A 72,089-nucleotide genomic window follows, 5' to 3' on the forward strand; every position below is an offset into this window, starting at 1 on the left:
AAACTGATATTCGGCAACCTTGGCAATTGGTTTATGCAATCATACAATTATAGAATAATTTTTCTCAAATTACATTTAGTTGGTTTATAATTGAAACAATTTTGCCAGGTATTCGTGGTACGTCAGCTAACCAGCGTCCATCTTACGTGAACGTGAAACTGAACACACCAAGGAGTAATGGAGCTGTATGTGCTGACTTTGCTGTCTAATTGCCATCACAAACAATTTCTCGTACTTAGTTTCAATGTTTTGCCTATATGATGTATCATATTGTCTGCATGTTTCAGATGAAAGATTTTGCGCTTTTTTTATGAGCAGCTCACATGTTACACTGATGTTTCGTTTCAAGTAGTTCAACATTTACAGTATTGCTATAATTTGTATTGTATTGGCTTTTGTTGTCATACTTGAGAAAAAAGTTCACACAGTAAATTTTATGCAAAGAGTTTGAGATAATTTTTGAAGAAGTAAATATATCGCTTTTACACGCATTGATCACTTACCGTAGAAGAAGAAAGTGCGTTTACTCAGATGACTGGACATGTACATGCAGTCTTGACAAATATTTACTACAGATCACTGGCGATTACGTAAGTGCGACCTACGTGTTTCAGCAAGAGCTCACAAGATGACTTAAAACTGCGTCATAAACAAAATTAACTACTGAATGTTCCACTTTGGTTGTGTTGTGCTGGGATTTGTTTTCATCAGTGTTCCGTTTGTGCATTTAGTCTGTTATTATTTCATGGAGAAACCCCATTTTAAGCATTAAAGTGATTTTTTTGCAAAACATTGCGATGGACCATACATAAAACACTGCATCAAATGTGTTGAAATCTTTTGCAAACATTTACGAGTTATCTACAGTGAAAAACATTACGTGTTATCTTCAGTAGGCGAGGATTCCACCTACATGACAAGACGCAAGGCATAGGGATTGTGACGTTCTGTGCTACACGACTGCGACAGCTTAAATATTTACGAGAGTGAAATGTGAAAACAATCGCCTTAAGGGGATCAGATGATATAATTGACCTTTGCATAAGCTCGCTTGTGCCCTTTGCACTATGCAAATCAACCCCCTTGATAACGATTATCACAAATAAAAAGATGTTTTGTTGTTGCAGTTAGTAGACGTTACCGCGAAGAAAACGTAAGTGAAGCACAGATACTAATTCGTATTTCTTTGTTCTAAATGGAACTGAACGATATTGTGTTAAAAAACTTCATTTAAAAAAACAAAGTTATGATTTTCCACACCAATTTTTGTCCTGGACATAAAATCTTTGCGCCCGACTTCAGTCAAACCCTAAATTGTGATGGCATTGACAATTTTTAAAAACTTTTGATTAGCAAGTTTTACAACATAAAGAATCCTACATTTCTGCTATTTTGAAAATGTTCTGACGTCACCACAAAAGTTTGCAGTTTGTAAAATCTTTACTTGCCATGGTTTGAGCACCAGTTTTTTCCTGTGTACATGTAACGTCATGATATCCGAGTGCAGGTTAATTTCTTTTTCCTAGGTGAATTAAAAGTAAATGCATGTAAACAGAGAAGTGGTTTCTCGCATTCTGTTGGACACACTATGTGGGTTGAAGCCTACGTTTACTTGACGAAACGTTGTTGTGGATTGTGACAAATCTTTGTATCGTGCACTGTTTTCTTGATCAATATATCGATGGAGAGGTTTATTCATATAGGCTTGATCGCAGGTTTAGCATTGCTCGGTAAAGCCCAAACCTGGCACCAGTTTGAAGGTTACGAGTATTACATCGAAAACAGTGCAGTCCGTTCTTATGCTCAAGCTCAAAGTGGATGTGCTGCAAGAAATGCTAATGTGGCAAATGTTAAAACAACTCAAGTGTTCAATTTTCTTGTCGGAAAGATAAACGCAACAGAAGAAAGATGGTCAACAATTGGTAAAACTTTTTAAATGTTAAAACTCAATTCGGTTTCGTGAACAAGAAAATTTGTTTCGGTTTTTCGAATTAGAAAGTGCTTAGGGATGTTTTAGTTGTACGCCGGTAACAATCCTTTCGCTTTTGAAATTGTTTGTTGACAGGCATGTTCCTAATGTTTCAGACCAATATGTACACTCATTTTACATCGGTGCTGCGAGAGTCACAGGCGCCTAAAGGTTTCAGTGGACAGATGGAACAAGTGTTGATGTTGCACAGTGGAATAATAGGGAACCAAACAACCAAGGAGGAAATGAGGATTGTGTGATAATGGGTTGGGTTTATGAACTTGATTCAACATTCGGATGGAGAGATGTTTCCTGTTCAAAAATATTTGTCAAAAAATCATTGAATGTAAATATTCTTCAGTCGTATCTAGTGGTACTGAACCGAAAATTTTCTGCACTGTATTTAATGTGATTATACACACAACATGTTGGACTAAAACCTTGCACATATATCATACATTAATTTCAAGTGTTTTATCGCAGCGCAACTGTTAACAAATAAAATTAGTTCTATGGTAACCACACAAAAATTAATAACTGTAGTACAATTGCCTGTAACAACACAAAAAAATAACAACTACATCAAGTTTACCTCCCACAATATATATAATGGAAACGACAATGAACGACCATTTTTCGTATGGTATGTATCGTGGTGTCACACAAACGATACCTAAAAAACTAGTTACATATCATTTTCTGTGTAGAATCGACAATCGAAGAATGTGTTGCAATGATAATTTCAGAACCATCCAGTTGCAGTTTTTTTCGGGGTAAGATATGTACGCCCAAAGTAACGATATAATGTTCGTTGCAAACTTATTAAACGCTTTGCATTCATACGATGGGAAAGGAAATGTGTAGTAAGTTTGCAGCAAATTAATTTTTATTGAAAGTAGGAAATATTAAACAAGGCATAAAAAGTTGTGACGATAACTAGTAAAATACACAAATTTCTGCCATTTGTTTCTTCAGGCGATCACATTATCTTAATACTTGCTGTTGTGTTCTTGTTCATAACAAACATCGTGTGCTGTGTTGTGATCTGGAAACAGAGAAACGCTAAACGGTAACCTCAAATCTACACTTCAAATCGTAATTTGAATAAAACTGCTATTTAATCAGGAGTGAACCGAAACAAAACGTTACAATTCTGCCGAAAGCATCTGCCGCTAACTATGAAAACGTTAATTCGTCACAACTACAAAATGAACATGCATACAAGAAAATAGCAGGTACTATTTATGACTTGTTGAAATTATGACACTCTCTTTAGGTTTGAGTGGAACAATGCAATTCGTGTAAATTAATTATTTGCGGATTTCCTCTGCAAACCGTGATTGGTACATAAAATATCCCATATTTAGGTGATACTTGTGCCTCTGTGTCGAAGAATCCATTTTACGTGAACATAAAAGGCACCGATTCCATAGAAATTGATGCTTTCGCAGAGCTTTCGGTTTAAATCTCACAACAACTCTTATGGAAAAACTGGATTCAGCTTTTTATATCCTAATATTGATGATTTCTGTATCAAAGCTGTTGTGATAATAATTGTTTTTCTGACTGTTCAAAACACATGACATTGAAGAACTTTTGCGAATGCCCTTTTTGGAGGATAACAGTGTGCATTGGATGTTGATTCGAACAGTGCATTGTATGGACGTTTATGTCTTCGATGATGCCGATACTATCGCTCGGTAGTTATTTTTTTTCTTCGCATTTATTGTTTTGTTAATGTTTAATTGCTAACAATAGTTCTTCGTATGGGAGCGTTAACGGTGTATGTCAACGCGCAATATAGTCGTACGCTCTGTTAAGCCTTCATGCAGTTTTCCTGTGAGCGTATATTTGCCTCGCTTGATCGCTTTTGTACTGTTTCGATTTACCAGCTGAATGGATTTACAGCCAATGTCAACCTTTGTGAAGTTCAGAGAGTAGCCTATTCGTTGAAACTGCCTTAGTACCACTAGATATTGATACTGCAGAAGTTTTTGCGATGAAGCTTGCGTTTTGGTACTTGATTGTTGTTTCTATAACAAGTGCTTTTGGAAAAGATTTCAGCATTTCGTATACCTAATTGTTTGCAAGCAAGTCAATTCGTTTAAGGAAGCTGTTACTGCATGTGAAATCGGCAACGCCAACGTTGTTAATGTTAAGACGGATTCTATACAAAGGTAAAGTTTATTTGTGAACTACAATTGTATTGGATATTTGTGAAATTTGGTGTTATGTTGACAATATCTTTAAAATATGTTTTGCTGATTTTGTTGACAGAGTATCCTTATTCCTTCTACATTGGCGCGACAGAAATCGGTAACACTAAGATATTTCGCTGGATGGACGGAACTATTGTTGACGTCACCCAGTGGAATGTTGAATCACGGGAACCGAATGGGACCAACGAACATTGTGTGATCACGGGTAATTACGGCAATGACTTTGATGAAATGTACAGATGGGAAGACATTTCTTGTGATCACACTTCAAGATATATTTGCCAAAGGATGGTCGCATGTAACTTAAGTAATACACCATATACTGTTTTTGCGTGCAAATGTAAACTGAAAAATTCAATCTAGTGCACATGCTTATACGGTAATCGATCGACAGCCTGCCAGGGTACACTGTTAAAAATTTTGGGTACAAATTTTTAAAGTTTTGGGTGGTGTGTTTGTTTACCCAAAAAAATGGAGAAATATTTTGGGTATCCTTAAAATCTACCCAAGTGAAATTGGGTAGCATGTCTACCCAAAATAATTTCAATCAATGATTGGGTAGAAAAACATTCTACCCAATTCCATGAAAACTTTTTTTTGGGTAGTCGGCTTTTATACCCAAATATGCAACTGAGTTTTGTACCCAAAATAAACGAATTGGGTATGATCAACAAGTACCTAAATTAAAATCTGTACTTTGTTGGGTAATGACTGTTGTTCAGACAGACTTGGGTATTTCAACCCCAAAATAACATTGCATGTTCAAACAAAAAATTGCACAAAAAACAACCACTGTGCCACTTTATAACATAACTATGATCCCAAAACATTTGTTTATTTTCACACAATCCGATTAGCTTAAATACACACATGCAGAATATTTCAAAGACTCCATCCTAAATTTTGGACAAACAAATTTCTCAAACAAGCCAAACGGGGAAACTACACACAAAGGATGGGGATAACATAATTTTTTTTGGAGAACATATGCTTTCACTGATGTGTGTTCTACGGACCATGCATGATAATGTTCATTGTAATAATTAACACAAAGCATGTGTCCAACAAGTATTACACCACATGATTGACTCAAATAAACAGCATCTACCGACAATAAATCTGGCACCCCATCTTCACAAACATGTGCACACACAACACACTGTGCCGAGTACATTAAACCATCATAACTTAGATTATCAGTTTTTTTAATGTAAGTTTCATCAGTGGGGCTGCTACTTGATCCAAACACATCATATGAATTTACAGTTGTAAACTTTTTAATTGTGAAAGGGCATGAAAATAAGTCATTTTCTATAATATTTGATGCTAATTTTATTTGATGCTGGACAGCAATTGTATGTGGAACATTAATGTAATTGTTGCTCCTAGTGATTATTTGCTTCAAACTTTTATGCTTGGCCTCAAATCTCATGCACGAAAATTGCATTAGCGGACCAATTTCTTTAATTAACCTTGGATAATGTAATAAAAAATGCAGTTTAGGTGTAATTGCTGCCTCTGGATAACTGCCATGAAACATGCTAAAAAAGCTTCGCAATTCCATTTCCAGTTCAGTTATTGTTGTGCATGAAATAAATGGTGCACAGCAAATATCAACAATTCCACAAAATGTTATATATAACTCCCATGCATCATCTTCATCAGGAATGTAGCTTCCAATTAACATTGGCAAACATCGAAGTAGACACCAATATTGTGAAGCTAATAACAAACGAAATATAGCCAAAAATAAATTTGCTTGAACAAATGTACACACAATACCATACCAGTTTGGCGCAAATTTTTGCTTTTATCATCAACCAATTTGCCATAAGAAATATGAGATGGTTTGTTTTTATGGTCCATGCCATACTTAAAGCAATCAATTTTGTTATTCAGACAATCAAGACTAAATAGCTTTTTTTTGATTATCAGATTCTGTTTAAAGAGAAAAAAACTGATAATTTGGAGGTCAAAATGTATTTATGATTACTAACAATCAAAATACCTGTAAAGTCAGTTTTAATATGTATGGGATTGCTCCCTCAAATATATCATGATGAACATCAGCAGCAAAATTTTCTGCTGGGTGAAAATACTGAGACAACAGTGGACATCGAAATTTTATTCCCTGATGGGGTTTTCCTGTTGTCTGGGCTACTTCTACTGAGTTGTTGTACATTTCCCGGGTACGTATTTGACATTGCTTGTAAGAATTCTGTTTTAAACAAGTTGAAAGTGTCTTAAAATACTACCAAATATGACCGCTTTAGAAGTGAAAGGCATTATTTTAATAAACAACACAGAAAAGGTTTTTACCTTTGTCTGAATGTCATTTCCAGTACATGTACAGTATCTTGATACAAATGTATTAAACCCTGAAAATCGCTCAGTAAAGCCTAAAATGGAGTGAGCAGCTAAATTATCTAAAGCAATTTGTGCAACTGTCCCTCGAACAGTTACCTCTGAACCATTGTAACTGAAATGAACACCCTCCTGGGAAATAAATACATAAATTCAGTTAAAGTTGCAATTACGCTATAACTAATGAAATTTTACTTACTGTTTCAAGTTGCTGTATGTCCCGATTAAGTGGCTGCAAAATTTTGACCCAACCAATTCGAGGGTCCTTTAAATCTTTACTGTAAAAAAGTGTGCTGAGAAAAATTCTATTTACAGCTGATGCAAGTTTGGGGTGAGTGTTGAGTATCAAAAAATAGATTGCACCTTGGAAAAAGGAGTGCAGGGTTGATTGCACAATACAACAAACAAAAATGGCTATGTACCCATATTATGTGTGCCTGTTTTGGATCCAAGTGGATTGACAACCTCAAACCCATCGTAGTAAAATAGAAGTTGTAAATTTGGTACTGCTTCAGTAAAAAGAGAATGTGATTTTGCATATTCCCCATGCGAAAAGCTTTTGTAGACATCTTCATCATCCAAGTCCTCTTCTGATTTAGTGATCTTAAATTATTCAGGAAGGATGATGTTTGTCATTGAACTAATTATACATAATCACATATTGCAGATGTACTTACCCAATCATAAAGACTGGAATTTTCCAGCAAGGTTTTTAAAAGTGCAGTTAGTGAAATATACTCAAGTGAATGGTACTCCATGCCTTGTTTTGAACCATCTTTTGGACATTCAAATAATATATGTCGTGTAGGAGTCTGAACAAGCACTTTGCTTAAAGAAATACAATGTTTGCAAAACAAACTTACAACCAACGAGGGAAGAAGTTTTCTTCTTTGATATTCAGTTACAATATCATGAAAGGGGTTGGCTAATCCCATTGCCAGTTGAAATACTTCCTCTTGACTGGAAGACAATGATGCCGTAGCCTTGATTCCTCCTATCAAAGTTTGAATACTTTCTTCTAATAGGCCTTCTGTCCAAGTTTGTACTAAATGCAGAGCCGACTCAGTCAAATTACAATCAACCTTCAGTTTGGTCAGTGAGAGAGCCATTAATTGCTTTCTGTTGTGTAAGTTTTGCCTTGTGTTTCTGTATACATCAATGTCCTTATCAATACAAGAATCTTCGCTAGTTGCAACACTGCAAGTAGTGTTACAATCACTACCTGAATCCATTTCTTCTTCCTTCGGTGTGTCATTTGGCAAGGACAATTCTTCTAAATCACAGGAACTGTTTCTGGACGAGTATCTGTACCAACAAGTCGGCATATGCCAAGACTTCCCGCAGTGCCACCTTTTTATGTGATGTCGCAATGAAACTTTGTCATTTAGCTGTATAGAGCAACCGTCTATGTTGCAAATTAGCTTGAAAGACTTGTCGTAGCAATGGTGAGAAAACACATGTCTTTTCAAAGCCATTTTACTTTTAAAATAGTTTGCACAAAACGTGCACTTGAACAAAATACTGTTCACACAACTCATGTTATTTAACTTGTCACTGCCTTACCATGACTCCTGCATCCAACAGAACAGTTTGTCTAAAAAAAATTCCTTCTTACAAATTCGGATGAGCGTAACGCAAGCGTAAAATTATTGTTTATTTCAATGATTTATACTCAAAAATAGTGAACCTTTTTATTTATTACCCCATAAAGCCACTGAGCTCCTGTAGCGCAGTTGGTAGAGCGTTGGGCCTGGTTAGCCCAGGGTCGTTAGCTAAAACCTCACCGGGAGCTTGATTTTTCAAATCTCGCTCCGACTTGTCGGGAAAGTGGCTGATCCAGCTTGGCTGCGAAGCCTGTGAACCTTATGATCAGAATATTAGAGCTGTGATCGCCAAATATAACGGGCCTGCGCAGTGGGGCGATCCTGCTTTGCTATGCGAAAGCATAGTATCACTTCTGCGTTGTTTTATTTATTATTTATAGCTTTTCAACTGCATAAAAAGTCGCCGCGAAGAGTTTCAAAAATCAAATTTTGAAATTGGCGCGAAACGTTACGTCACACCCAGTGCGGCGCGGCAAAAATCGTCTAGAGGATGCGTTTGTTTTGCTCACGGTGCGGCGTGGTTTGAAAGTTAAATGATATTTTGTGTTTGTTTGCGAAGGAAATAGTGCGCGTTTTCACGTTTTTTAACGTCAGGAAGTCATAATGAACCGTAGTGTTGACGATGTTGTAGCTATTGTGTCCTTGGCGTTAAAAGATGAGGATGATAAAGAAAGGGAAAGTGTCTGTCAACAATTTTATGGTGAGACAACATGTGTAAATAAGCCAAAACAAATTTGCTAGTTAATTTTATAATTAATGTGTAAGTTAAAACCTATGCTGTTAAATGTTGATCAGAAAGAAAAAAATATATCCTAATGATAAATTGTACTATTTCGCACATTTTTAGACAACAAAATTGATGGTAAGGCCTTTGGAGCAGTTGACCAGCTGGACATGCTGTTCAAAATATTTCCAGACATTCCCAAAGGAAGTTTATTAAAAATTTACCAAGAACTTAAAACTTCTGAGAGGTCGAATAGCTTTGACATGGACCACATGTCAAATTCAAATTCAAGCAGCAGTTTGGACAGTTCAATATGTGAAACAGTCACCAGTGAAGAGAGTTCAACCTCAAACCATGATTTGGAAGTTCTTCCAAATCTAACTAAGACTGTTCCAAAAGTATTTCCCATTGAACTTTGCGATTTTGGTTTTTATGCCAAAGAACTGATCCGAACTGGCATACTGACTGAAAAAGGAAAGCGAGAGGTCACATCAGAATTAATATGAGTTATGAAAAAATATGAAAGGTAGAAGATATTTTTCAAACATGACAATGTTAATAACAGTATGAGTCAGTCATTTTATTCTCAGAATTGTGAGTAAATCCGTGATTTGTGTTCCTAAGTTTGTGGGCAACCATTATGGCAAACTAGAAGATATTTGATTTACAATACATTTGTAGTCCTGTTGTAATTATCGTGAGCCTTGTTTTCAGGTACCCTACCAGACCAACAAAGAGATCAGCAATAACTTCCTTTGTACAACTTGGAAAGGCAACCCTTGGACTTAGCGAAGAAGATGCCAAGGTAGCACTTGACTTTATATATACTATACATAAATATATAAAAAAAATTTGCTTCAGAAATTTTGGTTGCGAAAAATAACCCAAAAGATAAACACACAACTTAAACAACAAAGGCGTCTGCAGCATTACACTACCCCTTCTAAACGAACTAAAAACAACACAACCGGGACAGCTTCAACATCTATTATAAAACGTCGAAAAATTATGCATGTGGAGGAACTGGATGTGGATCTGATGAATCAAAATAAACAAGCAAGTTTGCTACGTTTTGATTTTACGAAATTAAACTTTTGAGTTATTGTGTGACAGCTTTACATAGATCACTCTTTACAGCAGGGCGCACGCTCGGTTAAAAAATGGTTGCTTCAAAGGTTTTATGTGACTATAATGATTTTTGTTCTAGTTGTTGAAAGAAGAGTTTCAAAAGCAATGTGACATAAGGAATCAACGCAAAATTTCGGATATGATGGATCAGACATTTGCAATGAGAAGAAACTTTTTCTATTCAAATCCAAATCCAAAAAGTGTGTTTCAAGAATGGCCGGCTTTGTCTATGTATACTGAGGTAATTATCTCTCCCAAATACATATTTTGTTTATTTAAATTTTTGTGACAGTTATCAGTATTGTGCACTTTTTATGTATAAATATATATATATATACATATATATATATGTGATCATATTTGTAAAAGTATATACATTATTTTTTGTATGGACTACAGCAGTGCTTCCCAACCTTTTTCAGTTCGCGACCAACTTTTAATGCAAATTTTATTGTGCGACCCACAATGAGATATGACCGAACGAATAAAAAACATTGTTGCATAAATGTTACATAATGATAATGCAATAATTTTGTGATCTGATAGAAAACTGTATCATTCAGAAATGCTATGCGACCCACTGGTTCGGAAGCACTGGACTACAGCACTATAATTGCTTTTGTTTATTCGCTTTCAGTTGGTTAAAGAATTTAAAAGGGTACAGCGCTTTGAAAAGGAGAATTATTTGCAGTCAAGGATCTTTATGAACATTATTAATTACGCCAAACAACGGACCAAATCTATGCAGGTGAAGCGGATATTACAGAAACTACCATTAAACAATGAAGAACAAATGCCATTTGGTGAGGAAGTTCAAAAATACTGTTATTATTATATTTGACATCATAGTACCAACACAGACATTAATCTAAAAATTTCTTTTCAGATCAACAGATTATTTTTGGTTCATGGGTTTTGTGTAACATCCTTAGATCTAACACTAAAAAGGAGCATTGTACTGAGCGCTACCTGCTTGATCTATGTCCGGTAAGTTGGCAGCAAATTAGTTGTGACAATAAAAAAGTTACTTTTCATTGTATTCAATTTTGTTTTGTAGGAAAATACAACTACAGATGACTTCATTAAGGCAGTTTCAGATCGCCACCAGCCATTCATTGCAGTGTTGGGCACCACAGATGATATCAAAAAAATCCGACTGTTTTGTGAGAAACAACCCTTAATGCAAGTTAAAACTGTATCGGAGGCATTTACTGCTCTTTTTGCGTATTATTACGTGTTTAATTATGAGTACTGCCCACATGTACATTTGGCACTACAGTTTCTGCAAACTTACTGGTTAGGTATCCCAACAAATGTCAATGATTCTGTAAAAGAGTTGGCAATGAAATTAAAGCTAGTTTGAAGTTTTGCAGTGAATTTTATTTCCACTTTTGATGTAATTTCTTTCCTTTGAATACACTTTTGTGTATATTTATTGTGTGGTTCAAAACCAGTGGAGAACCCTATTTTATTTGGGTAAAGTATGTTTCTACGCAACAATGTTGGGGATCCCCACGAATGTACCCAGGATATTAAATGAGGTACAAATCAGAATTACCCAATATAACATGTGGGAGAAAAACCATGATACCCAAAAATGGAAAATGGGTAAGCAATAACATTACCCAAGTTGGGTTGGGTATCAATTACCTAAAAATTTATATTGGGAATCCCCACGAATGTACCCTGTCAGACATAAAAGTACCCAATAATTTTGGGTAGTAGTTACCCAGTTTTGCTAACAGTGTAGCTTGGTTCACTGATCCAGTAAAGTTCAAACTACTGATTTTTCATCATATACTGTTTTTAATGTTATGATCAGCTATCCGGGATATAACATTTATCTTTATTATGCCCCGCTCTAAACCTACATTGCATGTATATGTCTTTAAAAAAACCCAAAGTATTAAAAAGCAAACTTTCCACGCAACACGTCCTTCGCGGTACTGCCACGGAAATATACTTTCATTCAACCAAACCAAAAAGTCTTACGGTCATACAGTATTTGTTTCTTGTGCAGAAGAAATACGGCCATCAAGCTTGGTGCCAACTCCTTCGTCTGACCCAATAGCGGTCCCTATCATCTTAATATGTGCTGTTGTGCTCGCGTTAATGACAATCATCACGGCTTGTGTTAGTAAGGAAGAATAACACCAATCTTTCTGTTTTAAGAGCAAGTATTTAGTTTTGGGTACAAATGCAGTTTGAGTTCGAACTTTGTTTCGTGTATCCTGTCTGCAACTTTTGCTTTTTTGCTACTAACACTTTCATTTATTAATCCAACGTATATCGTTTCCATGTTAGTATACTAGTTAACTTTGTGCTACCGCGCACGAGTTCAGTTCTAATGTATAAGGGTAGTTTCTTTTTCTTATTCAAACGTCATGTACTGTTTTCTTTTGTCGTTTTTGTTTTAGAGTTGTCTCTACGTTATATAGTGTCATAAAGCCGCCAAATAAGCTATTAATGTCAATACAGAATACAAATAAGTTACCTGTATAATGTGTATTCAATAACTGTTTTTTATACAAAACACAATCGCAAATATGTTTAGGTACCGAATAAAACTGCTGTAACGTATGTTTTGTGTCAGCTTTATGCTTGATAATTACACTGAATTGGGTTTATCAAAGAAGATGCTAGCTTTGCGCAAACTAAAAAAAATTAGTGATGGAAATTTGCGTAGGAACTCATTTAGCTCGGTACTGCTGGGTTATGATGGATATTTGCAGGAAAGAAAAACTAGCAAAATCTATCTGAGTATTTTCTGGACAAGTGATGAGATCATTCGTATCTCTAGATTCAGAATGCGTTTCATAATACATGACGTAATTCACAGGTGTGTTTTATTCACTTATGACGATACCATGGTGTCGTATCTGGAAATAAGACCTAAAGCTATCCAGAAAGTATAAAATGCAGATACCAAATATTAACGACACTGAAATGCTCAATATATTTTGCATACCTCCTTATGTTGTAACATTAGACTAAATTAACATACGTAGTGTGGGTCGTGGTGCAACAATGCTAAATGCTTTTACAGAGGGCCACTATTCCCAACTAAGCCCGAACAGCTTTAAAACTGAGAATACAATTTGCATCTTATTCATGGCACTTTCATTTCAAGAAATAATTCCTCGTTATCACGTCATGGTAACATCAGACGCCTAAAATGCAGTTGTTATGAAATGAATGTTGTCATGTACTTTACATTCGTCAATAAACTTTCAAAGGTGGCGTTAGAGACGTCGACAGAATGTTTTGCTGTCGTTGGCCTTCATGCGTCAGCAGTTTTCCTGTGTGAGAATTTTTGCATCGCTTGATCGCCTTTATACTGTGTTAACTTTCCGGCTGGATGGATTTACAGCCAACGTCGGCCTTTGTGAAGCTCAGTGTTTTTTTGGAGAAACTGCCTTAGTGCCACTGGTTCTTAATACTGCGACAGGAAAAGCAGAATTGTTTGCGATGCAGCTTGCGTTTTGGTACTTGGTGATTGTTTCTTCAACAAGTGCTTTAGCTAGCGACTGGAAAAGGTTTCTGCATTTCGAATACCTTATGGTTTACAAGCAAGTCAGTTCGTTTAAAGAAGCTTTTACTGAATGTAAAAATTTGAACGCTAGTATTGTTGATGTTAAGACGGATGCAGTACACAATTTTCTGGTGAACAATACACGCAAACTGACCGGTAATTTTTTTTGTTATTTTTACTTAATTGTTACCGTTTATGTTACCATTATATATGTTTGCTTTGCCTTATAGATGATTTTCTGACTTTGTTGACAGAGTATCCATATTCCTTCTATATTGGCGCTATAGAAATCGGTAACACTAAGATATTTCGTTGGATGGACGGAAGTATTGTTGACGTCACGCAGTGGAATGTGGACACAGGGGAACCAAATGGGGCCAATGAACATTGTGTGATCATGGGTAATTACGGCAATCACTTTGATAAAAAATACAGATGGCAAGATATTTCCTGTGATCACACTTCAAGATACATTTGCCAGAGGAAGGTCGCAGGTATAGCTTAGTAGGGTGTATTTATTTTTGTGAAAACAGTAAAATCAATAAGCCTTAGAAGTTATGGCGATCAATAAGCTACACATTCTTAGCGTTACTTCCAGTATTTATGCCGTTTACGTCATTTTGTTCAAACCAGTGGGTCGAAAGATGAAACATTATATCCCAAGTTTGGGCTAAAATTACTTCTACATGCACATTTTTTTGAAAGTTCTTGTATTTATTCATACCTGTTTAATAGGTGAAAAGTGACGCGCGAGCTCTGTTAATGAATTATATATAGATTATAGCACAAACGAATGCTACAATAGCATAAATGACAGTAGGCCGACGATTCAAGTAAATACACCTTTCGTACAATAGAAATATCAACAACAGCGCAAACAGTTCCTGCAACTACGACGCAGGAACAGGCGACAACATTCCAGTCTGGATCAACTAAAGGTGGGTGGTGCTGAGTACTTTATCACGGAAATCACAGGCAACCACTATAGGGTCGTATGAAATATGACGATAAAACATGTAACATTATGAGGTAAAGATCTTGGGGAAACACAGGTTGCGGTTACAGTTGTGATGTTTTCCTACAAGTGGGTTGCAAATCGCTAAAGCGCAAAGTTGGCATTGAATTACTTACTGTAAAAGCCATTACTCAAAAAAAGGCATACATTGCAAAGTTGTTAGCCAAACTTGTTCTTAACTGTCTGTATCTATGTTTCAAGACTCCATTAGATTTAAGCTTTGTTCTTTGTGCAGCAGAAGAGCAGTCATCGATGGTGTCGTCTGACTGCAACTCAACGGTCTCCATAATCTTAACGTGTGTTGTTGTGATCTTGTTAATCTCAAACATCACAACTTGTGTTTTGATAAGGAAACAAAAACATCTTTATAACACTAAAACAATAGATAACACTAATCGTTTGTGTTTTAAGAATAAGTATTTGGTTTTAGGTTCAAATGCAGTTTGAGTTTCATCCATGTTTCGTGTATTGTGTGTGCAATCTTGCATTTTGCAACTAAAACTTTCATTTGTTAATCCAACTTATATAGTCTGTATGAAGTATACTATTCATATTTGAAAGCCGCAATTAAATTTCGCTGTCGTGTGACTTTTGTTTCATGCTTTCATGCGTCTGGCTTTATTAAACTGTGTCATTTGCAACGGACGTAACAAAGTGGGAGTGATTGTGTTTTGTAGAAAATGGTGGTTAAATACACTTTATACACGTTTCATGTTTATATTCTTTACAACAAGCAAGTGGAAAATTGACATAAATGATTTGGTGTCTCAGGCATTAGGAAGATTGCCAAATATACTTGTCAGTCGAGAGGCTCACCTACGCGTACATACAACAGTGCACAGGAAAACAAGCGGTATTGTTTATACGTTACCTAACAGTGGCAGCATTACGATCGCAAGGCTTTTTTATCATACACCTTTCTTATATTTTTGCCCTTGACGTAAGTTTGCGTGGCGTAATTTCTGTTGTTGTCAATGTACTCAAAAAATATTATGTACATGATCAGGAATAATGTGGGTTGTAAACCTGCGTATGCTTGTAAAGTGAAGCGTCAAAAGTTGGATCATTTGATGAAGATTATCACAAAGGTAAAAATGTTTAGGATATGGAGTTTAATTATTTGATTGGTTCAAGGTTAAGAGTATTACATTGAATACAATGAAGTCATGTTAAAGCTCAAAGAGGAGCAAGAAATGCTTGTGTGGAAATTAGGTGAATGCTCAATAACATACAATTCCTCAACTAAAAACACAGGATTGGCGTACTTTCGTAAAATAATAACGTTGTAAAATTAGTGAGAAATATTTTTGGGTTTTCCCGTCTTTCTCGAGAGACCAACAATTGCTGAAGGAGTTCCAACGCATCGACTCCAACATTAACGTGCGATGCCAGGGTACACAAAGCAAATGTTTTGATTTGTTGCAAAGCAAATATGTGGGATCAACCTAATCCTCAATATCTTGTACTGTTGGTGTGGTTGCACCTGTGAAGGATTTAAAAATGAGGCAGTTATTTGCGACTGGTCAGTCCGTTGGTGTGACTGTGTTCCTTTCGTTTCTCAGAAATTGTGTAGAGGCGTTTCATTTTGGTTCTAAATTGAGTAAATAGCACCCATTCGTTCATCAAAAAGGTTTTTACTTTAACAGAAAATTTTTAAGTCCTGCTCAAATCGTCGCATAAATCATCTTTTATATTAAATAACTTTGTCGCTCGTGTTTCACGAATTTCGAAGTAAAATATTACTTACGTAAATTGAAAAGTGTCTGTTCCCGCGCTACACAATGTTGCATATCCACCGAATCGCTACCACAACATTGTGGTGTTTATTTTCACACCATGTGGGTTGAAAAGCTACATGTGTTGTACAGAGATGAAAGGTTGTGTTGGAAATCGAAACACATTGTTAAAGCATTACCGCACGGCTGTGACCAATCTCATGTTGCAAGACATACAGGTCACCATACTCTGTGATGTCGCTAAAACGTTCCACGGCAGCGAAAAATTTTCGACATTGTGCATGGCTTGTCACACCCATCCATTCGAGCCACCCGCCAGCTAGTTCCTTGCAAATTCGTGTGGCATGGGATGAAACAACAGGTTGGATTATGGGCACGCAACTACATGCAATGTTAAAAATATAAAATCCAACAACATGTACGTTCGCCGCTCGAAAACTACCCGCCCCCACGGGCTCGTTTTGCTCATGTTAATGTGGACATAGTCGGTCCACTCCCGTCTTCACAGGGCAATACTTATTTGTTTACAATGGTCGACCGTATGACGACGTGGCCGGAAGCTGTTCCCCTTTCTGTTGCTAACACGTCAACGTGTGTCAGGGTCTTTTTTACCACTGGGTGTCGCGTTTTGGTGTACCTCTGGACATCTCCTCAGACCGTGGTCCACAATTCACGTCTGATTTTTGGACATCTTTCAATAGGTTTTTTGGTGTCAATTTTCATCGCGCGATGGCATATCACGTCCCGTCAAATGGTCTGGTCGAACGTTTACATCGCCACTTGAAGAGTGCCCTTATGGCTCGGCTCACCGACAGCAATTGGATGGACGCGCTTCCCTGGGCTAGCTTAGAATACGCACCGCTCCAAAAGAAGATCTCGGGACATAGTCAGCTGAGCTCGTTTACGGTTCACCGTTGGCTGTGTCTGGCGATTTTATGGTTAAACACCCACCGAACCGTCCCTCGTCGACTTTACTGTTGAAAGGTTCCCGCCGACACCCATGTCACGTCACTTAAATCCGAATGAAAATGTCCCGAACTCATTGGACACAAGCTCTTATGCATTCTTGCGCACAGACAAACGTTTTGGTGCTTAGTGATTGTTTCTTCAACAAGTGCTTTTGCTAGCGACCGGAAAATATTTTCAACATTTTGAATACCTTAATGTTTACCAGCAAGTCAGCTCGTTTAAAGAAGCTTTTCTGAAACCAACTTATACTCACCGTATCTATATATTTACGTTCATTTCATGCTGGCTCTTTAATGTTTTGAGGTAAATTATTGTTTCATAAAAACTGTATCAATGCATCAGTTTTTCAAAAAGTAACTACTCCAATAACGCCCTACAAAGGCAACAACTTTACTAATTTCACCAGTAACAACACAAAAGACAACAACTGCATCAATTTCACCAGCAACAACACAAATGACAACAACTGCATCAATTTCGCCAACATCAACACAAAAGACAACAACCACACCAATTTCGCATGCAACACAAGCTGCAGAAAGAGTAGTAACCAACCGATTTTCGTATGGTAAGTATCGCTGCAATGCAAACGTACCACAAACAGCTGCGACAATATAGTTGCCAGAATCATACTAGCATGTTCTATTCTGTTTAGAATCGACAGCCAGTGGATCGTTACTTCCCACAGAACATATTGAAACATTGAACAATTTTCTTGGGAGTAAGTAATATATATATAATACTATAGTAGAAAAGGTAATGTGAACAAATTTTCAAATGTTGATCTGCGTTGTGTAGTTTTTTTTAGCACATCTATAAAATGATTTAGGGGAACAAATGTAATATTAAGTAGACCTCAAACAATATAGGCCTAAGAAGTATATCAATGTATCACAACCTCAACATAAAAAACAACTAGTGTTTTTTTTTCCACAGCTGATCGCATTGTACTGATATCTGCCGTTGTGATATTGTTACTGACAAACATGATGTGTTCTGTTGTTATCTGGAGACTGCGTAAAGATAAACGGTAACCTTAGACCCTCTATCGCAGTCACTTTAGTCATCTGAAATACATTCAGGAGAGAACCAACTACATACACACAAAACGAAACTGTTCGACAACAAGCGTCTCCTGCTAACTATAAAATTGTTAATCCACCACAGCAAAATTGTTAACCCACCACAGCCTTAACATCAACCGGCATACGAGGAAATACTAGGTACGATTTTGGATAGATCGAGATTACATCGCTCTGTACAAGTTTGGAATGCAAAGTAAATTCACAAACGACAATTTTAGAATTCCACTGAATGCAACAAACGAATTTTCTCATTCTTATGCTGCATATTTCAGTTTGCATGACTAATAATCACCTTTTCAGGTACTGCTGGTACTTCCGTGCTGATACGACCATCTTACGTTAACGCAAAAGGAAACACATCCAATGCACATGAAGCTTACACTGAGTTTTCTGTCTAAATCATGTAATGACCAATACTAAACTTTTTTTAATGACCATGACAAAAGTCCTTGACAAAAGTTTTACATGTGTTTATGAGAACTTACATAATGATTATTTCGTTGGTCGTATGTTTTCATTACGTTGAATAATCTCCGCAAATAATAAATCATAAAAATTTATTTGCAAATCTATGTTGGATGCCATGGGCTTGTAATATAACGCGTTATTACATGCAATTACGCTAAAAGGTATCTTATCCAAATATGTCTTTGTTTTTGGAACTACGTAATCCAAATAGACAACAGATGTCATCATAATCTAACGTATAGCTTAGTCGCATATGTATATGTGTAGCTTGAAATGTTTACCGAATAATAGCCTACAACGAATAATAGCCTACAAGCCTACAACAAATAATAGCCTAGTGGTCCTTCGCTGTTAAAATATATCTAGAACCCGTGAAATTTTGTTGTAGATTGTGGTTGAATGCAATATTCGTCACCAAATGCAATTTTATCAAGCATTTTGAGTAAAACGTAAATGTAGGAAGTCATGCTGGTTAAATGCACAGTAAAGTTGATATTGGCCTGCGTTACAACATATGTTCGGCATAGCTTGTTTACGGAGGCGTCCAAGCATTCATACCAAGGATATGAAAGCCTAGTGGATTTAACGCTTACTCTTCAGCTGCTTAGAGATGGGCTTCTGCGTATGCACTGGGAAATGTAGTCACAACATTCAAATAGGATACACACCATGTGGGTTGAAACCTACGATTACTTGACGATGTGTTCCAGTGTACTTTTTGGAATGGGAAGCTGATGTGCTCGAATGCTCAAAATCGCCAGGACCCCGAGTTGTCACCCCATATGATAAGGCGGTTGAGGCCATTTAGCGCGTGATGAAAATGTCGGCAACACGCCAAATGCGCGCAGGACTCTAAAGAGCGAAATGAAAAACGCACGTCAATACGCTTCGGCACAACAACATAAATAGTAAAAATGCCACAATGTATTTGATTGATGCTGTAGGGATTTTGGCTGGTCGTAATTCGAATATTTATTGATATCTTGTTTTAAACTTGGTCTTTCAACTCTTTTACATTTACACCCGTCTTGCTGGCGCCTTCGCTAGTTATCTTACTTGCGTTACGTCTTTCAACTAGCGCTACTTCTTCTAAGTCTTTTTTGTCGCGTAATCGCAGCAATTATCTCTTTGTTTCTCTCTCGTCTTTGATATCGCCCTATATATTTGCGACTCTTTCCACAAATAAACAGATCATAATGTGATCTCTCCTAGATCATGGTTTTCGATATCACAGATCTTGGTTCTCGGTCTAACAGATCGCAATGTGATGACACAGATCACGTTGTTCGGTCCCAGATCTCTGTTTTGGTCTCAGACCGAACTTTCCTCCAAGACCATGCGGTGTCGGGACCTGCTGCCAACATGGTGTCGGAAGCTTGATGTCGGGTCTTCGCCCATGCGACCCTTTATTGCATACTGTATTCATGCACTATTTTTTTGTCGCTGACTAACTTCGTCGCTAAAGTAAAAAGTGCTAAAAGCACGAAGGTTAACTATACCGTTTTGAGTGCAGTTCGTGTTTAATGAATTCGCAGCGTTGCCTTATTTTCATATATGAACCGTTTTCTGAGTACAAATGGTAAATACGCAAATATTTCGTTTAATTACATTTTCCATCTCGGGGTGTAATTTGTTAACATCGTTTGTGCGTTGTTGTAAATCACAGAATAAAAAAAGGGAAATAAAAATCAATATTTTTTTTATTCTGCGCGGTTGGATCAAATGTTTTCATGCAATTATGTAAAAGAAAAAGAAAAATCAGAGTATGGTTTTAATGCAGTAAAAGAAAATATCATTCTGCATATGTTTGTGAAGCAAGAAATTGCATCAGTACGAAAAAATATTCCTTCAGTGTTTTGCTGCACGTAGGAGACTATGTGGGTTGAAATCCTATACGTGTGGTGGTGACGTGGTGAAGAAATTGTTGGAAAGTGAAATAGAATGGTTGTGTACTGTTGGTTCTGATATTGTTGTGTCAGTCATGACAATGGAAATATACATGATTGTGGTTCTAGGTGCTTGTTTAATTTGTCATGGAAAAGCCCAAACCTGGCATGAGTTTCAAGGTTACAAGTATTACATCGAATACAGTGCAGCTAGTTCTTATGCTCAAGCTCAAAGTTTATGTGCTGAAAGAAATGCTAATTTGGCAAATGTTAAAACAACTCAAGTGTTCAACTTTCTTGTCAAAAAACTGAATCTAACAGGTGAATACTGAACAAATTTAAATTTTTAAAGTTGAACTTCGGAATACATGTCACAGCGTTGTCGTTATACCATAAAATAAATGACCACTGTATAATGAAAATGTGTAATTGCAGTTTCAGATATTCCCTATTCCTTTTACATCGGGGCAACGAGAGTCACAGAAACAGACAACTACCGCAAGTTTCAATGGACAGATGGAACAAGTGTTGATGTAGCACAGTGGAGTACAGGGGAACCAAACAACAATGGAGTAAATGAGGATTGTGTTATAATGGGTTGGGTTTATGAACTTCATCCAACATTTAGATGGATAGATGTTCCCTGTTCATATTTTTCAAGATACATTTGTCAAAGAAATGCATGTAAGGAATACTGTAAATCTAGTAAATTTGTGTTTCATTTGCTAACTTCCTTGTAATCGAGTGTTTTGGTTGTTTAGAATGTTATGAAGTCTTGGTTGAACAGCCCACACAAAGTTAAGGCACATGGCGTTATAGCCTATGATTTCAGTATAAGTTGTATCTGCGTATTCCATCCAACTATCAGTTCAAGTTTCTCTTCAAAACTATAGCATTTGTTGTATCGTCACCAAGTCCAGCAACAACTGAAGACAAAAGGGAGTCTACACCTATAACCACAATACGAAACGAAAAATCTACATCTCTCCAAAAATTTCCTACGAATGAAGCAACAACTGCCCCTTCTTTTGGTTTGCATTAGCACTTTTCTATTTTGCAAATATACAATTAAATGAAAAACCTACTGCGGATGTGAAAAACTAACATAACAAACTACTTCTTGTGGCATGCTAAAAGTATAATTCGAAAAGTTAATTTTTATCTTTCGTTGATTTTTATTCCATGAAGAAGCAACCACTAAAGAAAGTAATGAAAACTATGAATTAGATTTTCGACAAAAAGCGTTATACAGCAGCAAATAATTGAACTATGTTCTCTGCGTTAACTAATTTCACTGGTAACAACACAAAAAACATTAACTGCATTAATTTTACCAGCAACAGCACAAAAGGCAACAACAGCTTCAACAAGACAAAAAGTAACAGCTTCACCCACTTTACATGCAATACATACTGTAAAAAGTGTGGGAACCAACCGATTTTCGTATGGTAAGTATCGCTGTGATTCAAATTCAGCACCAACAGTTACGTAAAAATAGACGCCATACTTACATGCTTTTTCTGTTTAGAATCCCCAACCATTGAATCTATATTTGCAGCAAAAAGTGTTGAAACATTAATTAGCCCTTTTCTTGCGGGAAAGCTTACGTAATAAAAATTTCCTTTTTTGGTTAAATTAAGTTCTTTGTGAAGCCTATTTGCGCAGTGTAGTTTGATTCTTTAAAATTTGATCAAATGATTTGTCAAGCAAGAGTATTAGTAAAACACATATTTAGCTTAAAATTAAACAAATATGAAAACAATTAATGACATAATTAATCTAAATCTGAAGGCTAGTATGCTTCTCATGCATCGTCAGTTCTAATTCGGAATAAGTTGCAGCAAAGCGCGCGTAGAGATAGGCAGGTAACTGAGCAAAGAAAAAACAACAATACAACTGAAACACATCACGTGACAGTAGCTAACTTAGAGGGGTACGGCAGTGACGTCATCATTTCACATGTCAAATGATGTTTTTCAGTTGTGTTGTTGATTTTGTCTGCTCAGTTGCCTGCATTCATATTCACATTAATTAAATAATCAACGGAGTTTTCTCATCTAAACTAGTAATTATTTTTTTTTCTACAGCCGAACGAATTGTACTGATATCTGCCGTTGTGATATTGTTTCTGACAAACATGATGTGTTGTGTTATCATCTGGAAACAACGTAGAGACAAACGGTAATCTTAACATCTGTCGCACAGACACAATTTGAGTCAACTGTAATTTATTCAGCAGAGAACCAACTACAAACACACAAAACGAAACCACTCAACAACAAACGTCTCAAGCTAACTATGAAAATTTTAATCCAGCTCACCCTCAACACCAACGGGCGTACGAGGAAATATCAGGTACGATTATGGGTACATTAACACTTTACGAGGTACTGTACATGTTAGGATCAATCAATGCAAACTGATGAACATAAAGTATCAGGAATACCACTGAATGCATGAAATGACATTACGCATTTTATGCTACATATTTCAGCTTGCATGAGAAATAACTTCCTTTTTTTAGTTACTGCTGGTGCTTCCCTGTCGATAAAACCATCTTACATAAACGTGAAAGGAAACGCATCTGGTACAAATGAAGTTGCTCACACTGAGATTTCTGTGTAAATCATGTAATGACCTTTACCAAAGTCCTTTATACGTGCTTTGATGTGAGCTTGCATAATGACCATTTCGTTGGTGGTATGTTTCGTTACGTTGTCTAATCTCCAAAATTAATGACTTATAAACATTTATTTGCAAATTTATGTTGGATGCCATGGGCTTGTAACACAACGCGTTATGACATGCAAATTTGCTAAAAGGTATCTTATCCAAATATGTCTTTGTTTTTGGAACTACGTAATTCAAACAGACAACAGATGTCATCATAATGTAATTTATAGCTTTGTCGCATATGTATATGTGTACATTAGCTTGACATGTTTACCGAATAATAGCCTACACAGTAGTGGTCCTTCGTTGTTAAAACTTATCTGGAACCTGTCGGTGACATTGTGGTGTTACATGTGGTTGAATGCAATATTTGTAACCAAATACAATTTTATCAAATATTTTGAGTAAAACGTTAATGCAACAAGTCATGCTGCTTAAATGCACAGTAAAGCTGACATTTCCCGCGTTACAACATGTTCGGCATAGCATTTCCAAGGAGAAATCCAAGCATTCATATCAAGGACATGAAAGCTTAGTGGAGTTAACTCTTACAATGTAATTGCTTTGGGCGTCTGCATATGTACAGCGAAGTGTTTTCACAACATTCAAATAGGATACACACTACGTGGGCTAAAACCTACGATAGCTTGACGAAATGTTCCAATGTAGTATTAGCACTAGAAGCATTGCACAGTAAATCGTTTTTTTGTATCTCGTCTCTGTGATAAAGAGTTGCATCTGCATGAGTTACATCAGTTTTTTAGCTTTGAGCTGAAACTTGGCACCAGTTTGAAGGTTACAGGTATTAAATCGATTGCAGTCAAGTCAGCTCTAATGCCCAAGTTGAAAATGGATGCGGATAAATGCCACCTTTGAAAACGTTTACATAGATCAAGTGTTCAAATTCTGCACACAAATTTAATGAACGAATCACTTGAAGAGAATGTACATCCAAAACAACAAAGCGTGATAAACCTGCATCAACTAGTATCAAGTGCGATACCTGAAACCAAACAAAGACAATGTTTGATGTAAATGATTTTATGTTTAACTGTTTTAAAGAATATAGCGCTAGGTTAAAACATTGTATTTCCGGAACTTTCTAACCAGCAGATAGCCCAACAACACATTCAACAGTTGAATTGAAATTGGTAACGACATTGCAGTTAGGATTATGTCTGTGCCCACGTCGCCTTCTACAAATCATTCAATCGGCAAGTAACACGTGTAAAATATTCGTAGTTTTATTTTACTTGAAAACAACACCAAGACCGATGGAAGCAATATACAACCATGCTGCCAAAAAGTAATATAAAAGTAATACGAGCGGAACGACTAATGATGCTCTTCTGGCATTAATTAATGTGTTGTTTGCACAGATGAAAGAATAGCTTGCTTGAACATAACTCACAAATCTGCTCGCAACTTAACGTATGCTGAAAAGATAATGGAATTTACAGGTAAACACGCAAAAATAAATGTATCAGTTTAATTCTATTTTGAAAGCCATTTGTTTTAGTTGACTGCTGGATCTGGATTTCTGTCGTTTCGTTGTTGCTGGTCGTGACCCTAGTTTGGTGTCTCGTCGCACATTGGAAGCTAAGAAAAGCCACAAAGTATAATATGAAATACAAAGTACCTGCACAATATAACTTAAAAGTCGCGTTTTCATAGGGGCACACCACAAAGCACAACAGGCAGAGAAGGTGAAATACATGATGAGGCTGCCGATCGACCCCCTACATTACCGAACTACGTGAATTGCAATCCGGACCTGCAGCAACATATTGTATACAATGGCATACAACCAGGTTGTGATGATGTCGGTCACTCATCTTACGTTAACGTAGGGGGCGTTGGACTGGAAAGCAGTGGAGTCTCTTACATCCAGTTTTCAGCCTAACGACAAGTAATTAAAGTGGTTTAAATCAACTCACATTTTAAAACAACACGTCTTGTTCGTTTGGGATTAAGGGATATATTTGTCTGATTTACATCTTCATCCCATTTTTTGTGCGAGCAAAAACTGGTCTCGTATGTATGCTGCATTATTGCTATGTAACACCACATTGTAAACAAGCAAGCACAAAACATTTAAATGTACGCAAGGAATGTGTTTGGTTGTGCTTTTATTAACATTGCAAAGATTCGAAATAAAACAGTATCTGGGAAACGCTGATGCGTGCAAAATCCGAACAATTATATTTCAGTGTCTTTGCATCTGATAATTCACACCTAAGCTGCAAGAAATGCATATCCTTCGCTGTGCGCGCACCTGGCGTTCGCTTATTTTGCATTGTTGTCCCTGCAAATTGTAATTGCTTTAATATATTTCGGACATTTTCTGCTTTTAAAATAAAAGGTGCAGTTAATGTCATGTTTTGCTTAGTATCGGTAACACCGCACCCACAGTCACGGAGTATTTTGTTTGTTTTTGTATCTTTTATATCTATTTGAAACGTTTGACAAGCAATACAGTTCAGCCAGACCTTTTTAACTGTGCAATGTAAACGGTCTAGACACTATACATATCTAATTGATAACGGTTGAAGATTTAGTAGCACGTTCTGCAGTACAGACACTTAAAGACAGCTTATCTTTTTACAAACTGTTGTGAAATGACCTTGCGCCCTCCGCCTTTCTGCAAACGTAGAGAACAGCTACGCCGTGATCCTTGCAAGATGTGTCTAAGATTTTCTCCAAAACAACAATTTTCCGTTGGTCAATGAGTCGCTGGATGTTGTCACTAACAGCAGCATCAAATGAGGCATCCTTTGTTTTTCTAACGTTAAAAATGAGAAAACCGCCCGATTTAACCACACCCAGCATGATCTGAAAAGAGCAGAAAAAAATTTAGATTTAAAAATATTATGGTGAAGGCCGTCTGGTGCCTGCGCACCAACGTAATTAAAGCGTTGATCTTTGTTAGTTTAGTTAGTGAAGAAGTGGACCCGGTATGTCTAGGGTCGTGAGTTCTAATCTCACCGACAGCACGAATTTTCGTATCCGACTACATTTAACCAACATGGCCGTAGTACACTGACTTGCGTTGCCAGTAAACCTCATGTTCGATTTATGATAAGATCGCAGAAGCCTTCATACGGTAACGATCACGTCTTGTTACACAAATCTATGCATCACAATGCGCCGTTTACGTCAGCAATAAACAAGGTCGAAACAAATCATGACGCATCGGGTGTGAGCATAAAAGAGGACAAAATTTTGAAAAACGTAAAACAATTGCTGAGTATGAATAGACTGGCCCATATTGTTATTAACACTGTCATGTTAAAGACGTTTCGACAAAAACTTTTGTTTTCGACAACTTCTGCACCACTATTTTTATTTAACGTGTAATGTGTTTGTTGCGTTTTATGCCGTTTATTGTGTATTTTGCGTTTTGCGTCGCTTTCTGCGCATTTTCCGCCTCTCAGTGGTGTGTGGCCGATAGCAAAATGACGTCACCACCCGCGCGAGCCTTATCTGTGACGTCGGTCAGGTCAGCTCCTTATATTGATGGAGCTCTACCAATCGCGTCAGTCAAACTGATGATGACAAAAGTTTTTGTCGAAACGTCTTTAACATGACAGTGTTAATAACAATATGGGCCAGTCTATTCATACTCAGCATTATGAGAAAACCCGTAAAACAATTCATTTCAAATTAATTTTACCTCGATGGTGGACGGTGGACAATGCAGAGGAAGAATTGATCCCAAGCAAAATGCGGCATCGTACGTTTCGACACGCATGGGCAACGGACCGTTAACCTTGTGGCAAATGATATTCCTGTTTAATAAATATACATTTACAGTATATCACGAACTTTTATATAGTATATTACCAGAAACAAAGATGAAATTTGCCCAGGGGTTTGTTTGCACCTAGTTTGGTTATGCATGCCATTAAGTGGAAAAGTAACACCAAGTGGAAAACTGTTAGGCTAGCGTAGTAGCTAGTCTAGAACCACATTCACCAGCTGCACTGATAAGACCGCATGGGTCTAAAGAGTTTGCACTGCATGCAGATCATTTACATAGTTATATGTGTTTTTTTTGTGAGGGGCTCGGTACATTCATATCGCAACATATTAGCATAACTTCCCACCTGAAATTTAACCCCTTCTTGCTGACACGGTGTAACATTTCCATGTTGGCATCCAAGATGTCTATAACGCCAACAAAACCTTCGTCGTTTCGTAAGTGATATCCAAGCAATCCGGTTCCTACAACGTAAAGCAATTGTACATTTACTATGTCTGAGAAATAAACAGGATTATAAAGTGCTTTATCCCATTGTACGACACAGAAAAAAGCGTCAACAATGAGCAGCGTGCTGCAGACAATTGTGCACATATTATTTCCATCTATCAGTAATAGTAAGCCGGAAAGACCGTAGTCAGTCACCAGCTGCACAGATGAAACCTGATATAACTGTTTGTAGCACATTCTTACATTGCACTAAAAACTCGTCAATTCCTTCAAAATAAATACTGAGTATACAATGTGAGAATCAACTCAGCCTTTCACACATACCAGCTCCAATATCCAGTATAGCAGTTTTACAATCGTTGTGCCGATAGTTGTGCCGATAGTTTGGGGATAGCGTAGGAAAGATTTTTCGCATCCTCGTCGTAAGTTCTGCTCCAAACACTCAATGCTTTCTGAGATTCTTCATAGGTGCTGCTTCTCCACACTGCCGCATGTTGGTTTGTGGATGGGCGAAACGAAGACTCAGGCATTGTCATTTTACCTGTTCTTACATAACATTATAGTGTTTCGTTATAGTTGATGTATGCAACATAGTATTTGTGTCAACATTTGCACAACGTATTTCCAAACTTATTCAGCACATTTCATTATTATTTGTTTATTTCTGGTTCATTTTATAAACAGTTAATTGCATAATGTAAATTTTTTTCAGTAAAAATGAGTTTAGCGAGTGGTCTGCGATCCAAGAAACTTAACGAGAATTGTTTGAGCAACGCGGCTAGTCATGCCAAAAGTGCCCTTAGCGAAATTTGTTCGTCATATATCTCGCTTAACTTAGCAAGCAGTATCATCTTACCGTCCCAGGCTACAGCCCAACGATTTACACAATGACCAAATCCATGCCGTGTACATCAACAATCTTTCAAGCAAAACTTTATGTCTATTTTCTGCAAACCGTAATTATAGTGGGTCTCTTCGTCTAATCTGCAATTACGCAGCTAGTCAACTATGAGTCGAGCTATTACAGTAGTAATTTAGATTTTCACTCTCCAAAACGGAATCGACGATTGGGCACTAACGTTATTTCAACACTCAGTCTTGGGTCATTAAACCGCAGGCTCGTCACGGTGGCTATCACAGTGCTAGTCACGACCACCACGCACTGGCGCCTAGAGGAAACAAGAGGAAATATTTGAAAACCCGATTTGCTTTGTCCTACTGCCCGACAAGTCATGGCCTCCTTTTCTTTGCTCGCTATTGAAAACTGATTGCGTTGCTAAAAGGTAAATGCTGTTCAGAATTGTGTGCACAAATCAATTATTTCTGACAGCTCTTTTTTAACAAATTCATGTTGGATGCCAAGGGCTGTAATACATAACGATAAAAAATTGGAATTGACTCTGCTACGTGGTAATTAACAATGCCTCAGATTATTAGTTTAATTCTGTGTACACAAGTTTGAACACTGAAAGTTAAAGTGAAGTTACAATTTCAACAACGACATGGCCCATACTCATGCATTTTTTATCGCCTCTCAAAACAGCATCTCTCCTTCGAAAGAAATAACATTTCATCAGAGTCAGCTAACTCTCAGCTAGTTTTTAAATGGATTTCTACAGAAAAAATAAGCTTTCAGAGATTCACTTAAAGTATGTTGCACGTATCTACACTTAAAACGCCCCGTCAAGGTGGCAGTAGGAACAGAAAAAAGTGACCTAACAGTTGAGCGAGCGATACGCTTACGAGAAAAACAGCGCATGCGTTGGTAAAAAATACTGATGCCAAAAATAGCTAACGTTAGCACGAACAGATTACAGCTGCCACTTGTCGGCAACTTACACAATTCAAGTTGGTTTTAAGAAAATTTCCGGTGGATTTTGTAAAACAGTGAACCACTTTTTGTTCAGTTCCAAGCCAACAACTCGAACAGGTTTCAGTGACCAACACAGCGATGCCCAGCTAGTATCTGTATATGACGGACATAAAATACGAAACAATCGTCACAATCTACTCGGCAACGCGAGAGGCGTTGTCAGGTGTGCAGCGAGTGCATTTATGTGAGTGAAAGAAAAACAACTTTTCTTTCCTTATGGTCTGCAGACAGGGCAACTGTTTCGACCTAATAGGTCTCATGAAAGCAGCTTGGCGTGACGAAGTAGCCTACAAGACTTTAACTTTGTTGTGACTACATACAGCTGCCATTGTGTACAGACATGGGTGTTTTTGTGGAAGCTGCGGACAGATGGCCACTGTTTCGACCTAAAAGGTCTCACCAGTGCAGCTGGTGTGACTTTCAGATGACTTTGCTGCCCAAACGGCCATAGTGTTTCCACCTTGTTTTCTCCGTAAGGTTGCACCTAGTTTTGGTGCCCAACGTGATTATATAGTCACCACAAAGTGGAAGTCTTTGCTTGGCCGTTTGGCCAGCAAAGTCGTCTGATAGTCACGCAAGCTGCACTGATAGGAACTTTTAGGTCGAAACAGTGGCCTTCTCTCTGCAGCTTACACAATTCATATCATTGGCCCCACTTTGCTTATGGGAGATTTTATTTTTACCTTTCTTTAGATATTACTTACACTATAGGTTCTGCCATCGAGTATCATCATATGTACCAAGGTGCACCATGCCTTCAAGGCTTGCCGAGACTCCAACAACAGAATGGCTAGGAAGGTTTGTGGGCGCAGTGTGACGCAACGAGGAGGAAGTGGGCGTTCCCAGCATGAAGCAGTTGCCTGCAAAAACAGCACCAAGAGATATACAATATAAAAGATGCATTCTTCCATACACGAATGAGTTTTCTTACTCTATCAGATAGGTGGAGGCGGACACAATGTAGTAAAAACGAACACAGCAACCTAAATTTAGATTTTCAGTAAAGCATCTCTTTGTGGTTCATCTTACATCTTGTCTCGCAGCAACAACAATGCGTAAGTTGTCACGTCATAAAACTCAAATAATCATCAATTGTGTGGGTAGCTTTCCTTCTGCATGTAGTAACTTTCGTTAAAGAAACGCCCAGGCTGGTATAGGCTGGGTTGAGCTTAATTGGACAAAGAGAACAGAATAATTTCACGGTTCGGACTGACAGCTAGTCTGGCTCAATGGATATTTTTTTAATTTTTTGTTCGATTCTTCTTTCAGTCAGAGCTCAAACATGGCACCAGTTTGAAGGTTACGAGTATTACATCGAATACAGTGCAGTCAGTTCTTACGCTCAAGCTCAAAGTGGATGTGCTGCAAGAAATGCCAATGTGGCAAATGTTAAAACAACTCAAGTGTTCAACTTTCTTGTTGGAAATATCAGTGTAGCAGGTTGAGTCTGAATGTAAAGCAATTTTTTCGAAAATAACTCAGTATTCAAAACTATTGCTATGTGCATAGGTCTATGTTGCAATAATTGTTATCAAAAACAAATGATTTTGAAACATTTAAATTGGCAAAATTTTCATTCCTGTTATGCAGACATTCCCTACTCGTTTTACATCGGTGCTACGAGAGTCAAAGGAACCAACAAGTTTCAGTGGACAGATGGAACGAGTGTTGATGTAGCACAGTGGGGTACAGGGGAACCAAACAACGCAGGAGGAAATGACGGTTGCGTGATAATGGGTTGGATTTATTCACTTTATCCAACATTCAGATGGAGAAATGTTCCCTGTTCATACCAATCAAGATATATTTGTCAAAGAAACTGTTGAGGTCACGCCTCATTACGTACGGCGGCAACAATGCGCTTGCATACCACAGTCGCGTGATGCGTGGAATGTGCCGCAGTCCTTTCCACGTGATTATTATTTGTGCGTGTTACTTGAAATGCAATTAATTTCCCTTTAAATGCGTGTACGCAGTACCTTGTTTTCATTCTATGATTTGCAACGATACGAACAAAATATAAAGAAACACAACAGAGTTATTGGCGACGAGGACGGATTCAATCAACTGAACGAGGTACACGCAGTTTGTTATTGAATATATTTAAGTTCGCCCGAAGATGGAAAAAGTTGCGAAGCTCATTCAAGAACAGTTACAACAGCAGCAAAAACGTCACGATGAACAGCAAGAAGAGCAGCAAAAACGTCACGATGAACAGCAAGAAGAGCAGCAAAGGCGTCACGATGAACAGCGAGAAGAACAACGAAGGTGTTACGAAGAACAACGTAAGTGTCACGAAGAACAAATGAAGTTGATTCTTGCCCTAGTTGAAAAGGCTGGTTCAAGTGGAAACGCTGCACCTTCTGTTGCTACGCCAAGCTTTTCGTCATTCGACGCAACATCGGAGTTGTGGGACGACTATTGGTCGAGGTTTGCTACGTTTATACGTGCACATGCTGTACCAGAAACGAGGGTGGCTCAGGTTTTTTTGACCAACCAAACTACCACCACGTACAAGCTTTTATCAAATCTGGCGGGACAAAGCTCACCTGCAAAGACCGTCAACGATCTTTCTGTTAAAGACATCGAAGCCTTTATGAAAGAACAGTTCGATCCAAAGCGATTTGTTATTCGGGAACGTTTCAAGTTTTGGAGCAACATGCAACGCAATCCAGGGGAAACGGTGCAAGAATTGGCTGCACGCATTCGCCAGGACGCAGGCACGTGTGATTTTCCCTCGATCGAAAACCCTCTGGACGAAGCGCTGCGCACAAGGTTTATTTGCTCCATAGCCAATGAGGCAGTGCTGAAGGCAATTTTCAAAATCAACGCTGATGAGCTGACATTTACGCGTGCTATTGAAGTTGCCATGCAAACTGAAGACGCTGCCAAGGTTGCAAAGGAAACCGTTTACGGAACACGGGGATCGGTGCATAAAGTTCGGGATGCAAAGAAAACTGCTGTTACGTCACCAGGTACGGTTGTTCAAGGTCAGTTCAAGAAGAAGATTTCTTGCTACCGCTGCGGAAAGGCAGATCATATTGCACCCAATTGCCGATTTAAAACAGCAACATACCGTTTTTGCAAACGTTTGGGACATTTGGAGGCAGCTTGCAGAAAGAAGAGGGCATCTAACGACAATGTCAATTTGTTGTTTTCGATCAAGCCGCAAGTCATTTCACGTACGAAGTTGGGGGTAACCGTTACCATTAACGGCAAAGCATGTCTATTGGAGATGGACACCGCAACAAACGGAAACTTTATTTCTGTCGAGACATGGAGAAAAGTTGGCAAACCGTTTTTGAAGAAGTCAAATCGGCGTTTCAACTCAGCGACAGAACATGTTGTTCCGATTGTGGGGGCGTTTGAGGCAGAAGTTCAACATGGACCAAACATAAACAAGGTGGAATTTTTCGTCACCCAAATGCCGCATTTAAATCTGCTTGGACGATGCGCTATCCAATCCCTGCACATTTCGTTGGACAAGCTACTTCACAGTCCCGACGAGCAGTTGCACGCATTATCTGACGATCGACGTCCGGACACTCATTTACAAGAAGCTTGCACACAACTTTGTGGACAATACCCAGATCTTTTCAAGACCGAATTGGGATGTTTAAAGGATTTTGAACTAGAGGTAAAGTTTACGAAGGACGTGAAACCCATATTCTGCAAGCCGAGACCTGTTCCATTCGCGTTACAAGACGATGTCAACCAAGCATATGACGCTGGCATAGCAAGAGGTATTTGGACTCCTGTGAAATTTAACAAGTGGGGAACACCAGTGGTTCCAATACGAAAGTCACCGCTTCCAGGACAAACCAAAGCCAAGATACGGGTTTGCGGAGATTACTCTGTAACCGTTAACCCGCAGTTATCTACACACCGTCATCCACTTCCACTTCCTGAAGACTTAATGCGCAAGTTGCGAGGTGGATACAGCTTTACAAAAATTGATTTGGCTGACGCCTATAACCAAATCCGATTGGGGCCAGAGAGTCGCAAGAGACTGGCAATCAGTACGCACAGAGGTGTTCTACTGCAAAACGTTTTACCATTTGGTATAACCTCCGCTCCAGGCTATTTCCAATCGATAATGGACGACATTACAAAAGATTTGCAAGGTGTAACCGTCTATCTGGATGATCTTTTGGTTAGCGGATCAACGGCCGAAGAACACATTCACAATCTTCGCCAACTTCTTCAAAGGCTAAACGACAAGGGTTTACGCTGTCGTATAGAGAAATGCAAATTTGCATTACCACAAGTGGAATACTTGGGGCACATTCTTTCCAAAGAAGGCATTTCCAAAGGTTCAAAATTGGATGCGGTTGTCAACATGTTACCACCGGAAGATGTGCCAAGTCTACGTTCATTTCTTGGTTCAGTGCAGTTCTACAGCAAGTTCCTGCCATCGCAATTCGCAAATGTTGCGGAACCTTTGTATCGACTTACCAGGTCAAATATTGCGTGGAAATGGGGCAGGAACGAGAATGCTGCATTTTGTAAATTGAAGGAATGGTTGTCAGCGGACACAGTTCTGACTCATTTCGACCCTTCATTGCCTGTTGGAATTTCCTGCGATGCAGCAAACGTTGGAATTGGAGCAGTTCTGTTTCACCGCTATCCAGATGGAAGCGAGAGGCCAATTGCAAACGTGTCAAAATCATTGACCAAAAGCCAGCGCAACTACAGCCAAATTCAGAAAGAGGCTCTTGCAATAATTTTCGCGCTGAAGAAGTTTTACCAGTATCTCTTTGGCAGGAAATTTGTTTTGGTGACCGACCATAAGCCACTGATAGCTTTGTTTGGTCCCACTAAAGCGACACCTGCTTTAGCAGCTAACCGCCTAGCAAGGTGGGCACTTTTTGTGAGTCAATTTCAATACGAGATTGAATACAGGAAGACATCGGAACATCAGAATGCCGATGCACTTAGTCGTTTACCGGTTGGGGAAGATGCAGACTTTGACAGAGAGGAAAGTGCACAGGACACCGACATAGTTTGTGCAATCACCAGTCTGAGTTTACAAGTGCAACCCACCGATTCGGCATCGCTCCGAAAGGAAAGTGGAAAAGATACGGTCTTATCCAAAGTCATGCGCTTTACAAGAGAGGGTTGGCCATCTTCTTTGGCAAACAGTGACCCAGTTGCCAAGTTTCGCAAAGTAGCGGATTCGTTGAGTACAAGTTACGGATGTCTACTATATGGTTCGCGGTTAGTCATACCGGAATCACTTCGTTCTACTGTTCTGCAGATCTTACATACTGGACATTTTGGGATCCAACGAATGAAGCAGCTGGCGAGGACCGCAGTTTACTGGCCGAATATTGATGATGACATTACAGTTCTTTGTCACAAGTGCCAAACTTGTGCCGAACACCAAAACGCTCCGTCAAAGGCAGCAGTTCATCCATGGATGATGCCAGAAAAGCCATGGAGTCGATTACATATCGATCACGCAGTTAACTTTCTGGGAAGTAACTGGCTTCTGATGATCGATGCATATTCAAAGTACCCTTGCGTACATCAAACGCAATCTATGTCATCAAGAACAACTATGGAATTGCTGGAAAGAGATTTTGCTCATTTCGGCTACCCACACACTATTGTGTCGGATAATGCACAAGCATTTATGTCTGCTGACTTTCAGGAATTTTGCAAGCAAAGGGGCATCGTACATTTGACAGGAGCACCGTATTTTCCTGCAACCAATGGCGCTGCGGAAAGATTGGTCCAAACTTTTAAGAAGGCAATGAAGAAATCTTGCAAAACCCCTAAAGAAGCATTGCAGGAGTTTCTGTTGCAGTATAGGCGTACTCCCAACGCTAGTGGTTTTTCACCAAGTGAACTCCTTAACGGCAGACAGATCCGAGCAAAAATTGATACTCTGTTACCTTCACCAGCACACGTTATGCAACGCAATCAAGTACGGCCGACACGAAAATCCGAAGATATAATTTCTTTTAAACCAGGCGATCCATGTTATGGTTTATACATGGGCCCGAGACACAGCAAGGATGGTCGCTGGGTTCCTGCCACTATTATCAAATGTTTTGGCAGTCGAATGTTTCATGTGAAAGTGTTTCCCCGAGGTCCAATCTGGCGACGTCACATCGACCAGTTACGCGTTCGATACGTTTCTGACCAAGATTTGGAACCGGTGGAAGAAGGAAGATTTCTGCAGCCTCCGTCTCCAGAAATAGACGTTCCAACCAATCCCAGCACTCCTGCGTTCGGTCCCAGCAATCCACAAAGTGGCAAGCGATCGCGCAGACCTCCAGAGCGGTTTCACTATTAACCTGATGGAGGGTTTTTCTATCTTCGGTTGGGAGGTGTTGAGGTCACGCCTCATTACGTACGGCGGCAACAATGCGCTTGCATACCACAGTCGCGTGATGCGTGGAATGTGCCGCAGTCCTTTCCACGTGATTATTATTTGTGCGTGTTACTTGAAATGCAATTAATTTCCCTTTAAATGCGTGTACGCAGTACCTTGTTTTCATTCTATGATTTGCAACGATACGAACAAAATATAAAGAAACACAACAGAAACAATGAAAGTAAGTTATTCTCGTAAACGACAACTAATGTTTGTTTGTTGCCAGCTGTACACGAAATATCAAAACTAAATTGCATTTGTGTAAGGTTCCAATGAAACACAATCGCGAGTACAAAACATAAAGTAAATTCGTTGTTTATTTTTTAGGCACCAGTTATTTGAGGCAATTTGAGATATGTTCGTGTGGCAGAAAAAATCGACAATCAGGCAGTTGCGCATTGTTAAATCTTTTTAATAATTAATTGAAATTGTATCAAAAAAAATTTCCAATCTTACGTACTTACTTAAACCGGAATATGATATCTTCACAAATTAACACGTCAATGCACTACTGTCATTAGGTGATGCATTATTCAAGCGCTTTGCAGTTCGTTCAAGCAAATAACAACAGTTCTTAGGATAGTTAGACATTCCGCAGATAACACAAGGTTTGTGTTTTACAATCTACAGACATAACAGGCACCGAAAAACAAACAACAGCAGATCCAACCTCGCCAACGAGCAATGAAACACCACACACGAATATTCCTGATGATATTGGGATCAAAGGCTGTCGTTGTCAGCGTTTATGCATTACATTTTGCAATTAGACAGTTCAAAAAAGGGCAGTATAATGCTTGTTTTGTTGTTGAGCAATTGAGGCAAATTAAGATTTTTCTGTTGCTTTGTAAATATGGTGCACTATTATACATTGTATTATATTTTACTTTTATTTCTGTGGTTAGTATGCTCAAAATTCCTTTGCACTTCTGACTGGCGCAATTTTACTTGCATCAAACCAAAGAATAATTATAAATAATATATGTTATAACAAATTATATTTCTTACATTTCTAGTTTCGATATTTTTTTCGCATAACATGTGAATGTCACAATGCGACATCTGACCAAATTGTGCACGTCATGAAACGGTTGGCAACAATTGTGTGGGTGGTTTTCCTGCTCGTAAAAGTGTTGGCAGCAGTACAGCCCAGCAGTGCCAATGCAGATTCTATGAAATGCAATCTTGTCAAACAGCAACAGCAACAAGTTTGTACCGTGTGGAAACTGTCCCGGTTAAACTTTGCCGTTATGCTGTTGTAAGCCTTGTTCCCACTCAGATTATGCCTCGATTGATACAGGTTCTACGCTGACTATAATTTACAATCTCTGTTTGACCGCATGCCACAACAAATTCAAAGCTTAACCATCCAGCTAACAATTGCTGGGGCCGGCGGCCATAGTGTATCGTTATGGGGCTCGTGTAAATAACACATTCAAGTTGCTGGGATGCAGGGTCAATTAGACGTTTTGGTATTTCCTTCAGACCAACTCATGCATTGTTAACTACAGTGACATGACTCTAAAAGGGGAATGGGGAAGTTGCACTTGTGATCTAAACCAGGTATCACTGTTACGTGTTTTGTGAAAGAATTTTGTAATCAGTCTCCATTCACCCTTTTACGGAACTTGTAGTTTCAGGTTGTGTGTGTGCTCATGAAGATTTCCCTACGTTTGCCTTGCAACAGAGCATTAACGTTGAGCAGAAACGAGCATTGGATCAAAAAAGTTTCTATTACAGTGTTGCAAACGCATCCTTCGTGACTTGTCTTTTGATATTGTGTATAAGCTGCAGACAGATGGCCACTGTTTCGACCTAAAAGGTCTCATCAGTGCAGCTGGTGTGACTATCAGACGACTTTGCTGACCAACCGGCCAAGCAAAGACTTCCACTTTGTGGTGACTATACAGTCACCGTCATCCGTTGGGCACCAAACTAGGTGCAACCTTACGGAGCAAACCACATTGTCTTTTGATGTTTGACAATATTGCATTACATGCAATCTGCACTGAAACTGATAGGCTTTAATTCTCCCAATACGAATGCGTTCGGAAAACCACCCACACAATTGTTGCCAATTGTTGATGGCGTCATCACGCTTCTATAATTGGGTTGTTAAGTGCCCCGAAGTGTGACATTAGTGAAAGGTTTGAGGCGCTGATATAGATGATAAAATTTCATATTGAATTATGTTTTGCTGCCATGAAGTGCGACAGTAGCTTTTGCATATGGAATATAGAATATTCACTTCCTCCCAATATTATCACACAGGGCCTGCAAATCTCCTTGCCCACTTATTGTGTTGCTAAACCTAAAGTCCTGGTGTTCAAAGTAAAAAATGAACAGTAGAACTTCTGAAACTGCAAGAAAAGTATTCTAAAAACTACCGCAGAATTCAACTTCGTTCTCATGAAGTTTTCTATGCTAATATAGAGATTATAAGAGAAACACCAAGGCTTTGCAGATTCAGTTTCCACATAACATAAATATTGTTGGCCTGTATAAAGTTGATATAATATTGTCATGATACACAAATTAACAGGCATCACTCATCCGACGCATAGCTGCTCTAGTTTCAACACAATTAGAAAGTTAATTTTTTTCGTCCTCTAGAGCCCAATGGGTCACAGGCGAGAAAATGGGGGTTACGGTCAACCATCTCAAACTTTTTTTGAAATGTGTTATCGGACCCATCAACGCAACAAAACGCCAAAACGGAACCAACAAGTGGCCCCTATAACGTTATTGCATTTCACCACGCAGTCTTAAATCATTTAATCAGAGGCTCGTCACGTCACAAACCCGGCCAACGTGGTTCTCTCGTGTTTTTGTTGAATCGGTTTGGGCAAAAGCACAGTGACCTTCTTTAGTGCAGTGATCTGCAGACAGGGCCACTGTTTTTTTTTTTTTTTTATTCCGAGCGCGCTAAGTTACATGACAACGAAAAAAGAAAAAGAAGTGGTATAGACACTGAAAAGCGGCAAAGTCAGCAGGTTAATTGCGCGACAGGCAAAAAACTAGCAATAGCGCTATATTGTTGTGTTGAAATCTTGTGGTAGTGTAATTCCACATAGGCAGGTTTCATTTTTGGTGAGATAGTTGCACTGCCCTCATGTACACCGGAGATGAAGCCGTATGTCCAAAAATTGTATTGCAGCAGCTTATAGCTAAATAGCCAGAACAACTTCCATTTTGTGGTGACTTTACAACCGCCATTAACCATTGGGTACCAAATCAGATGTTTTTGATGTTGGCTGCATTTCTACCTTCCTACAGACATTACTTACAATAGGTTCCGCCTGCGAGTATCATCATATCGACCAAGCTACATCAGACTTTCATGGCTTGATGAGTTTCCAACAACAGAATGGGTCGGAAGTTTTGTGGGCGCAGTGTGATGGAATTAGGAGGTAGTGTGCGTTTCCTGCATGGAGCTACCGCCTGCAAAAACAGCACCAAAGATATACAATATATAATACACATTCTCCCATACTCGAATGAGATTTCTTTCTATCTCAAAGAGGTGAAAACGAACACAGAAATGTAAATTTAGATATTCAGTAACGCATGCCATTGTGGTTCATCATACATCTTGTCTCGTAGCGACAACACTGAAGAAGTTGTTACAAAAACATGTTGAACCATTATCAACTGTGTGGGTTTTCATTCTGCACGTGGTAACTCGGAAGCGGAAGAAACACTCAGGCTTGTACAGCGGGATTAGAGTTGATTGGACAAAAAAAAAAAAAAACAGAATAATTTAACGGTTCGGACTGACAGCTGGTCTGGTTTAATGGATAGGTTTTTAATTTTTTATTCGATTCTTCTCTCAGTCAATGCTCAAACCTGGCACCAGTTTCAAGGTTACGAGTATTACATCGAATACAGTGCAGTCAGTTCTTATGCTGAAGCTCAAGGTACATGTGCTGTATACAATGCTTATGTGGCAAATGTTAAAACAACTCAAGTGTTCGACTTCCTTGTTGGGAAAATCAATTTTTCAGGTAAATGTGTATAAACATATACGTAACAACAAAACAAAAAAAGTGTAACAAATTTAAGCATATTTACAATATCTGAAACTTTGGGAAATATGGGATATAAGATTTATGAGTTTGCACTGTTATTTGCAACCAAGATAAGTCTAAAATCCTGAACTTGTAGTTAATCGATGGTTACCCGATACTATAGCAATGGGCCTGGATGCCTTGACACAGTATCCCTCCAAGCCGTTTAACTGCATAGTAAAAAATAGCAGGACGATAACTCTTTAGGCTTCACGGAATAAATTCCATGCCATTATATTGGGCCTATGCGTGATAATAAACCAATAAATTTTGTTAGTCACACACTAGACTTCCAAATCTTGAGGTGACATGTGACCCATTACACAGCACACCAGGAAGTATTGTAGAAAGCATAGCGATATTCTACCTCGTTACTAAGTGGGAAAAGTAAACACACGTTACTCACATAAAGGAATTCATGTGTCCTCATAGGTCAATTATTGCAGGGTAAAATCTAAGGATTGCTGGTGTAGGGGTTATTTATTGTTTTTGCAGCAAATTTTGAATACATGCATGCAAAAATGATTTTGTTGGTAAAAGACGCGGTGTGATACCAAGGTATGATAAAAATCTGGGTGGCATAAACATACAAAAACATTCTCACAACTGTTTACGAGATACGAGATTCTTAAAGTTTTAGATGTTCCCTACTCGTTTTACATCGGTGCTACGAGAGTCAAAGGAACCAACAACTTTCAGTGGACAGATGGAACAAGTGTTGATGTAGCACAGTGGAGTACATGGGAACCAAACAACCAAGGAGGAAATGAGGATTGTATGATAATGGGTTGGATTTATGAACTTGATTCAACATTCGAATGGAGAGATGTTTCCTGTTCACACACATCAAGATATATTTGTCAAACGAACACAGCCGGTCAGAATAAATTATTATTCTTCTCTGTCATTAGTCAAAGATGTAACGGTGTGTCGTGGATTTGAATGACTTATATCCAATTTATCATGTTCAGTGTAAAGAATTGTTATTTATTTAGGCAATAAAAAATGATTGCACTGCTTTTTTTGCTCCAATATAATTTACATAGATTGTTCGACTCATGAAAGCCCTCAACATGCTTAAATAACTGACATTTCAACTTTTTAGCTGTACTTGATACATCCCAGCTTGAATCAACAGCTGGATTCGAATCCACAGCACAATCTACACCAGGTAGGTTTGTCAATTTTATTCCTTTCAAAGATACTGAAGGGTTTTCAGTTGGTTTGTCGGAAGATTTTGAAGGAATTGCATCGTCGCCGGTGAGACAACATACTGCCTGCAGGTCCTGTCAGAACAAAATGAGACCAAAAGCCATGATCTGAGAGATCGAAAACTATGATCTCAGAGAGATCACATTATGATCTGTGAGATCCAAAATCATGATCTGTTTATTTGTGGAAAGATTCGCAGATATATAGGGATACATCAAAGACGAGACAGAAACAAAGAGATAATTGCTGGGATTACGCGACAACGGAGACGTAGAAGAAGTAGCGCTATAGTTGAAAGACGTAACGCAAGTGAGATAACAAGCGATGGCGTCAGAAAGACTGGGTGTAAATGTAAAAGAGTAGAAAGAACAAGTTTAAAACAAAACATCAATAAATATTCGAATTACGACAAGCCAAAATCCCTACAATACCATTGTTTAACGTTAGTAAGGTGCAGTTTGTATTGGCACCGATAAGGAATCACCTTTCCCAACCCACGCACAGCTATGACACAGTACACAGCTACGGATATGATTACAGACACAGCAGTGGCTAGTCAACACTCAGCTAGTCAAGAAATTTCCACCACATGGGAAGCAATTACAAGCTCAACACTTTCCCAAGTTTTATTGGCCAAAACAACTGCAACTGAACCTAAAACTAAACCTACTACGACGATCGTCACAGCTTATCAATCAACCACTTTCTATGCAATTAAGGAAACTGGTATGTTCATTTTGTATGACAGCGCAACCGTGCCGGCTAAAATTTCGACCCGATATTTTACTTTAGATCAGACTACACCACCTACGCTCAAGTCAACACTTGGGCTCCACACTACAGCACCAGCAATCCGAGGTAGACGTTCAAAAAAACATGCATGTTTTGCATAAATGCAAGCAATGGGACATAAATGCAAGTCCCATGGGACAGAAATGCAAGCAAACTGGTATATTTTTCTATCAGATAAGACTCTTACCACCACACTCAAATCAACAGCTGGAATAAAGGCTACAACAAAATCAATATCACGTAAGAAGCATAGTTTCATTGTTTTAATAAACAGCAAATTATGACACTGAAATATTGTTGTAATGGTTGACAAACGTTTTCACAAAATTGATCTTTTCTCACCACTAGCGTCAGTAGCGAGCATACTTAAATATCTACTCGTCTTGCGGCCAGAGTCGAGTAAATTTCGTCGCAATAAGTTTTGGATATAGTAACATCCCTAGAGAAAGTTTTGAACCTGCGGCCAGCAAAATACTTATACCAGGCGTTACGCTTTTTTTTATCTATTCACCTATAACATTATTCTGTAATCTACAGAAACCGGAAATACTGAGAAGCAAACAACACAGGAACCAACATCTGCGACGAGCAATGAAACACCACACACGAATATAAACGACTACATTGGTGGAAAAGGCAACAGTAGTTGTCGTTGTCAGCGTTTTTGCGTTACAATTTGTAATTGATCAAATTTATGTGTTGTGTATTTCGTGTATTTTAACGTTACACGTGGTTCTGCAAATTGTATTACTGTGGTTAGTTTATTTAGATTGTTGTTAACATAAGCGGAAGAACCAATCTCGTTTGGCGTCAACTCACCTAACTACGCAATTGAGTAACGTAAGTAACGTGTTTACACTTGTGTATTTCGTGCATTTTAACGTCATTACTGTGATTCGTATGTGTAGGTTCTTTCGTTAACATAACTGGCGCGATTTCTCTTGCCGCATACTTACTGTCACACGTTGGAATAATTACATACAATGTAGCTTTACGATATTTGCGTTTTATTAAATACTTATACCCTTACATGATTTCAAAGGTCAATGACATCCCAATTGCCGATTAATGCCCGCAGTTGCTCTTAAGTTAAAATTAGGTTAATCGTTTTGCCCCGGTGAGAATAAATTTGAGTTTATTAGATTTTCCTTCTATATGGACGATCCTTGCCAAACAACGTCTTGCCAGCAAGTCGTATATCATGCGCAAAGAGGGTATGTAGGTGGCAAAATCATAAGTAGACGTTTACGAGTCAGCTTTGCTGGCAACCTATGACGAGGAAGTAAATAAGTAGCAGGTATAGTGACGTATGTGAGAAAACAAATTGTCAGTAATGCATCAAAGTTTCAAAATCTTGCCAAGTAATGACAAACTTCACTAAATTGCAAACGTTTGAAACGGTTGGACGATGTGATGCAAACTCTTCTGTCCAGTAAACGATTGTTCCCTCCGTTAAAACTCAATACTGGCATAAGTGCCAAGGTTACTTACGAGCATGCCTTCCCAAGTTTAAGTTGGTGTGTAGGAAATATTAAAACCGTGTTCAACATTTCACCGTTCAAAATTGTGGCTATATGTAAATTGTTGTATCTTAATCTCTAACCTTTGACCATAGTAATTCGTGCCACAAAAGAAAGCAGCCCATACTGCGTTACAGTAATTGGTACCACAACTTATTGATGAAAAGAATGTAGCCAAAAATGATGATTGGAATTATGATTTATGATGATGGCATCAATGTCTAATAAAAGAAACTGCCATATTTTGGCCGCTTTATATACATACAGCAGTTGTTCCTCACGATTGCATTCAATTTGTTTTTAAGTTAATGAAATGTTTTTTGTATCACTGAGACGTCAACGTGTCTCTGTTCATATTAATTTGTTTTTAATACGTTTATTTTCAGATATGCTGATGATGTTGTTATATTTTCTTGTAAAATAATAATAATAGAGCGTATTACTTCAAATCCTTGTGGGTGGCATGAGTAAACCTTCATGCAGTCATTAGTTGCACATCACTGATATTTCCCATTCTGCAGCAGTTTTAGTGATGGACCTTCTGTGGTTTCTGCATTTAATACTAGTTTCTTGCACAAGCGAGGTTGTTTCTCAGAATTGGGGAAAGTTTCAGGGTTTTGAGTACCTGGTTGCTAATGACGTCGACGGGTCGTTTGAGGAGGCCGTTTTAGGCTGTGCAAGTCACAATGCCAGTGTTGTGAATGTCAAATCGAATGAACTACACACATTTCTCATTGCACAAATTCGGAACTTTAAAAGTAGATCTTTCGTTTTAGTACAACAGTGGTTTGCGGTTAAACTATGCTGTTGTAACTTTCTTTAAAGCTATGTCTTGATTTCAACCCCCAAGGAATTTTTGTTGACAAAATATATATTCTTAACTTGCCTTAAAAATGTTTGTTGACTTTGTTGACCGTGGATTCATCATATTCCTACTACATTGGAGCGACAGAAGTCGGCAACACCCGGGAATTTCGTTGGATGGACGGATCTAATGTTTGGAATGTTGACACAGGGGAACCGAAAGGGAGAAATGAACATTGTGTGATCATGGGTAGACACGACAATCACTTTGATGAAAAATACAGATGGGAAGACATTTCCTGTGATCACACTTCAAGATACATTAGCCAGAGAATAGTCGCAGGTAGGTGTTTAATGTGACATGTAAACGTTATAAATGTGACTATAAATAGGTCTCGTCAGTGCACCTGGTGACTGTTGCGCTGAACTGGCTGATAAGCTAACTAGTAACAATTTGTGGTGATGGTACGATCTGTTGGGTACACATAACTAGGTAATAGACAATAAAGTATCCTATTCGTATTTGAAAGGCGCAATTAAATTTCGATGTTGTGACTATTGTTTCGTCTGGATTTGTTAAACTGTGTCATTTGCAACGGACGTAACCAAATGGGAGTGATTGTGTTTTGTATAAAAAGGTGGTTAAATACACTTTATACACGTTTCATGTTTATATTCTTTACAACAAGCAAGTGGAAAATTGACATAAACGATTTAGTGACTCAGGCATTAGAAATATTGCCAAATATACTTGTCAGTCGAGAGGCTCACCTACGCGTACATACAACAGTGCACAGGAAAACAAACGATATTGTTCATACGCTACCTAACAGTGGCAGCATTATGATCACAAAGCTTTTATCAATCACCTTTCTTGTATTTTTGCCTATTACGTAAGTTTGCGTGGCGTACTTTCTTTTGTTGTCAATGTACTCAAAAAATATTACGTAAATGATCATGAATAATGTGGGTTGTAAACCTGTGTATGTTTGTAAAGTGAAGCGTCAAAAGTTGGATCATTTGATGAAGATTATCACAAAGGTAAAAATGTTTAGGATATGGAGTTTAATTATTTGATTGGTTCAAGGTTAAGAGTATTACATTGAATACAATGAAGTCATGTTAAAGCTCAAAGAAGAGCAAGAAATGCTTGTGTGGAAATTAGGTGAATGCTCAATAACATACAATTCCTCAACTAAAAACACTGGATTGGCGTACTTTCGTAAAATAATAACGTTGTAAAATTAGTGAGAAATATTTTTGGGTTTTCCCGTCTTTCTCGAGAGACCAACAATTGCTGAAGGAGTTGTTGTTTTCCAACGCATCGACTCCAACATTAACGTGTGATGCCAGGGTACACAAAGCAAATGTTTCGATTTGTTGCAAAGCAAATATGTGGGATCAACCTAATCCTCAATATCTTGTACTGTTGGTGTGGTTGCACCTGTGAAGGATTTAAAAATGAGGCAGTTATTTGCGACTGGTCAGTCCGTTGGTGTGACTGTGTTCCTTTCGTTTCTCAGAAATTGTGTAGAGGCGTTTCATTTTGGTTCTAAATTGAGTAAATAGCACCCATTTGTTTGTCATAAAGGTTTGTACTCTAACAGAAAATTGTTATTTCATGTTCAAATCGTTTATATTAAATAACTTTGGCGCTCGTGTTTCACGAGTTTTGGAGTAAAATATTCTTTACGCAAATTGAAAACTGACTGTTCACGCGCTACCCAATGCTGCATATCCACCGAACAGCTATCACAATATTGTGGTGTTTATTTTAACACCATGTGGGTTGAAAAGCTGCTTGTGTTGTACAGAGATTAGCTTGGCATGTTTACCGAATAATAGTGGTCCTTTGTTAAAACTTCTCTGGAACCTGTCGGTGACATTTTGGTGTTGTATGTGGTTGAATGCATTATTCTGCACCAAATACAATTGTATCAAATATTTTAATTCAAACGTAAACGTAGGAAGTCATGTTGGTTAGATGTACAGTAAAGCTGATATTGGCCTTCGTTACAACATATGTTCGGCGTAGCATTGTACGGAGGCGTCTAAGCATTCATATTGAGGATATGAAAGCCTAGTGGATTTAAAACTTACTCTTTAGCTGCTTAGAGATGGGTTTCTGCGTATGCACTGGGAAATTTAGTCACAACATTCAAATAGGATACAAACGATGTGGGTTGAGACCAACTGTTACTTGACGAGGTGTTCCAGTGTACTTTTAGAAAGGGAAGCTGATGTCTTCCCATATGAAAAGGCGGTTGAGATCATTTGGTGCGTGATGAAAATGTCGGTAACACGCCATATGCGCGCATGACTCTAAAGAGCGAAAAGAAAAACGCACGTTAATACGCTTCGGCACAACTACTGAAATAGTGAATGAAGATGCTACAATATTTATTTTTTAATGCATACTTTATTCATGCACAATTTCTTTGTCGCTGACTATCTTCGTCGCTAAAGCAAAAAGAGCTAAAAGCGTGAATGTTAACTTTTTCGTTTTGAGTGCAGTTTATGTTTAACATTCCAATCGTTTTTAGGGAAAAAAATTGTTTTTCACCATTTTCAGCCATGCACATGGAAACGTAACACTGCTGAAGTGTCATTTAAGCGAATCGTGAAAACACTGTTCCCGCGCTACACAATGTTGCATATCCACCGAATCGCTATCAAAATATTGTGGTGTTTATTTTAATACCATGTGGGTTGAAAAGCTACTTGTGTTTGTACAGAGACTAAAGGTTGTTTTGGAATTGTTGTTCGTTACTGGTTCGTCGTTCTTGCATAGCTCATGCTTGTTCAACACAAGACAACATAAATGTTTAGCTTCTGGATTTTAAACGTTTGTTTCGTTTCACAAGTTGAATCCCTAATATGGCATCAGTTTGAAGGTGGAGAGTATTACATGGAATACAGTGCAGTCAGTTCATATGCTCAAGCTCAAAGTGGATGTGCTGCAAGAAATGCTAATGTGGCAAATGTTAAAACAACACAAGTGTTCAACTTTCTTGTCGAAAAGATAAGTGTGACAGGTGCTCCAGAAATTCGTAAAATATAGCGTTAAAATTAGTGATATACAATTAATTTCTGTTGGTAACTCTTTATCAAAGCGCCAAACAATAATTGCAAAAAATTTATAAGTGCCAAAAACATTGCAGTTAATGAAATGTTTGTTAGTAAAATTGTACAATGTAAGCAATATTTCAGCATTTACGAAACTCTTTGTTCACGCGCGTAGTTGATTTTCAGACATTCCCTACTCGTTTTACATTGGTGCTACGAGAGTCACCGGAACCAACAAGTTTCAGTGGACAGATGGAACAAGTGTTGATGTAGCACAGTGGAGTACAGGAGAACCAACCCACAAAGGATTAAATGATGAGCCAGAGAATTGTGTGATAATGGGCTGGATTTATGAACTTGATTCAACATTCAGATGGAGAGATCAACCATGTTCACAAACATCGAGATATATTTGTCAAAGGACAATTTTATGTGAGAATCTTTGTAAATTGCGTGCGTAATGCTGATGGTAAAGCCGACTAAATGACATTTATAGCAGCCAACAAACCAATGTATGCTCACCGTATCTATATATTTACGTTCATTTCATACTGGCACTTTATGGTTCAAAAGTCTAGAATGAAAATATTAAAACGTGCGAATATTTTTTTAATAAAAGCTGTATCAATCCATCCGTTTTTCAAAGTAATGGATTCATGTCTGTCAGTCATATCATATAATCATGAAGCGTTACCGTTTCGGTCATGCGTAATTAACATCAAAATTATCAACGATATTGTCAGTGTGAAACAAAATATTGCATTTACACTCTTTTCTTATTACAATACATTGTGTAATCATACGTAGCGTGGGTTGAAAACCTACTGATGTTCGTGCAGTTATAAAAGGAAGTGTTGGAAATGGGATCATTTTTTGTGCAATGTAATTATTCTTGTTTATGTTACAAAGGCAAAAATGTTTAAAATTTGGATTTCAATTATTTATTTGTTTTTACAAGTGGAAACCCCAGTCTGGAATCAGTTTCAAGATTACGAGTATTTCATCGAATACAGTGCAGCCAGTTCTTATGCTCAAGCTCAAAGTGGATGTGCTGCAAGAAATGCTAATGTGACTAATGTTAAAACAACTCGAGTGTTCGACTTTCTTGTTAGGAAAATAAATGTAACAAGTAAGAAACTTTTTGCAGGCCGGGTTGATTTTGAAAATGATAATGTGCATGTTCATAAAGACGTTCCCTACTCGTTTTACATCGGTGCTACGAGAGTCACAGGAACCAACAAGTTTCAGTGGACAGATAGAACAAGTGTTGATGTAGCACAGTGGAGTACAGGGGCACCAAACAACCAAGGAGGAAATGAGGATTGTGTGATAATGGGTTGGATTTATGAACTTGATTCAACATTCGGGTGGAGAGATGTTTCCTGTTCACACACATCAAGATATATTTGTCAAAGTAAGAAGAAATGATAACCTACATATTGCGCTTCTGGAAGATTTAATGTGAGAATAATCGTCAATAATCATTATGATGCGGTCTCAGGACAGTTAATTTTTAACTGAACTGCTTACGATTTCCACGCTACATGCGCTTGATATTTTCGAGCAAAGTTGAATTACTTTTAATACGAAAAGGCGTAGAAAAATGATGCATTTTCAAAAACCCGGACATTAGACTAAAAACATAATTACTAATATTTTGTTCTGAATCCTTAACGTAGAACGGAATATTCTGTAGTTGCATCAATTCGCCTACGATAAACATGCCAACACACACTACAAAAATATTCATTTTACAGAAATCAAAACACAACAGTCAACGACTAAGCTTAGTCTTGTAACAACAACAGACTCAACAACAGCATCTACGTCACCTGTAACAACACAAGCAGCAACTACACGCCCATCAACACACGAAACCAAACCTGCGTCCACTCCACATGCATCCTCACGTACATCTCAATCTACAATGAACAACCGAATATCGTATGGTATGGGTCATTGTACCGAAAGTTCATTAACATTCAAAAGCCTACTTAAAAAAACGTCAGAATTCTTCTTGTATTTTAACATTAAGAATCAACAACTGCACCGAGTTCAATTTCTTTCGTGAAAAATGCAGGAACGTCTGATAGCAGTCTTAAAGGTAAACTGGAAATTGTTGAAATATAACAACCTTAAATATAATGTGGCACGTGTTTCCTTCTTTGTATGAAGATCCCATCTTTGTTTGTATTATTGTGTTCCTGGTTATAACAAACATCGTTTCCTGTGTTGTGATCTGGAAACAACGAAATGACAAACGGTAAAATTACATCCAACGAAACAATTTTGAACTTAAATAGCATTTGGCTCAGAAGTGAATCACTAAGCAACACAGAATGTGAAAGGGCTCGTCATAGAGAGTGCACAGAGAACTACGAAAACCTTGATCCTGCACAACAACAAAATCAATACGCATACGAGAAAATATCAGGTATGAATTTGGACGTAGACTTCGTAAACCCAGTATTCATGTCCGCGTTTAAGAAAAAAGCGTCACCGTTTTAGGTGTTACCGCAACTAGTGGTTCCGCGTCGAGAAATCCATGTTACGTGAACGTGAAAGGCAACGTATCTGCAACAAATGAAGATGCGTCTTACATTACTTTTTCTGTCTAGTTTACATTCGCACGCATTAATAAAACTTCGTGGTGTGTATTTGCGCAATGATCATTTGGTAACGACGACACTGTTATGCTTTACTTAGCCTACATACCTTACATGATTTATGTCTTTTTCTTGCATCTAGTTCACTGCAAATGCATTTTTATGATCGTCCCATAGAGGCTGCGCAGTGCTTGTGCTTACTATTGGGCAGGATTACATTTTTCTGGGTGATGTGTGGCATTTACATTATGTGATCCTAAGTGTTACTTCATGTCTCCTATCGCCGTTGTACTGGGCATAACGTTTTTTTGCACTGAAATCATGCAATAATTAGATACTGAACGTATTTCTTGCTGTTAACACATTAAATGATTCTACAGCAATTTCTGTACATTGTAGTTGACAAAGACAAGTTTTAACGGTATTACGGCAACGTTGCCTACTTCCTCTGCTGTATTCCATTAGAATCTATTATCGCTTGGACAGGCACAGCTTTCTTGACAGAGAAGCATTATACTGTTCTCCGGCTTAAAATTTGTTAAGACTGATAATCATCTGTTCATTTTGATTTAACCGTTTGCCAACTGAATCTTGCAGAAAGAATAGAAAATTGTGAATTATTGTGATTTTTTTCTGATTTATGCTGCGAAAATGCATATAAAAGTATACTTGCATTTTCTTGTTAAAATGATCCTGTTTTGCGTCATTTTTGCATAACTTGACCAGTAAATTATACAAAAGACAGGAACTCTGATTGTCTTATGGTCCCACAGACACCGAAAACTCAAAATTCGCTTAAATAAACAACTTAAAGAAAAAATTATAAGATGTAATCGCCTGTTTATAAATGAGAGTCGTCATGGTGTTACTCTCACAATATATCGCAACATTATAGGATCGGAGTATAGAGTGAAAGCATATATTTACACAAAAGTGGATAAAACAGATTTCTTTGTACACAAACCGATGACAACACAATTCAAATTTCATGCTTAACCTCAACAAACAAGTTTGAGCAAATTTGGATTTTAAGTTCATTATAAATATCCTTGACAAATAAATTGATGCAAGTTGAGGTCCTTTGTAATACAAAATACAAAACAAAGCCCATTCTATTGAACATTCTACACAAAGTTAAATAGTTCTTGTACCTTTATGCTACCACAGTACAGATTCACACATAAAAGGAAGGGGAACAAAGCGAAAAGGTAAAACAAACATAACAAATTACGTTCGTCTTTTTTTTGGACCACATCGGGATTTGAACCCAGGATATCCTGAACACAAATCCCGATCAGGTTTTATTTTTGGTATACGGGTCGAGCGTTTGGTCAATGCAGCCACCGGTGGCGCTGCATGAAATTAAGGCTTACTCCACCTAACGGACACGGCTCGCCTCACGCGTAGGAAAGAAGCGGCAGTATTGAGCATGTCAAAAACAAATTCGTTATTAGGTGGGCGGGGTATTGGCAATATCGGTCATGCGCCCGTCTAAGATACCTAGAAGTAAACCTGATCGGGATTCGTGCCAAAGATATTTTTTTGTTTTTTTATTTTTTTGACCACACCTGGGTTTGAACCCCTAAGCCTGACACCCCACCGACCAAGAGCGACGTCAAGCGGACACTCATCTGTAAAACACTCATCTGTAATACCTCGGCATACCGTGATGTCAGCAAGTCTAAATAAACCCTCTGTGTTCAAAACGACAAAAATTAGCGTAAAACCACTTTCCTGGAAGCACTTTTTTGTGGTGAACAAATCTTTCCCTTTGCAACTGCCCCACCATACCGCCCTCTGGCGTTGCACTTATACTTTTAGTTGCTTGTTACTTTTCCTGTAAATTTGTAGTTGCGTAAATCGTTCCCGGATTCAGTGACGGTTTGATTGACGTAAGTTACGGTGTTGGGTTGCTCGCTTGTAATTTTTGCTCCTTCTGTTATTAAAAATAAATATATTAAAGTTTTAATGTAATATAACAGGCAACTTACATAATACATTACTTTCACAACACACATTAACATGTCCATTTCTTAGCAATTTCGGCGTATTTGTGTTGATTTCGCTTACGTGGCCTAGAAATATTTTGGATTTTTTTTATGATTGATTTTCCAGGTTCTATGTTAATTTATGGGAACTTAAATAAAAACTTTTTTAAATTTTAAAAGTTACCAGAGCTTTACTTAAATAAACTTTTTTAATTTTTTTAAATGTAACCAGAGCTATGTCACGTTTGAAACCCAATGCACCTTTCATTTCTACTTTAATTTATGTAAGTACGTAACCTAGAGTAAATACAAATAACAAACATTTTGTTACCTTTTCCGCCTGCGAAAGCAAATGAACAAGACAATGCCTGTTGCCAGGATAACAACTCCCACCAATGAGACAATAAGAGCAGGTGAAAAAATGTCACTCGTTCCCTTAACTAAATGTGCAAAAATAATAATAAAAAATAATAACAATAATAATTAATCTAAATCTGACGGTTTTGGTGTGTTAGATTGGTTTGTTTGTTTATTAATTTTGTACCTAATTGTTCTTCTGGTTTCGTTGTTGAAGCCCAGTAATTAGAAGTTGTTTCTGAAAATGTTATTTTCAATATTAGTTACGTAAATAGTTTGTTATTGCTGCAGGCATGACGCCACAAATAAATCATTGTCATGTTTATTGCAGTGTTTAATCAAGGTGATTTTTACCTTGATTAAGGTTTTGGACAAATCGAATTTAAATTAATTGAGTTACTTTATTCAAATTCCTGTTATCTTTGGAACAACCAAGTTTACCTATACCTTTAATCAAAGTTTTGACGACGAACATTTGCAGTAGGGGTTGTAAGCATGTTAGATAGATTACTTGACGCAATAGTAGAAAATTCCGTGTAAAGTGACGTTTGTTCATTCGCCGTGCTTGTTGTAGCACCTGATTTCCAAACACAAACATATCGAAATCACAACGTGTGTACCATTAAAACAAAAAATGCACTTGTAACATATATCTTTCCAACAAGAAAGTTGAACACTTGAGTTGTTTTAACATTTGCCACATTAGCATTTCTTGCAGCACATCTACGTAGAGCTTGAACAAGAGAACTGGCTGTACTGTATTCGATGTAATACTCTTCAACTTGAAACTGATGCCAGGTTTGAGCGTTAACAATATGTTCAATGGTTATCACATAGATGAACTTTGACATGTTGACACAGAAGCCAAAAAAATGCTGCTAAAAGTGCATTGAAAAAGTATCTATTTTCTCTGCGTGTTGCTACATATACAAAACACACAAATCTTAACTTTTAAGCGTGAATATTTAGACATTTTACGCATGTATATGTAATACCTCGCAGTCTGTGCGCTATATTTTTTCCACATATCCTGCATTGCAACACAGAATAATTATAGCTTTAAAACGCGTGCGATTATCGATGAACCGTGACACTGTGATTACGTAACGCTTTAAAACATGACTTTGAGGCAATACGATGTTCATGACTAACACATTCTCCTTAAACTCTCATACCAAATCGATTTCTTGGTCTAACATTGACGTTCAGGTTTTAAATGTCAACATTGCAGCTCACGAAATAATGTTTATGCTCTTCGAATTCATGTAAAACATAATTATGCAAAAGTGCGTCCTATTAAAAGGGAAGTCTTTGTATGATTTCTGTAAATAAATCACCTTTTAGACATTATAGGTGTTTCTCCCTTGTATGACTTCCTCTTGGAATTCGATGTACATACAGTCTTTACATTTGTTTACCACAGGTAACTTGCAAGTGGGTATATGTATACGTGTGCTTAAGGACACCTCTTATAAAATCCTGAATTGTGTTATAAACGCTGTTGCTTTTTCACAGAAAGACAATGGATGTATTGGCGATCACTCCTATAATTAAACTACTACTGCAGTTTTGTATTTTATTATTTAATGTCCAAATTATTTTACGTTCAGTCTTGGAGATGAGCATCAACACCGAAAGCCAAAAGACTGCAAACAGAGATATATGTGCCACATAAAATTTATACATAGAACATTACTAGAGCAAGCTTGTTCAATTGTTTGTGACACAACTTATGCAAGCCTACGTACGTTTCACCCACACAATACGTCAGGGAAACCTCTGTGACGTTTTGTGTTACATGATGCTGTTTCCTGGTTTCTCATACATGTATGATCAGTAAAATTTTGTAGAGTAAGAGTCAACTACTAAGGTATACCTGTAGGAAAAAGGAAAACCAGTACTACGGTTCGCAAACTGTGAGTATTATGTAGGTTTTTCTTACGATTCAAAATAAGAGTTGTTTTGTAAGACCTGCGGTTGCTCTCAATGTTTATATCAAGGTAACAAATAAACAGTAAAAATGTATTAATTTAATTATGTCAAACGTTTTGCGACTTGTACGTACGCGTTTCTTAATTGCAAGAAAATGAAATGGGTGACAGGCGACCAGAAACCATAGAAAAAGGTATTTCGACAATTTGAGACAATTTTGATCGTTTAGATTTGTGTTTGATTTCTGTCTCAAAACATGTTGCTGGGGTTAAACCATCACAATTACTGAATTTCGATTTGCTTTCACAATGTTTGTCCATATGTAGCACAAACACTAGTTTGAAAACATGCGCGTGTTTGCACAGTGATGGAGGAAAGTTTTGACAAGGGAATCACTTTCTTGTGCAATGTTTGTTATTCGTTATTCTTTTGTAGGTCATTATGGTGGGAAAACTTGGGTTTGCTAGTTCGATCATTTTGTTAGTTTTACGTGTCGAAGCTCAAACCTGGCACCAGTTTCAAGGTGAAGAATTTTACATCGAATACACTGCAGCCAGTTCCTACACTCAAGCTCAAAGTGGATGTGCTGCAAGAAATGCAAGTGTGGCAAATGTTAAAACAACTCAAGTGTTCAACTTTCTTATTGGAAAGATAAATGTAACTGGTAAGACAATTTCTGTGTTCTAAGTGAGGTTAAAAAATGCTCATATCAATGTTTATTATGAATTTCCGCTTAGAGGTTTCTAGTCGGAGAGAGAGCTGCAACATGTTAATTTTCAATAAAATGTAAATTTGCTTCAAAGAAAATTTCTTTCGTTGCAAACGTCATCATTGACGTGGGATCATTTAACAAATAAAAATAGGAAAACCTGTGATAAAAATATGTCTTTCCTTCTCGTTTCTAACAAATGAACCTAAAAATGTAATTAGATTCTACAGAAATTGTAGAAGGTTTATTGCCCTGATTGTTTCAACATCAGTTTTAAATACTTGGTAGGCCTATGTGTTTGAGTCACACTCACTTAACCTGATGTGGAGCAAATATTAATAACGATATACGGGAAGAAAACAAGCTTTTGAAATTGACACCACAATCTGTTCCACAGGCTACCCCTTTTCGTTTTACATCGGTGCTACGAGAGTCACAGGAACCAACAAGTTTCAGTGGACAGATGGAACAAGTGTTGATGTAGCACAGTGGGTTCCAGGTACAGGGGAACCGGGCAACACTGGAGGAAATGAGGATTGTGTGATAATGGGTTGGATTTATGTACTTGATTCAACATTCGGATGGAGAGATGTTCCCTGTTCATACACATCAAGATATATTTGTCAAAGTAAGAATTAATGACTTCACTTTAATAATGCTCTCCCGACGAAAATCTTTTATTATAATCCCAAACAGCGACAAATTGTTAAAATTTAATGTAAAATCATTCTTCTGCAAGGAACATAATGTGGTTGTGGAATTTACGGCTTTAATTCAAAGTTTCCAGCTTTGATGTCACACAAACTTTTATTTAGCAAATATCCACGCACAACACAACTATACAGCAACTATATCAACCACACATGAAACAACTATACCAACCACACATGACACAACAATACCAACCACACATGTAACAACAATACCAACCACACATGAAACAACTATACCAACCACCCATGAAACAACTATACCAACCACACATGAAACAACTACACAAACCACACATGAAACAACTATACCAACCAACCATGAAACAACTATACAAACCTCACATGAAACAACTATACAAACCACACATGAAACAACTATACCAACCACACACAAAACAACTATACCAACCACACATAAAACAACTATACCAACCACACATGAAACAACTATACCAACCACACATGAAACAACTATACCAACCACACATGAAACAACTATACAAACCACACATGAAACAACTATACCAACTACACATGAAACAACTACACAAACCTCACATGAAACAACTATACAAACCACACATGAAACAACTATACCAACCACACATAAAACAACTATACCAACCACACATGAAACAGCTATGAGAACCACAACATCAACATCACTTGCAACAACAAAAGAGTCAACAACAGCAACTACGCCATCAGTTACAACACAAGCACCAGCTACCCGTCCATCAACACACGGAACCAAACATGCACCCGGCACTCCACATGCATCCCCACGTCCATCCCAATCAACAATCAACCACCGAGTATCGAATGGTATGTGTCATTGTACCAAAATTTCATTACCATTTGATATCCTACATAAAAAAACGCCAGATTCAACAACTGATGAAAGTACAATTTCTTGCGTGAAAAATGCAGCAACCACTGATGGTAATTTTAAAGGTAAGATGACAATTTATAAAATAGATTTTCTTTAGTATGAATGTTAAGCTGAAATATCCCATCAAACGGTTTTTTTCCTTGGTAGATCCCATCTTTGTTTGTATTATTGTGATCCTGGTTATAACAAACATCGTGTCCTGTGTTGTGATCTGGAAACAACGGAATGACAAACGGTAAAATTACAATGTATCCAACGAAACAATTTTAATCTTAAAAAGTGTTTTATTTGACAGAGAATCTCAAAGAAGCACAGAAAATAATAATGTTCAGAGAGCGTCCACAGAAAACTACGAAAACCTTAACCCTGCTCTACAACAACAAAATCAAAGCGCATACGAAGAAATATCAGGTACGGCTTTGGACAAGTACACATTGTAAAACGAATGTGCATGACCGCGGTTAAGAAAAAAACATCGCCCTTTTAGGTGTTACTGCAACTGGTGGTTATACTTTGGAAAATCCATGTTACGTGAACGTGAAAGACAACTTGTCTCCAACAAATGAAGAAGCTGCTTACATTACTTTTTCTGTCTAGTGTGCAATCGCGCAATGATCATTTGGTAATTAAGACACTGTTATGCTTTACTGACAAATACCTTACGTGATTTCTTGCAGTTAATTTACTGCAAATGCATTCTTATCAGCGTCCAATAGTGGCTGCACAGTGATGATCAAGTTTAATTTTTCCCAACTGTTACGTCATGTCTCCTATTGCGTCGTCATTGTACTTGTCAAAATCTTTCCAGCCCTACAAAACACTCAAATACTAAACGAAATGCTCGCCGCCAACACAACATATGACAGTAATTCATGTAAAATGCAGCAGCGGACAGGCAAATTTTAACTGTATTAACGTCGCTTTCCTCCTCTCCCACTTTATGTTGCTGCTATATCATGCCGTTTACTTTTAAATCGCAGTGTATTTACATTTCCAGTTCAGTTTTCAGATGTTGCTCCATATATTTTTTTCTGAATTATACTGCAAAAATGCATGCAAATATATTCTTGCATTTCCTTGTTAATTTGTGCTTTTAATTTGTGATATTTTTGCGTAACAAGAACTGTATATCTTATTACATGCAGGCACACTGATTGCCATATACGGTTTAATTACTATCAAAATACACAGCGACTCGCTGTGTGGTAGTGATATTGCAGTAATTACTTGTGACCAATCCAGGCATTTGTCGAGTTTAAAATAGAAAATTATTAAAGTTTGGGCTTCTATTTACGTAAAAGAATGCGAAGTAGAAATTGTCGTGTGGACTTTCAATACAGATGAACCTGAAAGAACGCAATACGTTTCTCATATCTTTTTTTACTTCTCGTAGTTATAGTTTATAGGTGCATTTGTAATAATAAAGGCCAGAACTTTTACTGTGGCCACTTTCTAATGAAAACACACGCCTAGTGTTTTTTGAGTGAGGTAACAATGTCTACCCAGCTATGACAAGATCTCGTGAAGAAACTCCAGCTTCCTCAACACTTGCGCATTATATTTTGGCTTATTGCCTTACGACTAAACATTGAAGTGGAGATGAGGTTTTTGACATTATGCGTACTACGGTTATCAGTAGCAAACAGACCGATTTTGTATCTCGTTACTTCGCATCTTTTGAAACCTGGAACACCTAGGACACATTTTTAGGGATGGCGATGATTGGTCAGGAAAAACAGCCACCCGAAACAGTTTTCTGAGGATAATTTATTTGTTTTATTGGCAGTTATAATTACTGCCTATTTGATGCAATCACCTGTGTCATGCGTACTGTTTTCACCAATTGATGTACGAAGAAAACACACACATGAGATGGGAACAGTTATTTGTTTTTGTTCTCACATCATTTTCTTATACACATATAATACAGTTTTGCCCTCGGTATTATAAACTGGCTCGGTGCGTTTTTCCATCAACAAAATCTTATTTGTCTTCTCCAGACGTTGCAACAAGCTACTGATATCCGCGTTGAAGTTTGCGGTCGGTGTTTGGCTAATGTTGAAGATCAGAACTCCATTCGGTTTCACCACATCGAACATGGCCTGTGACATTCGCAGGAAAATGTTAAGACATTTACAAGGGCAAATCGCTTTGAACCATACTGAAAGGCGCACCTAAACGCCAACTTCTTCGATCACGTTGACGGAGTTGTAATATTAAAAAAAAGTAGTAGGTAATTTAAAAAATAATTTTGAATGCGCTACCGCGTTGACAGTCTGCCACGTAGCAGATGTCTTTATGTATGTACTTTGTAAACGGTAAAATTACACAGACTTGCCTGTATTGTACTTGATGGGCAATGTTGAGGGAGAATTGCTCCTATGCAGGTCGCTGCGTCGTAACTATCGGAACTTAGAGGAAGCTTGTTATCCACAAAATGACGAATAATGTTTCTGGAAACAGAAGTTTTGAACTGTTTTCAATTAAACAGCAAAATAACTGTTGAAAGTGTGTGGAATTGGAGTGGATTGAAATACATCAAACTGTCCTGTGTACTGATTTTTTGCATTCTGGTAGGAATATGTTGTTAATTTTGGGTGGAGAATATAAAACAACACATGAATGTAATCTTATTTACTGTGTTTCTTCAAACCAATAGCTTGTATGCGGTCGGCTTGTCACCATTCAGGAAAAATGCCACCACTTTTACCTGTAGTTAAGTCCCTTCTTGCTGGCAACATATAACATTTCCATGTTGGCGTCTAGAATGTCAATAGCGCCGACGAAACTTTCGTTTTTGCGTAGATGATTGCCGACAAGACCTGTTCCTGTTGAGGGTAATGCCCGTTTTATAGTCCATATAAACTTGACTTTCGTTACTTCACTAAAGTTAGGAATCATGGTTCGATGTGGCATTTAAACTTGCTTTACTACAATATACTATATACAGATTGCCCTAAAGCGCTATCTGTTGCTTTCTATAGGAATATTAAGTCTGATTTGTTTTTGTTGCCATCATGCACCTAAAATACGAAAATAATCACCTGCTCCACGGTAGCCACCTTGCAGTCAGTACCTACCTCCGCCAATATCAAGTATTGTGGTGTCTTCATTGTTGGTAGTGTACTTGCTACATAGTTGGGCGGCAAGCTTAGGAAGAATGTAAGACGCCTTCTCCAGATCGCTGTCATAGAGTGTGCTCCACTCATCGTAACCTTCTTGCGATGCAATTGCGTTTTTGCTATTCAGCACCGCAGCATGAAGGCTGGAGGCCGGTTGGATCGGTGAGACGACAGACGTATCTTTCTGCATAATGTTAACAAAACAATCTGCAGAAAAAAACAGTGGCGCTATGAACTTTTGCAGCTCCTTTTGTGTTCAGGTCAAAACACTCAGCTACTTTGGAAAGGAAGTCTTTTCGAGATCACTCACGTTGGTATAAGCTGCCGCAGTCATAGCTATAACGTTATGAAAACGTTATACATGCTGGCGTAGACGTCTGCACAATGTCAATATTACTCTTTTCTCTACCAAGATGTACGTGCGATCTCTACTTATACTTGCTTCTGTCAAGCCTAAACAACTCTTGTCCGTTTTTGCCTATTTGGTCTATTAGTAACTACATCAGACTATAAAGCCAGCACATACTTGCAAAAATTCAGCCCAATATTGCATTGAACGACTGCCTTAATCACAAAGTCTGTTGTGATCTCAATCAAACGTAAATATAGCGGGGTCTTGTGAAAGCGATACTATGGTATCAAATCATATGTTAGTGAAGGCTTAAAGTAGGCCTTATGTATACCATCATAATGCACAGTGAACATCTCTCCAGCGCTAACAGGAAACAGTATATATTCGGTCAGGAAATGTGTGACTTGTGACATATGGGCCGAATCCTTTTCAACTGTGGATTTTTCGTTTCAATGACTCTTCCAATTGAAATACAGAGATGAATAGGACATAATGTTGAATAATGTAGGGCATGGAACTACACGCGTGAGCATTATTTTATTTTTACTAAATATTCCTTTCAACAGAGCATCTCATAAGGAGCGATCTCGGCAACAAACTTCGTCTCCAGGTTACGAAAATTTTCTACCCACACAACATCAGCTAAACACCACCTATTTATTTACAATGCCTCAGATTACGTTAATTCGCTACAAATATCTTAGAGCATTCAAAGTTAAACACTTTACCATACTCAAGGGTCAACAACAGTGACTTAGCAAAATCACATTTAGATAATGTCTTACGCTGACTAACACAATTTAGTGATCAAAATTGCACCTCAACTCCATCTGCCTGTTTTACTGTAATAAGCGTTTTTTTATAAATATTTACAGAAAAGAAGCAAGTGCAAAAGCTGAGCTTTACCTGAACATGTGCAGGCATTCGGCTTTCAGCTTGGCAAGACAGAAAAAGGCGAAAAAGGCGGCTGACCACACGACGTCAAAGCAAACAGGAAAACTGCTGATGCGAACGATAGCAAAACTGTACTTCGGCCCTTCTCACGCAATCTCGAACAGTTTAATGTCCAATGTAAAGAAGAGGACATCAGTTACCTAACAACTGCAATTTAAACGTTTGACGTTACCATGACGTCAAAACTATAAATTAATTCTTGAAATCACAGTGCTATGTATAAGATATGAAATGCTGATTGTATTGCCTTTTTCTAAGTTGTCCGAATTTGGTTGGAAATTATGGCCTATTGTAAACCCTTTTGTTATCTGCAACCTCTTTGTCGAAACTTAAAGCTATTTGATATTAGTGTAGTGCAACAAAGTGGATTTTGCCTCAAAATCTGTGAATAAATACACTTTGTACACATTGCTGGTTTTTATGCTGTGCAAGAAGCAATTGCTGATTTGAGAAGAATGGTCGCAGCGGGATTTACAAACATTTCTTGCAGACTCAGCTTTCAATATTTACCAAACATTATAGCCATTGAAGTGGATACTGACTTACGCGTGCTCACTGCAGCGCACAGGAAAAGGTTCATAAACGTCATTGTCCATACGTTGCCCAACAATTGACTTTGGGTATTTGCCTTCTAGAAATTTTGCTTCAGATGTTTTGTGAGGTTCGGGTCAAGTAATGGATCGAATATGTAACCCCGGAATACCCAGGCTACAAGGTCAAAGTGCATGGGAGGTCAGGTACTCCAATGCCAGGGAATTAAAGATTCAATTCCCTTTCATAGCGTGAGCCACTTTCCACCCCAACCAATTTTCACTATTTCAGATTACCGTGTGCGGACATAATGCATACTATATTAGCAGTCTACCACTATGCCTACAATATTGCACCATGCCAGCAATATTGCATTGTTTATCTCACATGACGGAAAAGCTGACAAGAAACACTGCAGACCTGATATTTTCCAGACGAGGTTGCCAATTAATTTCCCACGATCTTTATCGACCATACCCCCATTTTTTCATAGGAAACGAATAATTTTGTTTCACAGCAGAAAGCTGAATAAATATGAGTATTTGGATAAATATGCGACCCTATTGATGTCCAACTTTTGACTGGGGCCGGTACCACACGACTATGAAGCAAGAAAACAACGACGAATGTGCTATATTAATTCAACTTAAATAAATAGTTTTTCGCTAGATTATCCCGGCAACACACCGGTCTCAACTGTGATAAATTTTAAATTTTCCTATCTCACTTGTCGCATCTGCTTGCAATATTTGAAGCCAATGGGATGAAATTGATTAGTTCGTTACTCAGGAATTGCAAAAAAATAACAGCTTCTTGCTCTTGCATTTGACTGCATTTAAATCTAAAGACATAGAATATATAAAGAAACTTCTTGTTGAGTTCAATTTCTATAAAATGAAGGCATGGAGGCAATAATCCGCACAATAAACGAGTTTATCAGGAACTTAATGGCATATGTGTAAGCATGATGAAATGTGCTGCGAAAAATAGCATGCATTCAATGTACTGCTATTTTTGTATTTGGTTGATACGTATTGCACTATGTGGGTTGGAATCCTACGTGCGTCTGTACAGTTGTGAATGTTTTGGAAAGTGAATGGATTCTTCTATGTTCAATCAGTCACTGTTGTGTAAGTCGTGAGAATGAAAGTTTGGAAGATTTTAACTGTGGGTGTCTGTTTGGTTTTACAAGGCAAAGCACAAACATGGCACCAGTTTCAAGGTCACGAGTATTACATTGAATACAGTAATGTCAGTTCTTATGCTCAAGCTCAAAGTGGATGTGCTGCAAGGAATGCTAATGTGGCAAATGTTAAAACAACAGATGTATTTCACTTTCTTATCAGCCAGATAAATATAACAGGTAAACACTACATGCAATATATAGTCATTTTCTGTCAAATTACTTATTGACGCAATTGTTAACTAAAGTTTCATACCAAATATTATTCTTTAAAATATAATGCTTTGAACTGATTGTTCCCATTTCACAAAATCTAGTATAAATTTCCAAGTTACAGATGAAAAAGATTGTTTACATTTCAATTTTTTTCACATTATGTTTGTACTCGAATTGATAGTGTTAAAACGACTACATTGGAGTATTCTTCCAGATTCTCCCTATTCGTTTTATATCGGTGGTGCGAGAGTCATGGGAACCAACAAGTTTCAGTGGATAGATGGAACAAGTGTTGATGTAGCACAGTGGGGTGGATCGGAGCCAAACAACCGCGGAGGAAATGAGGATTGTGTGATAATGGGTTGGGTTTATGAACTTGATTCAACATTCGGATGGAGAGATGTTCCCTGCTCATACTGGTCAAGATATATTTGTCGAAAAAACTATGAAGGTAACACAATTATTGTCTTAAATTTTAACAAGAAATATAACATATACATGCCGTAAACGGTAAAAAATAAGCGTAGTTTTTTTCTCAGGAAGCACATCATATCAGACTACGATTAGTACAAGTGCTCTACAAACCACGCGAAAAACAACTTCATCTACACTGCATCCAACAACACACAAATTAACAACTGGATTTACGTCTCGCTTGTCAAGTTACGAGAAAACAACTGAATCCACATCAATTCCAACAACACATATTTCGGAGACAATAAACCAGCGATTATCTTATGGTTGGTATCCTTTTTTCGTAAATTACAGTAAACTATACATCAAAACTTGTTGTCGGCATTACTATCTGGCTTATATTTTACGAAACAAGTGTATAATTATGAATGTTTTGTAAAATAACTACTTTTGCGTAGTGACTAAGGCAAAGTTAAATTTGAATATCCTTTATCTCCTACCAAACGTATGAAAAGAACGTAAATAGAGTGATATTTCATCCTATTCATGTTCACAAAAACTACAACAATTTTCCCTTCAGAATCAACCAGCGAACGAACAATTTCACCCTTAAAAACCGAAGCAATATCGAGAGCCAGTTTTCTTGATAGTAAGTTTTGAGACTTGTGATCCTGTCTCGCCAAAGTATTTTAGGGATATACAAACACTTTTACTCAACTGATAAAAGCAAGCAATGTGTTTAACGAATACTGCCCTTCTGGCAAATTATAGGGCAGTATTCAGCAATAAAATATGCCTGGCAGCATCAGTAACAATTTATTTAAATGTGTTTAACTACAACCATATCTAGACAAAAACCAAGAAACAAAATTAAGTATTTTCCTTAGTTGAACGCATCATCTTTATGTCTGCCGTTGCGACTTTGCTTTTGACAAACATTGCGTGTTGTATTGTGATATGGAGGCTGCGAAAAGGAAAAAGGTAGATTAATATAAGCCTTACCATCTCAAAGAAACTTAAAAGGTAATATTTTTGGAAGAGTACAACACCTAATACCGCAAGAAGAACCACATCGTCAACAAATAACACCAGGAAACTACGAAAATTTCGATCTGTTGCAACAACAACAACAACACCGATATGAAGATATAATATTAGGTGAAGTGCAGAATAAATAACACAACAGAAATTTTCCCCCCAATTTTTTTTCAGTCGTTCCCATGCGGATACAAGTCCAAAGTACAAATCGTAAAACGAGTTATTATGAAGTGCTTTGGCTAAAACTGATATTCGGAAACCTTGGCATATGTTTATGCAATCATACAATTATAGAATAATTTGTTTTAAATAACATTTAGTTGGTTTATAATTGAAACAATTTTGCCAGGTATTCGTGGTACGTCAGCTAACCAGCGTCCATCTTACGTGAACGTGAAACTGAACACACCAAGGAGTAATGGAGCTGTATGTGCTGACTTTGCTGTCTAATTGCCATCACAAACAATTTCGCGTGCTTAGTTTCAATGTTTTGTCTACATGATTTATTACATTGTCTGCATGATTCAGATGAAAGATTTTGCGCTTTTTTTATGAGCAGCTCACATGTTACACTGATGTTTCGTTTCAAGTAGTTCAACATTTACAGTATTGCTATAATTTCTGTTGTATTGGCTTTTGTTGTCATACTTGAGAAAAAGTATGTAAACATGTCGCTTTTACACGCATTGATCACGTGCCGTAGAAGAAGAAAGTGCGTTTACTCAGATGACTTGACATGTACATGCAGTCTTGACAAATATTTACTACAGATCACTGGCGATTACGTAAGTGCGACCTACGTGTTTCAGCAAGAGCTCACAAGATGACTTAAAACTGCGTCATAAACAAAATTAACTACTGAATGTTCCACTTTGGTTGTGTTGTGCTGGGATTTGTTTTCATCAGTGTTCCGTTTGTGCATTTAGTCTGCTATTATTAGTGATGCACCGAAACAGCTATTTTTATATTCGGCCGAAACCGAATATTCGGCAAAAGTTGCCGAATTAATTCGGCCGAATAAACCGAAATTAATTTTGGTATCCATCTCTTTAAACGCAATAAATTTAAACAAAACATATACTGGATTACATCTTATCCAATCACACAGCCTTTTTTGGCGCTTGAACAATAACCTCGTCTTCTGTACCATAAGTGCTTAAAGTTGATTTTTATCATTTCTGTGAAAGTGAACAAATGCAACGAACATATTCGTACAGTTTAAACAATGATTTTGACCTTTTCTAACTTTGCGTTTCAGCGTTACATGCAAAAAAAAAGTTTCGAATAATTGCGAAAACCTTAGTTTCGGCCGAATAAATTCGGCAAACCGAACTTTCGGTGCATCCCTAGTTATTATTTCATGGAGAAACCCCATTTTAAGCATTAAAGTAATTTTTTTGCAAAACATTGCGATGGACCATACATAAAACACTGCATCAAATGTGTTGAAATCTATTGCAAACATTTACGAGTTATCTACAGTGAAAAACATTACGTGTTATCTTCAGTAGGCGAGGATTCCACCTACATGACAAGACGCAAGGCATAGGGATTGTGACGTTCTGTGCTACACGATTGCGACAGCTTAAATAGCAGTCATGTATTTACGAGAGTGAAATGTGAAAACAATCGCCTTAAGGGGATCAGATGATATAATTGACCTTTGCATAAGCTCGCTTGTGCCCTTTGCACTATGCAAATCAACCCCCTTGATAACGATTATCACAAATAAAAAGTTTTTTTGTTGTTGCAGTTAGTAGACGTTACCGCTAGGAAAACGTAAGTGAAGCACAGATACTAATTCGTATTTCTTTGTTCTGAATGGAACTGAACGATATTGTGTTAAAAAACTTCATTTAAAAAAACAAAGTTGTGATTTTCCCAACCAATTTTTGTCCTGGACATAAAATCTTTGCGCCCGACTTCAGTCAAACCCTAAATTGTGAAGGCATTGACAATTTTTTGAAACTTTGATTAGCAAAGTTTTACAACATAAAGAATCCTACACTTCTGCTATTTTGAAAATGTTCTGACGTCACCACAAAAGTTTGCAGTTTGTAAAATCTTTACTTGCTATGGTTTGAGTACCAGTTTTTTCCTATGAACATGTAACGTCATGATATCCGAGTGCAGGTTAATTTCTTTTTCCTAGGTGAATTAAAAGTAAATGCATGTATACAGAGGAGTGGTTTCACGCATTCTGTTGGACACACTATGTGGGTTGAAGCCTACGTTTACTTGACGAAACGTTGTTGTGGATTGTGACAAATCTTTGTATCGTGCACTGTTTTCTTGATCAATATATCATGTGCGATGGAGAGGTTTATTTATATACGCTTGATCGCAGGTTTAGCTTTGCTCGGTAAAGCCCAAACCTGGCACCAGTTTGGAGGTTACGAGTATTACATCGAAAACAGTGCAGTCCGTTCTTATACTCAAGCTCAAAGTGGATGTGCTGCAAGAAATGCTAATGTGGCAAATGTTAAAACAACTCAAGTGTTCAATTTTCTTGTCGGAAAGATAAACGCAACAGAAGAAAGATGGTCAACAATTGGTAAAACTTTTTAAATGTTAAAACTCAATTCGGTTTCGTGAACAAGAAAATTTGTTTCGGTTTTTTGAATTAGAAAGTGCTTAGGGGTGTTTTAGTTGTACGCCGCTTATAATCCTTTCGCTTTTGAAATTGTTTGTTGGCATGTTCCTAATGTTTCAGACCAATATGTATACTCGTTTTACATCGGTGCTGCGAGAGTCACAGACGCCAAAAGGTTTCAGTGGACAGATGGAACAAGTGTTGATGTTGCACAGTGGAATAATGGGGAACCAAACAACTCAGGAGGAAATGAGAATTGTGTGATAATGGGTTGGATTTATGAACTTGATTCAACATTCAGATGGAGAGATGTTCCCTGTTCAAAAATATCAAAATATTTTTGTCAAAGAATCATTGAATGTAAATATTCGTTAGTCGTATCTAGTGGTACTTAACCGAAAATTTTGTGCACTGTATTTAGTGTGATTATACACACAACATGTTGGACTAAAACCTTGCACATATATCATACAATAATTTCAAGTGTTTTATCGCAGCGCAACTGTTAACAAACAAAATTAATTCCATGGAAACCACACAAAAATTAACAACTGTAGTACAATTGCCTGTAACAACACAAAAAATAACAACTACATCAAGTTTACCTCCCACAATATATATAATGGAAACGACAATGAACGACCATTTTTCGTATGGTATGTATCGTGGTGTAACACAAACGATATCTAAAAAACTAGTTCCATAACATTTTTTGTGTAGAATCAACAATCGAAGAAAGTGTTTCAATGACAATTTCAGAACCATCCAGTTGCAGTTGTTTTCGGGGTAAGATATGTACGCACCAAAGTAACGATATAATGTTCGTTGCAAACTTATTAAACGCTCTGCATTTACACGATGGGAAAGGAAATGTGCAGTAAGTTTGCAGTAAACTAATTTTTATTAAAAGTAGGACATATTAAAAAAGGCATAAAAAGTTGTAACAATAACTACGATTTGTTGCTTCAGGCGATCACATTGTCTTAATACTTGCTGTTGTGTTCTTGTTCATAACAAACATTGTGTGCTGTGTTGTGATCTGGAAACAGAGAAACGCTAAACGGTAACCTCAAATCTACACCACAAATCGCAATTTGATTAAAACTGCAATTTAATCAGGAGTGAACCGAAACAAAACGTTACAATTCTGCCGAAAGCATCTGCCGCTACGTTAATTCGTCACAACTACAAAATGAACATGCATACAAGAAAATAGCAGGTACTATTTATGACTTGTTGAAATTATGACACTCTCTTTAGGTTTGAGTGGAACAATGCAATTCGTGTAAATTAATTATTTGCGGATTTCCTCTGCAAACCGTGATTGGTACATAAAATATCCCATATTTAGGTGATACTGGTGCCTCTGTGTCGAAGAATCCATTTTACGTAAACATAAAAGGCACCGATTCCATAGAAATTGATGCTTTCACAGAGCTTTCGGTTTAAATCTCACAACAACTCTTATGGAAAAACTGGATTCAGCTTTTTATATCCTAATATTGATGATTTCTGTATCAAAGCTGTTGTGATAATAATTGTTTTTCTGACTGTTCAAAACACATGACATTGAAGAACTTTTGCAAATGCCTTTTTGGAGGATAACAGTGTGCATTGGATGTTGATTCGAACAGTGCATTGTATGGACGTTTATGTCTTCGATGATGCCGATACTATCGCTCGGTAGTTATTTTTTTTCTTCGCATTTATTGTTTTGTTAATGTTTCATTGCTAACAATAGTTCTTTGTATGGTAGCGTTAACGGTTTATGTCAACGCGCAATATAGTCGTACGCTCTGTTAAGCCTTCATGCGAAAGCAGTTTTCCTGTGAGCGTATATTTGCCTCGCTTGATCGCTTTTGTACTGTTTCGACTTACCAGCTGAATGGATTTACAGCCAATGTCAAACTTTGTGAAGCTCAGAGAGTAGCCTATTCGTTGAAACTGCCTTAGTACCACTAGATATTGATACTGCAGAAGTTTTTGCGATGAAGCGTTTTGGTACTTGATTGTTGTTTCTATAACAAGTGCTTTTGCCAGCGACTGGAAAAGATTTCAGCATTTCGAATACCTAATTGTTTACGAGCAAGTCAGTTCGTTTGAGGAAGCTGTTACTGCATGTGAAATCGGCAACGCCAACGTTGTTAATTTTAAGACGGATTCTATACAAAGTTTTCTTGTGAAGAATGTTCGCAAATTGACAGGTAAAGTTTATTCGTGAACTACTATTTTATTGGGTATTTGTGAAATTTGCTGTTTATGTTGACAGTATCTTGCCTAAAATATGTTTTACTGACTTTATTGACAGAGTATCCGTATTCCTTCTACATTGGAGCGACAGAAATCGGCGACACCAGGAAATTTCGTTGGATGGACGGAACTAATGTTGACGAAACGCAGTGGGATGTTGAATCAGGAGAACCAAATGGGGCCAATGAACATTGTGTGATCATGGGTAATTACGGCAATGACTTTGATGAAATGTACGGATGGCAAGATATTTCCTGTGATCACACTTCAAGATGCATTTGCCAGAGGAAGGTCGCAGGTAACTTAAAATAATACATCATGTACTGTTTTCGCGTGTAAATGTGAACTGAAAAAATCAATCTGGCAGACAGCTTAAACGGTAATCGATCGACAGCCTGCCAGGGTAGCTTGATTCACGGATCCAGTAAAGTTCAAACTACTGATTTTTGATCATATACCGTTTTTAATGTTAAAATCAGCTATCCGGTATATAACATTTATCTTTAGTAGGGCCCGTTCTAAACCTAACTTGCATGTATATGCCTTTAATAAAAAAAGTATTCAAAAGCAAACTTTTCACGCAACACGTCCTTCGCGGTACTACCACGGAAATATACTTTCATTCAACCAAACCAAAAAGTCTTACGGCCATCCAGCATTTGTTTCTTGTGCAGAAGAAGTACGGCCATCCGCCTCGGTGCCAACTCCGTCGTCTGACCCAATAACGGTCCCTATCATCTTAATATGTGCTGTTGTGCTCGTGTTAATAACAATCATCACTTGTGTTTTGGTAAGGAAGAATAACACCAACCTTTACTGTTTTAAGAGTAAGTATTTAGTTTTGGGAACAAATGCAATTTGAGTTCGAACTTTGTTTCGTGTATCCTGTCTGCAACTTTTGCTTTTTGCTACTAACACTATCATTTATTAATCCAACGTATATCGTTTCCATGTTAGTATACTAGTTAACTGTGTGCTACCGCGCACGTGTTCTGTTCTAGTGTATAAGTGTAATTTCTTTTTCTTATCCAAACGTCATGTACTGTTTTCTTTTGTCGTTTTTGTTTTGCAGTTGTGTCTAAGTTATAGTGTCATAAACCCGCCAAAAAAGCGATTAATGTCATGACAGAATACAAACAAGTCACCTGTACAAAGTGTATTCCATGACTGTTTTATATACAAAACACAATCGCGAATTTATTACTAGCAAAATCTTTCTGAGCTTTTCCTCAACAAGTGATGACATCATTCGTGTCTCTAGATTCAGAATGCTTGTCATAATACATGACGTAATTCACAACTGTGTCTTAATATATGCGCAAAAGAGCCATTATGATCAATGAGAGCTGCAGACAGGTTGTATACACGCACTGTTTCGACCTGTAAGGTCTCATCAGTGCAGCTGTTGAAGTGGCTCTGGCACACAGATTTCCACTTTGTGGTACCTTTCGGTCAATCGTCGATATATTGGGTACCAAACTAGGTACCAATCAACACAGACGACCCACGTGGAGCGCACTATGGCCAAAAAAACTGTCTGTGTCATATTCTTATGACGATACCATGGTGTCGTATCCGAAATTACGACTTAAAGCTATCAGATACCAAATATCAACGATACTGCAAAGCTCAATATATTATTTCATCTCTCTCCGATTTTTGTAACAGCAGACTGAACTAAAATACGTAGCGTGGGTTGTGGTGCAACAATGTTAATGCCTCTACAGTTTAAAAGAAATGCTTTTACTGCTTTTACCGAACAACTTTAAAACTGAGAATACAATCTGCATCTTATTCATAGCACTGTGATATCAAGAAATAATTCCTCGTTATGACGTCATGGTAACGTCAGACGCCTAAACAGCAGTTGTTACGAAATGACTGTTGTCATGTACTTTACATTCGTCAATAAACTTTCAAAGATGGCGTTAGAGACGCCGATAGAAAGTTTTGTTGTCGTTGGCCTTCATGTGTCAGCAGTTTTCTTGTGTGAGAAATTTAGCATCGCTTGATCGCCTTTATACTGTATTAACTTTCTGGCTGAATGGATTTACAGCCAACGTCGGCCTTTGTGAACCTCAGAGTCTTTTCAGAGAAACTGCCTTAGTGCCACTGGTTCTTGATACAGCGACTGGAAAAGCAGAATTGTTTGCGATGCAGCTGGCGTTTTGGTACTTGGTGATTGTTTCTTCAACAAGTGCTTTAGCTAGCGACTGGAAAAGGTTTCTGCATTACCTAATGGTTTACGAGCAAGTCAGTGCGTTCAAAGAAGCTTTTACTGAATGTAAAAATTTGAACGCTAGTATTGTTGATGTTAAGACGGATGCAGTACATAGTTTTCTGGTGAACAATACACGAAAACTGACTGGTAAATTTTTTTGTTGTTTTTACTTAATTGTTACCGTTTTTGTTACTATTATATATGTTTACTTTGCCTCATAGAAAATTTTCTGACTTTGTTGACAGAGTATCCATATTCCTTCTATATTGGCGCTATAGAAATCGGTAACACTAAGGTATTTCGTTGGATGGACGGAAGTATTGTTGATGTCACGCAGTGGAATGTGGACACAGGGGAACCAAATGGGGCCAATGAACATTGTGTAATCATGGGTAATTACGGCAATCACTTTGATAAAAAATACAGATGGCAAGATATTTCCTGTGATCACACTTCAAGATACATTTGCCAGAGGAAGGTCGCAGGTATAACTTAGTAGGGTGTATATATTTTTTAGAAAACAGTAAAATTGATAAGCCTTAGAAGATATGGCGATCAATAAGCTACACATTCTTAGCATTACTTCCACGCATGCATACTCATTCAACCAAACCCAAACCCGCCATAGAAGTTATGGCGATAAAATCCTTATGAGGTAAAGATTTTGTTTGTTATGAAAGTATTTATGCCGTCTACGTCATTACGTTCAAACCAGTGGGT

The 72,089-nt window shown here is 37.7% G+C and overlaps 4 protein-coding genes, 1 long non-coding RNA gene and 1 pseudogene across 11 annotated transcripts; 5 read left to right on the forward strand and 1 right to left on the reverse strand.

Moving 5' to 3' along the window:
- The first annotated feature begins 8,759 nt into the window (after positions 1 to 8,759).
- On the forward strand, positions 8,760 to 11,410 carry LOC145900066 (uncharacterized; annotated as a pseudogene). Its single transcript, XR_014402508.1, has 9 exons — positions 8,760 to 8,856; positions 9,004 to 9,195; positions 9,247 to 9,406; positions 9,595 to 9,685; positions 9,742 to 9,936; positions 10,088 to 10,249; positions 10,646 to 10,811; positions 10,895 to 10,995; positions 11,066 to 11,410. The product of XR_014402508.1 is annotated as an uncharacterized LOC145900066 (transcript).
- Positions 11,411 to 13,419: 2,009 nt separating this feature from the next.
- On the forward strand, positions 13,420 to 15,252 carry LOC145900141 (macrophage mannose receptor 1-like). Of its 5 annotated transcripts, none has more exons than XM_082988838.1 (4): positions 13,420 to 13,696; positions 13,771 to 14,034; positions 14,398 to 14,478; positions 14,791 to 15,252. In XM_082988838.1, the coding sequence occupies exons 1-4, from the start codon at positions 13,477 to 13,479 to the stop codon at positions 15,000 to 15,002; spliced, it is 777 nt and encodes a 258-aa protein (XP_082844964.1). In that variant the 5' UTR covers positions 13,420 to 13,476; the 3' UTR covers positions 15,003 to 15,252. The 5 variants fall into 5 exon arrangements, with proteins under 5 accessions (XP_082844964.1, XP_082844965.1, XP_082844968.1 ...); XM_082988839.1 differs by having other exon boundaries at positions 14,794 to 15,252; XM_082988842.1 differs by having other exon boundaries at positions 13,771 to 13,941.
- Positions 15,253 to 24,797: 9,545 nt separating this feature from the next.
- LOC145917865 (uncharacterized) lies at positions 24,798 to 25,113 on the forward strand. The gene is made up of 3 exons (XR_014405727.1): positions 24,798 to 24,832; positions 24,892 to 24,988; positions 25,047 to 25,113. It is a non-coding gene; the product is annotated as an uncharacterized LOC145917865 (long non-coding RNA).
- An 860-nt stretch (positions 25,114 to 25,973) lies between these two features.
- Positions 25,974 to 59,951, reverse strand: LOC145889760 (uncharacterized). The gene is made up of 5 exons (XM_082980793.1): positions 59,928 to 59,951; positions 59,576 to 59,801; positions 59,206 to 59,323; positions 58,834 to 58,948; positions 25,974 to 26,204 (listed from the first exon to the last, which is right to left on the reverse strand). The coding sequence occupies exons 1-5, from the start codon at positions 59,949 to 59,951 to the stop codon at positions 25,974 to 25,976; spliced, it is 714 nt and encodes a 237-aa protein (XP_082836919.1).
- On the forward strand, positions 39,205 to 42,862 carry LOC145913431 (uncharacterized). Its single transcript, XM_083001085.1, has 8 exons — positions 39,205 to 39,247; positions 39,671 to 39,841; positions 40,539 to 40,781; positions 41,010 to 41,075; positions 41,657 to 41,842; positions 41,909 to 41,974; positions 42,083 to 42,148; positions 42,446 to 42,862. The coding sequence occupies exons 1-8, from the start codon at positions 39,205 to 39,207 to the stop codon at positions 42,592 to 42,594; spliced, it is 990 nt and encodes a 329-aa protein (XP_082857211.1). The 3' UTR covers positions 42,595 to 42,862.
- LOC145900024 (uncharacterized) lies at positions 54,089 to 57,567 on the forward strand. Of its 2 annotated transcripts, XM_082988832.1 has the most exons (8): positions 54,089 to 54,165; positions 54,617 to 54,845; positions 55,288 to 55,518; positions 55,706 to 56,428; positions 56,489 to 56,557; positions 56,643 to 56,730; positions 56,791 to 56,906; positions 56,983 to 57,567. In XM_082988832.1, exons 2-8 carry the CDS (start codon positions 54,623 to 54,625, stop codon positions 57,090 to 57,092), a joined length of 1,560 nt encoding a protein of 519 aa, XP_082844958.1. In that variant the 5' UTR covers positions 54,089 to 54,165; positions 54,617 to 54,622; the 3' UTR covers positions 57,093 to 57,567. The 2 variants fall into 2 exon arrangements, with proteins under 2 accessions (XP_082844958.1, XP_082844957.1); XM_082988831.1 differs by having other exon boundaries at positions 55,706 to 56,557.
- Positions 59,952 to 72,089: the final 12,138 nt, after the last annotated feature.

The sequence above is a fragment of the Ascidia mentula genome, chromosome 1 (assembly GCF_947561715.1).
Source record: "Ascidia mentula chromosome 1, kaAscMent1.1, whole genome shotgun sequence".
Classification (NCBI taxonomy): domain Eukaryota; kingdom Metazoa; phylum Chordata; class Ascidiacea; order Phlebobranchia; family Ascidiidae; genus Ascidia; species Ascidia mentula.

Excerpts from the sequence above, each read along its gene's own strand:
- LOC145900141 (XM_082988838.1), top strand. The coding sequence starts at position 13,477 with ATGCAGCTTGCGTTTTGGTACTTGGTGATTGTTTCTTCAACAAGTGCT. Across the intron at positions 13,697-13,770 it reads CAATACACGCAAACTGACCG|ATGATTTTCTGACTTTGTTG; the intron begins GTAATTTTTTTT and ends TTTGCCTTATAG. Across the intron at positions 14,035-14,397 it reads TTGCCAGAGGAAGGTCGCAG|AAATATCAACAACAGCGCAA; the intron begins GTATAGCTTAGT and ends TTCGTACAATAG.
- LOC145913431 (XM_083001085.1), top strand. The coding sequence starts at position 39,205 with ATGGGTCGGAAGTTTTGTGGGCGCAGTGTGATGGAATTAGGAG. Across the intron at positions 41,975-42,082 it reads TACAGCACCAGCAATCCGAG|ATAAGACTCTTACCACCACA; the intron begins GTAGACGTTCAA and ends TTTTTCTATCAG. Across the intron at positions 42,149-42,445 it reads TACAACAAAATCAATATCAC|AAACCGGAAATACTGAGAAG; the intron begins GTAAGAAGCATA and ends TGTAATCTACAG.
- LOC145900024 (XM_082988831.1), top strand. The coding sequence starts at position 54,623 with ATGGTGGGAAAACTTGGGTTTGCTAGTTCGATCATTTTGTTAGTTTTA. Across the intron at positions 54,846-55,287 it reads TGGAAAGATAAATGTAACTG|GCTACCCCTTTTCGTTTTAC; the intron begins GTAAGACAATTT and ends TCTGTTCCACAG. Across the intron at positions 56,731-56,790 it reads AAACAACGGAATGACAAACG|AGAATCTCAAAGAAGCACAG; the intron begins GTAAAATTACAA and ends TTTATTTGACAG.
- LOC145889760 (XM_082980793.1), bottom strand. The coding sequence starts at position 59,951 with ATGACTGCGGCAGCTTATACCAAC. Across the intron at positions 59,802-59,927 it reads CTGCGGCAGCTTATACCAAC|AAAGATACGTCTGTCGTCTC; the intron begins GTGAGTGATCTC and ends AACATTATGCAG. Across the intron at positions 58,949-59,205 it reads AAGAAGGGACTTAACTACAG|AAACATTATTCGTCATTTTG; the intron begins GTAAAAGTGGTG and ends TTCTGTTTCCAG.